Source organism: Oncorhynchus keta, chromosome 34 (genome assembly GCF_023373465.1).
Source record: "Oncorhynchus keta strain PuntledgeMale-10-30-2019 chromosome 34, Oket_V2, whole genome shotgun sequence".
NCBI classification, from domain to species: Eukaryota; Metazoa; Chordata; class Actinopteri; order Salmoniformes; family Salmonidae; genus Oncorhynchus; species Oncorhynchus keta.
Window position 1 is genome coordinate 41245986 of NC_068454.1, and position 71908 is coordinate 41317893.

At 42.7% G+C, this 71908-nt stretch overlaps 4 protein-coding genes and 1 long non-coding RNA gene across 7 annotated transcripts; 3 read left to right on the forward strand and 2 right to left on the reverse strand.

Moving 5' to 3' along the window:
- Positions 1 to 6310: 6310 nt before the first annotated feature.
- LOC118367139 (uridine 5'-monophosphate synthase-like) lies at positions 6311 to 10693 on the forward strand. The gene is made up of 6 exons (XM_035750219.2): positions 6311 to 7204; positions 7353 to 7506; positions 7681 to 8367; positions 8660 to 8835; positions 9162 to 9276; positions 9742 to 10693. Exons 1-6 carry the CDS (start codon positions 6989 to 6991, stop codon positions 9918 to 9920), a joined length of 1527 nt encoding a protein of 508 aa, XP_035606112.1. The 5' UTR covers positions 6311 to 6988; the 3' UTR covers positions 9921 to 10693.
- A 288-nt stretch (positions 10694 to 10981) lies between these two features.
- LOC118367141 (uncharacterized) lies at positions 10982 to 25466 on the reverse strand. Its single transcript, XR_004822083.2, has 3 exons — positions 25331 to 25466; positions 13263 to 13550; positions 10982 to 11129 (listed from the first exon to the last, which is right to left on the reverse strand). It is a non-coding gene; the product is annotated as an uncharacterized LOC118367141 (long non-coding RNA).
- On the forward strand, positions 23627 to 26754 carry LOC118367140 (beta-crystallin A2-like). The gene is made up of 5 exons (XM_035750221.2): positions 23627 to 23751; positions 24046 to 24232; positions 25389 to 25530; positions 25812 to 25954; positions 26522 to 26754. The coding sequence occupies exons 2-5, from the start codon at positions 24075 to 24077 to the stop codon at positions 26667 to 26669; spliced, it is 591 nt and encodes a 196-aa protein (XP_035606114.1). The 5' UTR covers positions 23627 to 23751; positions 24046 to 24074; the 3' UTR covers positions 26670 to 26754.
- Positions 26755 to 31752: 4998 nt separating this feature from the next.
- Positions 31753 to 37131, forward strand: LOC118367142 (protein FEV-like). 3 transcript variants are annotated; one of them, XM_035750222.2, is made up of 3 exons: positions 31753 to 31864; positions 34720 to 34791; positions 35260 to 37131. In XM_035750222.2, exons 1-3 carry the CDS (start codon positions 31768 to 31770, stop codon positions 35796 to 35798), a joined length of 708 nt encoding a protein of 235 aa, XP_035606115.1. In that variant the 5' UTR covers positions 31753 to 31767; the 3' UTR covers positions 35799 to 37131. The 3 variants fall into 3 exon arrangements, with proteins under 3 accessions (XP_035606115.1, XP_035606116.1, XP_035606118.1); XM_035750223.2 differs by having other exon boundaries at positions 31864 to 32013; XM_035750225.2 differs by lacking the exon at positions 31753 to 31864 and adding an exon at positions 32060 to 32693.
- An 8683-nt stretch (positions 37132 to 45814) lies between these two features.
- LOC118366508 (cyclin-dependent kinase 5 activator 1-like) lies at positions 45815 to 48249 on the reverse strand. Its single transcript, XM_035749128.2, has one exon. The coding sequence runs from the start codon at positions 47870 to 47872 to the stop codon at positions 46979 to 46981; it is 894 nt and encodes a 297-aa protein (XP_035605021.1). The 5' UTR covers positions 47873 to 48249; the 3' UTR covers positions 45815 to 46978.
- Between the last annotated feature and the right edge of the window lie 23659 nt (positions 48250 to 71908).

Genomic DNA, 71908 nt, shown 5'->3' on the forward strand with positions numbered 1-71908 from the left:
TCAATACATCAGTCAATACAATTCTTCAGCCCTGATTTCAACCAGACCTCTCCACCATGGTCCACATTGTAGGAAAAGCAGAACATCAGAGTGACAATCTGCGTGACATAATCGTTGTGCAAAATGTCAGGCACAAAATCCAAAGCAAAATGTGTTTTTCTAGTTGCTAAAAAGACATTAACAAAACTTACTTGTAAAAAAACAAACATTAAATGACATTATTACATATTTGAGTTTCTCCAGTTTCAAGCGTGGATCCTCCAGTCCAGTAGAGAGCAGTCTTACTCTCGAGACTCCAGGATAATTGTGGCTAATATCCAGCTCTCTCAGGTGTGAGGGGTTTGACCTCAGAGCTGAAGCTTTCCACGTTAATCAGACAGCCTAACAACCTGTAAAGAGAGTATCAAGATTTTAACGACACTGTGGTGGAACGAGAGACTGGCAGCTACATATTTATCTGTTTTTCAGAGAGCGATGTTGTTACACAAATACACCAACCTCCGTGTCTCCAGTTCACATGGTGCATTCCCCAGTCCAACAGAGAGCAGTTTCACACCTGAATCCTAAACATCATTGTCACTCCGGTCCAGCTCTCTCAGGTGTGAAGAGTTTGAGCTGAGGGCCAGCATTGCACAAGCATGGCTTTGTTCATCTGCATCGATTCAGTCTATGCATATAATAAAGATGACAAACAAACAATTGAAGATCCCGGACATTTCGGGGGGGAATGGCCCTAGCCTTCACCCTCCGATCCAACAGGTCCCAGATGTGCTCAATGAGATTGAGATCCGGGCTCTTCACAGGCCATGGCAGAACACTGACATTCCTATCTTGCAAGAAATCATGCACAGAACGAGCAGTATGGCTGGTGGCATTGTCATGCATGTCAGGGTGAGCCTGCAGGAAGGGTACCACATGAGGGAGGAGGATGTCTTCCCTGTAACGCACAGCATTGAGATTGCCTGCAATGACAACAAGCTCAGTCAGATGATGCTGTGGCACACTGCCCCAGACCATGACGGATCCTCCACCTCCAAATCGATCCAGCTCCAGAGTACAGGCCTCGGTGTAACGCTCATTCCTTTGACAATGAATGCGAATCCGACCATCACCCCTGGTGAGACAAACCGTGACTCATCAGTGAAGAGCACTTTTTGCTTTTTGCCAGTCCTGTTTGGTCCAGCGACGGTGGGTTTGTGCCGATAGGCGACGTTGTTGCCGGTGATGTCTGGTGAGGACCTGCCTTACAACAAGCCTACAAGCCCTCAATAGGTATACAAGCCCTCAGTCCAGCCTCTCTCAGCCTATTGCAGACAGTCTTAGCATTGATGGAGGGATTGTGCGTTCCTGGTGTAACTCGGCAGTTGTTGTTACCATCCTGTACCTGTCCCGCAGGTGATGTTCAGACGATCAGCTGTCCGTCCTGTCTCCCTGTAGTGCTGTCTTAGGCGTCTCACAGTACGGACATTGCAATTTATTGCCCTGGCCACATCTGCAGTCATGCCACCTTGCAGCATGCCTAAGACATGTTCACACAGACGAGCAGGGACCCTGGTCATCTATCTTTTAGTGTTTTCAGAGTCAGTAGAAAGGCCTCTTTAGTGTCCTTAATTTTCAGAACTGTGACCTTAATTGCCTACTGTCTGTAAGCTGTTAGTATCTTAACGACCATTCCACAGGTGCATGTTCATTAATTGTTTATGGTTCATTGAACAAACATGGGAAACAGTGTTTAAACCCTTTACCATGAAGATCTGTGAAGTTATTTGGATTTTTAAGAATCATCTTTGAAAGACAGGGTCCTGAAAAAGGGATGTTTCTTTTTTTTCTTAGTTTATATCTCAGAGATTTAAGAAAGCTTATGAGATTTTTGCTTTTTGGACACATATTTAGCTCCCTATTTATGTTGGCACAAAACTACTGTGTCCTTCTGTAGCACAGTTGGTAGAGCATGGCGCTTGTAACGCCAGGGTAGTGGGTTCGATTCCCGGGACCACCCATACGTAGAATGTATGCACACATGACTGTAAGTCGCTTTGGATAAAAGCGTCTGCTAAATGGCATATATTATTATTATTATTTATATTACTACCTCCATACGTCCATTCATTTTTATGGGTTACCTTCAGACTGAGTCCCATGACAGTTGGGGGAGTCGTAGAGCAAATCTGAGAAAAAAAATTGTAAGAGTCTCCCCTTTCCACAGTTAGTCACATGTCTGTGGAACTTGTTCAGTTTATGTCTCAGTTGTTGAATCTTGTTATGTTCAAACAAATATTTACACACGTTAAGTTTGCTGAAAGTAAACGCATTTGACAGTGAGAGGACGTTTCTTTTTTTTGCTGAGTTTATAGAGTCACACACACACGTACACAGACATACTCCATTTGACACACACCTCACTCCTTACTTGTGACTAATAGGCTACGTAAAGATACGCAACACTACACAGACTGGTACATAAACACCTCAATCAAAGGCACATCAAGTGATGACAGAAGTTGTCCCTTTACTTCAGGCATTCACTCGCTCTACTATTCAGCAAAGAGTGAACATATGTGTCCTTTAGATTATAGTTCTGTAGTTCTTACTGCATTATTTTCTTCTCTCTGATTTATTGTTGGCTGCTCTGTCATCTCAAAATGGACCCTGGACTGACTAGAACAGGGGCACCTCCCGAGTGGTGCACTGCATCACAGTGCTAGAGGCATCACAACAGACCCAGGTTCGATCCCAGGCCAAATCACAACTGGCCATGATCGGGAGTCCCATAGGGCAGCGCACAATTGTCCCAGCGTTGTCTGGGTTATGGGAGGGTTTGGCTGGGGGGCTTCACATGGCTTGTTGCGCTCTATTGACTCCTTGTGCTGTGCCGGGCGCCTGCAGGCTAGCCTCAGTCTTCAGTTGAATCTTGTTTCCTCCAATACATTGGTGCGGCTGGCTTCCGGGGTAAGTGGGCGGGTGTTAAGAAGCGTGGTTAGGTGGGTCATGTTTCGGAGGATGCAACTTTTGTCTCCCAAGCCCGTTGAAGTGATGAGACAAAATCGAAATTGGGGAGAGAAAGGGGTAAAATACAAATTTTATTAAAAAACTGTCATTTCAGGATCTTGAAATAGCATGTTTACCCTTTACGTGTTATTATTATAGGCATTATAATCCATTCAGAAATCCCTTAGACATATTAAATAATACAGTATATTATAATGCTTGCTTTATAGACAGCATTCAACAACTACCAGTGACATTATTGTGGTAATTTACTCTTATGTAAACTATCTAACATTATACCTAAGGCGTTATTCCATAAAACATGTGTGATATATTATTGTGTCAAAATGCCAATGTGTGACATTAGGTCAAAATGTCTAAATTATTTTGTGAAGGTTTTTTAATGTATAGTACAGCAATATAAGTGAATAAAGATAGGCCAAGCATAGTTTACTGTATTTATTCAAATAGCATTTAAACATGTAAAACTAATTTAAGTGTCTTTAAAATACCTTCCTTTCAAATAGTCAAATCTGTGGAATGTGCATTCTATTCAGTGTAATTGGGTTCATACTGCAGCAGGACTGTTTTGTCAACAATTTGACAAATAAACATTCTACAAACAGCAATGTTTAAAAACACCAAAGGAAATAAATAACAACAAGATTACTGCGAGCAGCAATGAATGGGGTTCACAGGATGACAGAAAGGACACAAGATCAGATGCATAGCAAAGCAAGTGGCAGATAAAGCAACACCTCACGGCACATGGCCTCTCTACTACTTGACCTAGATAGTTTGTGTTTATGTATTGATGTGCATCCTATGTGTGCCATTTTTCAATTGCTGTAGTTCTGTCCTTGAGCTGTTCTTGTCTATTAGTGTTCTGTATTATGTCATGTTTTGTGGGGACCCCAGGAACAGTAGCTGCTGCTTTTGCAACAGATCCTAATTAAAATACCAATACCAAGCACTCTATCATGTAGGTACTATCTTCCTTTATGTACAATCATGAGTCTAAAGCAGGGGTGTTAACCCAGGTGTTCTGGCTAAATTCTCAAGCTGTCCCTTATACCATCATGGTCACCTAATCATCCCCAGCTTACAATTGGCTCATTCATCCCCCTCCTCTCCACTGAAACTATTCCCCAGGTTGTTGCTGTAAATGAGAATGTGTTCTCAGTCAACATAATGGTAAAAATGTAAAAACTCCAGTCCAGTTGGTGGCAGTAATGTACCTTAAAGTTGGTTGCCAACTGCCATATAAAGTCCACAGAACTTGGTTCAGTTTTAGATGGTTAACGCGCTCTCCCTTCTGCTCAAATCAAATCTAATTTGATTGGTCGCATGTGGGTGTAGCAAAATGCTTGTGCTTCTAGTTCCGACAGTGCAGCAATATCTAACAAGTAATATCTCACAATTTCACAACAAATACCTAATACACACAAATCTGAGTAAAGTAATGGAATTAAGAATATATAAATGTATGGACAAGCAATGTCAGAGTGGCATAGACTAAGATACAGTAGATAGTATAGAATACTGATGCTGATACATATGAGATGAGTAATGCAAGCTATGTCAACATTATTAAAGTGACATTATTAAAGTGACTAGTGTTCCATTTATTAAAGTGGCCAATGATTTCAGTCGGTGTATGTAGCCTCTCTGTGCTAGTGATGGCTATTTAACAGTCTGGTGGCCTTGAGATAGAAGCTGCTTTTCAGTCTCTCAGGCCCAGCTTTGATACACCTGTACTGACCTCGCCTTCTGGGTTGAACAGGCAGTGGCTCGGGTGGTTGTTGTCCTTGATGATCCTTTTGGCCTTCCTGTGACATCGGGTGCTGTTGGTGCCCTGGAGGGCAGGTAGTTTGCCCTCAGTGATGCATTGTGCAGACCACCCTCTGGAGAGCCCTGCAGTTGCAGGCGGTCCAGGCGGTGGATACAACCCGACAGGATGCTCTCAATTGTGCATCTGTAAAAGTTTGTGAGGGTTTTAGGTGACAAGCCAAATTTCTTCAGCCTCCTGAGGTTGAAGAGGCGCTGTTGCGACTTCTTCACCACACTGTCTGTGTGGGTGGACCATTTCAGCTTGTCAGTGATGTGTATGCCGAGGAACTTTAAACTTTCCACCTTCTCCACTGCTGTCAAATCGATGTGGATAGGGGGGTGCTCCCTCTGCTGTTTCCTGAAGTCCACGATCCTGAAGTTTACTCATTGGTTATTAGGAGCCGTTTTGGTCAGCATGTTAGTGTAATGTGCAAATCATTTGTTGTTAATAGTTTCCTTGTTTTTGTGATATCTATACCAAATTCAATGTGGTACATCTTACAGATGACAAGTTTCAAAGTTGGTAAGTCACTGTGGAGTGGATTTACAGTGTTTTAAATGGGCATGTAAAATCAGATTTTCTCAAACTAAGTTAAGACATGTACCATGGGCCTACATTCCAAATTTGGTGTCATTTAGTCCTATGGTTGTTAAGATTTTTTAAGTATTTTTTGCATAGCCATCTTGAATGCATTAGCATAATTTCTGAAATTATTTAGGGACTATTGTGATGAGCCCAAAGACCAAATGTGAAGTGACTGACTTATAGTCCATTAGAAGAAGATTTTTTAAGATATCAATGCCAAACGAAACATGGTTCATCATGGTAATGTATTTGATTACCCTAAAAAGTTTCAAGTTGATAGGCCACTATGAAGTGGATTTACAAAGGATTTAAATAGACACGTAAAGTCTAATCTCCTGATTTATCAATAGCTCAGCCATCTCTTAACCAATCCCTTAGATTTTCTGAAACTGTGTTAAGAGATGTACCACGGGCATAAATAATTAACATGGTGGTGTTATTTGAACGTATGGTTCATGAGAATACGTTTTTTCAAAGGTTTTCCAAAATGTCCAAGATGGAGGAAAAAAAAAATTCAGCATGAGGAGAGACACCGACACAACGTTTCAAAGTTTCTAGGTCAAATAGGGTGGTGGATATTATGGTTTAAGTGAGACTTCTTATAACAGTGCCACTGATAGGCCCCTCGGTGCCATTCTTTTTCACCAAGTTATTAATGGGCTCTAGTTTCGGCGTGGCAATTTAAAAAAAAAAGCTCTCAATCTATGCTTGAGATTTTGACCATGTCAAAAAAATTATAGGAAAAAAAAACAATAATATAAGAATAATAATGTTTCACAGCTTCGCTGTGAACCCCTAACTTCTGCATCTGTCCATATGTGTCCACATACGACATTGTGCGCATGTTGATTTTGTCTATCACCACCAGAGGTGATCATAACACACAAGTTCAAATACTAAATCAACTGTCCCTCAATTATATACATTTTAGTGCAGGTCGAAACACACATGAAACATTCATGGACATTTAGATAGCAGGTTTGTTCTGGGAGATTAACATTGGGTTGTTATTTTACCTGATATGCATATGGTCCTCTTTTTAGCTGGTTCATTGTAGATTTTTTACCCCGAGTCATACAAAATCACGTTTCTCTTCTCTAACGATTAATTCACAGATAAAATGGGAAACCTAGTTCGTTTTTAGTTAGTCATCTTAAATTAATCTCTCCTTGTTTGTCTTTCAAGCATCCACGTGAGTTTGTATCTTCCTGATATCCAATAAGGATGGGACTTTCAGCATGTGGAGCATCTCAAATAGAACGAAGCCCTATTTTTAGCACGCCAGCGGTGTATGTGAAATTGATATGTAGGCAATGTGTGCCGTTTTTAAATGTATGTAGTTCTGTCCTTGAGCTGTTCTTGTTTATTCGTGTTCTGTATTGTGTATTGCTTTCGCAACAGCTAACAGGGATCCCAATCAAATACCAAATGTGTACAATTATCTTGCAACGCTCGCATACGCAACGTGGCCGGTGTGGTTTGCTTGTGACGATTAACGATTTATAATATGGCTGGAGCAACGCAATAATGTAAAAACGACATGTCCCATAGTTCCGCGCGGCATTTCGTCAGCGGAACATATCTATGTTTGCGAAGAGACGAGAGCATTGGACGAGACCGCTGTCTGTTGATATTAGTAAAAACTTGAAAATGGAAAACGATTGCCTTGAAAGTTTAATCTTAAAGTTACATGATGTTCAGGCCGTGAAATTCGGAACGTTCACGCTGAAGAGTGGAATAACATCGCCGATTTATTTTGATCTCAGAGTTATTGTTTCCTACCCATCGCTTATGAACCAGGTTGGTAAACACGTGTTTCCCATGAGTGGCACTGTATTGGAAACCACATCTACAGTATTTAGTCTGTCCGGAGGAAATCGAACCAAGGCCAACTAGTTGTAAAATATGTATGTTATGAAATTATGTTGGAGTTTGTTTTGTCTTTTAGGTATCAATGTATCTTTACCAACGCGCCAAAGATGAGGACTTGAAATACAACTCACTGTGTGGTGTACCATACACTGCTCTGCCCCTGGCTACAATCATCTGCTCCAAACACGAGCTGCCTATGCTGATCCGAAGAAAAGAAGCCAAAGACTATGGTGAGATTTCATGACCTGTCCAATTTGATTATTCTCATTATGACAGCGTTTTTGCTGCATCCCATCAGTTCAGTCAACAGTTAAAATGCTCTAGTCTAACACGTGCTAGCTAGCTACATTAGATTTCAAATCACTCATCACTCATATCAGACATCAATCACCTCTTGATTCTAGGAACTAAGAAGATTATAGAGGGGACCATTCACCCTGGAGACACTTGTCTGATCATCGAGGATGTCGTGACCAGCGGCAGCAGCGTCATGGAGACGGCCCTGGTGCTTCAGGCGGAGGGTTTAAAGGTCACCGATACCATCGTGCTGATGGACAGGGAGCAGGGAGGTAGGGCCATGCTGGCCAAGAAGGGCATCGTGCTCCACTCCGTCATCTCCGTCTCCAAACTCCTCGACGTTCTGCTCCAGGCGGACCGCATCGATTATCCCACCGCCCAGAGCGTGCGCAGGTTCATCCAGGAGAACAACACCTACAAGCCCTCAGGGGAGGAGGAGAAGAATGGCTCGCCTGCGGCTAAGAAGCCCGGCAAGCTGGCGGAGTTGACCTATGGCGACAGGGCCCAGCTCCGAACCACACACCCTCTGGCTGCCCAGCTCTTCCGGTTGATGGAGGAGAAGAAGACCAACCTGTGTGTGTCGGCGGACGTGACAGGCTGCGAGGATCTGCTGCAGTTGGCTGACTCTCTGGGGCCTCAGATGTGCGTGCTGAAGACTCACGTGGACATCCTGCGGGACTTCAGCCCAGCCTTCATCCAGAACCTCAAGGACCTGGCCCACAAACACAACTTCCTCATCTTTGAGGACCGCAAGTTTGCTGACATCGGGAACACGGTCAAGCACCAGTATGAAGGTGATTAGTGGGCGCGCTGATTTTGCATCGCCGTGTGCCCCAGGTGGGTGGAGATTTCACTTTAGGACCAATAGAATGGTCTAAAACGTGCAAACTCTGCCCGCCCGGGACGCAAAACTAATGCACCCATTGTTAAAATGGATGCATTGTCCAACTCTGTCAAATAAGGGCAATATTTGTCCCCTGAACCTTTTGAAGCGTGCTTTTGAATCCTAATCCATCCTAATGAATGCCTGGTTGCTATGATTTCTAAGTCTCCTGACTGTTGTGTGTTTTCCTCTGTATTTCTCAGGTGGGCTCTACCAGATCGCCTCGTGGTCTCATATGGTGAATGCCCATGCGGTGCCAGGCCCTGGGGTGGTAGAGGGGCTCAGTGTGGTGGGCCTCCCACTGGACCGCGGCTGTCTCCTCATAGCTCAGATGAGCTCCCAGGGTTCCCTAGCAACAGGGGACTACACGCAGGCTGTGGTAAGCAAAGTGATCCAGCCAGCTGTTCTTCAGTGAGAATGCCATGAGAACAGGATGTTCTGTCCCTCTCTCTTACCTCCCACCACCCTCTGCAATGTGTACAATTCAGGACATACTGTCACCTCGCAGGGCGACAGTGAAAGGCCTGATACATTTCAGTATGTTTTAGTGATGTTTGCATGTGAACCTTCATGTTACCATTCCAAAATGGATGACTTTTTTCCATCATCAGGCAGCTTAACTGAAGTACTAGTTGATTACCTTAATGTAATCCTTCATCTTTTATCCTTGAGGATTTAATATGCTTGTGTCTGTCGTTCCTATAGGTGAAAATGGCTGAGGAGCACTCTGACTTTGTTTTTGGGTTCATCTCTGGCTCCAAGATCAGCATCAAGCCTGAATTCCTACATATGACTCCAGGGGTGCAGATGCAGTCAGAAGGTACTACATTCTCTACCTGTTAACCATATCATTCATCCTGTCCAGTGTTCTTTATCACGTTTTACCAACAACATTCGCAGGCCAACACCCCCCGGGCGTAATCTTTCCTTGCCACTAGATGGTGCTATTGTCCAAGAAATGTAGGCTGGATCACTTGTCATCTTGGTTGTTGTATTTTTTAATTTTACCTTTTAACTCTAACTCTTATTAACTCTTATTTACAATGATGGCCTAGGAACAGTGGGTTAACTGCCTTGTTCGTTTGTGACCGTGTTGGCACCCTATTGCGTACACAGTGCACTTCTTTTGACTAGGGCCCTACGTAGGTAATCGGGTGCGATTTTGAATGCCAACCCTTGATTCCAGATGTTTGTTTTTTTTAACCTCTTCAGCAACAAACTGTAGGGTGGTGTTTTCTTCAGCACCACACTGTTCATTGATCATCTCCCTACTTTCTTATTCAAGGAGACGGTCTTGGCCAGCAGTACTCCAGTCCTGATGATGTGATCTATAAAAAAGAATCGGACGTCATCATTGTTGGCCGTGGTATCCTGGGGGCCTCTGATAGGGTGAAGGCTGCCACAGAGTACAGAGAGGCCGGCTGGAACGCCTACGTCAAGAGACTCACCGCGTCAAGACAATGAAAAGTCAAACAATGGGTGGGGGGTTTGCATCCCAAAGGGCACCCTATTCCCCGTATAGTGCACTACTTTTGACTAGGACCCTATGGGATTTGGTCAAAAGTAGTACACTATAGTGGTATGGATGCCATTTGGGCTACAGACAGACTAGAGCAGGCACCACATCGACAATGTGAAACCACGATTATTCCCTCCAAACAGCTGCTGGGGCCTGTTTCTTACTCTTATGGCTTCTCGTTATAACCCTGGCTTGCTAAATTAGCTGAACTGCGACAATGCTCATCTTTGGCAACAGGGACACATTTCAGGATCCCCCCCCCCACCATCAGTGTTATTTGTATATGATCATTTTGAAACATTTCAAATTGGATTATTTGTGTTAACCAATAACATGGACCCGTGAAATGAATTCAGTAGATGCATTGGGCTGTAATGATCGGTGTTCTTTGAAGTCACTTTAAACATCTCTAGCCTAGGATTCTGTCCCTTTGCCTCAAGGGCGGTTTCTATAGAAGAACACGGTGGACGCTGGGGCTGCTACCTTTTGTGATGGAGAACTGTGGCGAGATTCAGTTTACCAAACAATCCTTGGCATTGTGTATCGATTGGTTCATCGACCATTAAAACAATCACGTGTTCACAACAGTAGTTATTTGAAGCCAATGTGTGACGAACCACGTCCATAAACCTCCAGTGGTTCCCGGGTGATGTGCCGGGTGTACGCTGTGCCCGACTCATTAATAAACAGTGCGAATGTGCACGGCTTGTTTCAGTTATGCCGCTCTACTTTCTGTCTACTATCGCCGATATAACACACCAAAGTCTTTTTGGAAGGGAAGGTCTGACGTTGAGCGTTGAAGGAACTCATTTGCAAGTCACGTGATATGAAAATATGTGTAAATGACATGGGAGTAGGTAGGCATGGCAACGGAGGTGGCAGGTGGGTTTTCTCCTACCTTCGACACAGGTGAATGAAGTCCACCGTTCAATGGCCCATTCTCTGTAGGTTCAGCGCGAGCACAAAGGTCAGCGAATCCTTCCATTTCGTCAGTTTGGAGGGCACTGTCGGTTTGCATAGAGAGGGGAGGCTCGGCATAATAGAGAGGAGTTGGAACTAATCTGCACTCCCCAGACTATTGTGTCAATATTGGAACTGAGCAACGCCCCATGCGACAGGTGTCCGCTGGAGAATCCTGTCTCTTTAAAACCAATCTGGAAAAAAAGAGGGAGAGAGTGAAGATAAATGGAAGGATGGCCCACCATGTCCCGAGTATATATAGGATACCTGCAACGAGCCACACTCCATTCAGTGTTGCCTACAAGATGAGCACAATTTGCAGGTGTTACCGATTTATAGGTTTTTAAAATCCACTCGTGAACTTTTTTTTCGACAATAGATAGGCAATGGTAAGTTTTTACCTCGGACAAATTTGTATGTTGGAATACATGTAAATGACCATTTTTTAAAGACAATATAAACTTTTGCAACTTTCTTTCCAGGTGTGGGGATGGAGCAACGTATGGAGAATACAAAACCTGACGTAGTGTAGTCAAAGTACTTTTTTCCAAGACTGGACCATCATCATATTTGGACTGATTTTCTGTATTTGCCTCACGTTGAGCCATACGCACAATACCTGAAGATTAAGTTTTGTTCGTTCGGCTCGCGTTAAGCAGGTACAGATTTTCTACAAAGCAGCAAGAGCACGTTCATATTGTGACAGATGTCGTTGAAGGTGCTCTCTTGTCCTGTAACAAATACTGACACTTTTGTACACTACAATTAGAGCCATACAACATTTTGTGTTTTGCATTCGTTCGGCTATATTGAATATCTTATGTGGTTTCAACATTTGGGTTCATTTCCCCCTGAAGACAACGGATACAAATTATCGACCCCCATTTTTTTTAGCCAAGTGGATCCTTTTTATTGCTGCATTTGTGGATAAAGTTTTCGTACCTATTTTTGAAAAAGTATATATATATCACTTTTTTTGCTCACTCAATATAACTTAGTATGCGCGTATCTCCGTGGATTTTATGACTAGTTGTTCTACATTTATTAGGTTACCTAGTACTGCCTTCCTTTTTTTTTTTAAATGCCATTTGGTTGTTCCTATATCGACATGGTTTAATGATGATAAAGTACGAGTTATGTTAATCATTAACCAGCCAAAGAGCATCTGATATGGACCATCTGCTGTTTGGATCCTCATCTGCCTGGGATCTGCACCTCTGTACAGGCTAGGCTACATTACATTAACTATGACGTTCATGGAGGTGTGGACTTCATTCCAGTAAATGGAGAATGTAGCCCAATAAACTACAGCTCGTCATAGAAAACCACCGCCGTCGCTGGATAAACATTTAAGCAGTGTTCTCCATTGCTCGTGCACTGTAAAACATGTTGCATTTCAGTTTAGCACAGAGGCATCATACACTACAGGCCTATCATTGAAATCAGACACTTCCAGTTTCCTCCTCAGACAGTATCAACTGTATTGTCCAATCTCCCACCACCCAGATTATTGACACCAGTACCTCAGGTATCTGTATTAGTCCCATTCTATTTTGAGCATAAATTCAGGTGTCCATTTGCATATCCAGTTTTTGAAATAATAAACAGTATGGTAAAAGGCTTTCCCATGTCATTATTTTTGCTCTCCTGTATCTCTATTTGACTAAGCGCCGGCAAATATTTGTTTAAAGTCGGATTAAGGGGATCTCACGGCCTGTATCCTGGTCACCTGCCAGAGACAGGTCATGCTGCAGTTACACCCTAAACCTCCAAAATAACACCTGCTCAATTTACTCTTACAGAGCAGTTATTGGCTATGTAAAATATGTCAAACATTTAGTATTTCTTTGTCTCAAGCAAGTCTTCAATCTTTCAGACTTTCATAATGCAATAGTTTATAATGTAATATCTGTGCTGTTTTATGGATAAACGTGACTAATTATTACTTGCCCTGTCTCAGCAACATACAAAAGTTTGGGCTGGTTCTCTCACAGATGCAACATAGGCTATTGTTCTAAAAAGTGAGTTTCAAATCAACCTTCTCTTAACCTATTACATACTTTTGAGAGAATTATGTGTATGATACAATAAGACCCCCCAGTATTAGTCTTTCAACCTGTGGCTATTATAACACTTGGCCATTTGTGTGTGTCTGTAGAAAAGCCTGATTGCATTTGTGATGCCTGCTCAACCGCTACCTACGGCCTCTGTGGAAGACACGAGTTGCCCCGTGGGCTGTGTGCTGTTTCAAATGACAGTTAGAGGGGTTGCTAATGGAATATGTATATGCCTGGGAGTTGTGTCTCCTGTAAACTGCCAAGCTTTACCTGAGCAGTGAGCACAGAGATGGGGGTGGGGTATGGAGGGAGAGAACCCAGGACTGCAGCACCTCTCTGGACGTGTCTGAAATGGCCTCCTATTCCCTATATAGTGTACTACTTTTGACCAGAGCCCTATGGGTACCATATATGGGGAATAGGTTGCCATTACGGATGCGTTCGCTGTCCTGTCCTCGGGTAAAACCTGCCGGCCTGTTGTGGTCCACTCCTACGCAGAGCCCTTCACAGAGCAGATGTCACCTGCATGCGCTGTCAGGTCCTTAGGAGGATTAGTTCCTATAGCAACAGAGAGGGGGGACACACAGGAAGCAGAACATTTCATGGTGGTCTGTGTCTGCTTACTCACTGACTATTCAAATGGTACCAACTTACATTGACGCGGAAAACAAGACCTGTCCATTTACAACCTTTATATCCATTACTGGAACTGAGTTTAATTTAACCAGCAACAAAAAAGCAAAAAGAGAAATTGCCGATTCACGTTAGACAAAAGTGTGTTGTATGTGTCGCTTGTCAACTACTGGGTTGTGTCTTCTCAAGGCAAGATTCTGAAGAAAGATTCTAAAGAAATTTCTGGTGAAATCAGTGTCTGATCAGGCACACTGTATATACAAAAGTATGTGGACGCCGCTTCAAATGAGTTGATTCGGCTATTTCTGCCGTAAGATTGAGCACGCAGCCATGCAATCTCCATAGACAAACGTTTGCAGTTGCATTGCCTTCCTGAAGAGCTCAGTACCTTGCAATGTGGCACTGTCATAGGATGCCAATGTTGCAGTGGCGACCTGTCATTCAGGGCAGGTGGCCCACATTTTTTGCAACAAAGAAATAATAATAAATATATATTTTTTGGCTTGCATGTTATTTTGGCATTAATATGTTTCACATATCAGTTTGCAAACAATGTAAAAAAATATATATAGAATTGAGTTAATAAAGCCTCATACAAGCATGGTCTCTTTTTTTGTTTTCTTGAGTAAGGCAGCTCCAAAATGCAGATGTTTCAGCCTAGCTCAGTGCTTTCTGTGGTGGTGGGGCAAGCCAGCAGAAAATATAGAGCGTTGTGCCTTGATTGGCTCAGTGTTCTGTCATTCATGGGGACACTACCGCCAAGGGTAGACCTAAATAGATTCTAGCCTCTTGGGTGCTGCCAAAGAGTTACATTAGAAGTGCCCATCCAAGGAGGCTCAAGGTCATTGGCCACAGATAAAATGACTTCATATCACGTTATATCTACAGTTGCTTTGATTGGACTGATAATGTCATCATACTTTCAAAATCTTAGCAAGCAGTCATCATCATGAATCAAGTCGACAATCGACTGGCAAATCCTTTTTAATCCTTGTCATATGAAGAGAAATAATGAAGAGAAATTATAGATTAAACGTATCGGTACTCATTGGCTATTGGACATAAACATTACACAACAAGTTGGAAATCGCAAATTCAACAATGAGTGGTTTGGAAGGAATCAGTGGCTAACTGCAAGCATTGCAAAGCAATCATTAGCCTGCTATTCAGTAGAGTGGCAGTGGCTGTGTGATCCAAAGTCTAAGATTAAGGGTCTCTTTTCCTAGTTTAAAATGATAAACATACAACATTGGCAATGCTGTCAATGACGCATGATTTGTGCCTCCCTCAAAACAGCCGTTAACTCTGAACTGCAAAATCGGACTTTAGTGAGTTCAAGACAACTGGGAGCTCGGGAAAAACAAGCTACAACTGGGAAAATCAATTTTGAACTTTCATCCAAATCGGGAACTCTGGCCTCTTTCTAGAGCTATGACCTGAAGAACACTGATGTCATCAATGATTCAACATATTTTTTTTTAGTTCCCAGTTGTTTTGAAAGCACCATAAATACAAAGAATGACAGACTTTGATGACGAAGTTTGATGACAAAATTTTCCCATGAAGGACACCACCTTCCTGTTCAAGTGAGCACAGAATCCAAAAATGTCTTGTATGCTGCTGCATAAATTCTTTAATATGCCAGGGAGATATGTATACTGTAGCTAAGAAGGTAATACTAAGTGTAAGTTGTGTAGTAAACTGTTAGTAGCCCATGTGCCTCACCTTAATAATCGGGTCTATTTTCACCTCTTAAGTTCGCTTACTGTTCTGACTTGGTGGTGCACATGTAGCCTATAACCTGTTTTTCAGAAATGTAATCATCGAATATTGTAAGAGCTTTCATTGTCTGCTTATATGCCCCCTTTATTTATCTTACGGTTCTGACTTGGTGTACAGGGAGAACACTGTAAGAATGGCCCATGTTCTGAATTCTGTCTCTGTACATTTCAAAAGTGCTGAACAAATAGTTATATGACTACGTCCGTCCTACTAATGTCTTAATCGAAATTACGGATTGCCTCATACGCTTGTCGTCCTCTTATGCCGTAATTTGTACATCTCAATTGTCAGTAGAAACTACATTTGTTTAAGCAAGTCAGCCATATCAGCAATGTTTTTTTAAGACAGTAAATGAGGCTGAATTAACTGTTTCGCTGCCAGACAAGGCTCCGCTAATAGCCAGGTGTAGCAGTGGTAATGTGTTGGAACTGTTTTTGGGACTCTGCTGTTGGGACAGCTTTATGTATGTCCTAACAGTTTGTGGGCACAATTTGTTAATATTATAGTGCAGTTAATGTATTATTTAGTGTTGTGTTGTGTAGTGGTTTTGCTGTAAAAAAACATCCCACCAAGATTTACATGCTAAAATCGCCACTGCACCTTTCCAACAAGTTAGTTCTTCAAATTTCTGCCCTGCTAGAGCTTATTGTGAAGTGGCAACGTCTAGGAGCAACAACGGCTCAGGCACAAAGTGGTAGGCCACACAAGCTCACAGAACGGGACCGCCGAATGCTGGAGCTCGTAAAAACCATCTGTCCTCGGTTGCAACACTCACTACCGACTTCCAAACTGCCTCTGGAAACAATGTCAGCACAATAACTGTTCGTCGGGAGGTTCATGAAATGGGTTTCCATGGCCGAGCAGCCACACACAAGCCTAAGATTCAATGAGGGTTGGCTGGAAGTTTGCTGCCATTGGACTCTTCCATTCTCTAGAGCATATGTCAGAGTCAAGGCCACACACGAGAAAGCCCCTGGGATGATCTAAGATTTCACCATGCACAGTAGGCTGCTTCATTTCAATATTTATTGGCACAGCAGTTGTCAGCATCACAGTAAAATTAACTTTCAGATACCCATCAAAAATGGCAAAACGGAAGGTGGACACTGAGAACCGGGGTTTCAAACAAGGTGTCGGAGTATTTGTTCACGGAGGTAGCTGGAAAACCTGTGTGTCTTCTGTGTGAGAAAGTGTGGCGGTACTGAAAGAGTATAATCTGAGAGTGAAACGAAACGCGGACAAAAACAAGAATATGGACATGGAACAAAGGCTAGGCAGAGGTAAAACGAGGCCTCAAATCTCGAAGGCTCTGTTCAAAAAAGCCAAATCACAAGGCCAGGCTGCTGTCAACTGTATCGGAGTATTTGTTCTTCATTAAGGCCAGTTTTATTTTGGCAGAAGAGGTAAATGGCAGTGCCATTTGGATTTCATCAAAAACTGCATGATTGGGTTTGCCCAGAAAAAAGGCAACTCTGAGTCTGAGCAGAAACACCATTGAGGAGTAGACCAGTTGTCCATCAATCTAAAAGAGCAGCTTGTGAAAAAGGGAAAAATTTCATTGCATATTCCTTGGCTGTGGATGAGAGCACCGACATTTCTGACATTGCCCAGTTGTCAATTTTCATCCGCGGAGTGGACTCCAGCCTAAGCGTGACAGAGGAGTTTTTGGCTTTACGTCCTATGCATGGCACAACTACGGGGCATGATTTGTATGAAGAGGTGTCAAGATGTGTAAATGAGATGGAGCTGCCTTGGGAAAAACTCGTGGGTTTGACAACCGACGGAGCACCTGCGATGTGTGGACACAGGAGCGGACTGGTGGCGAGATACGGGAAAAGATGCAAGAGGAAAACGCGACAGGTGAGCTGACAGCTTATCATTGTATCATACACCAGGAATTGCGGTAAAGCCTTGAAAATGGAGCATGTAATGAGCATCATCACGCGCACAGTTAACTTTATCAGAGCCAAAGGTTTGAATCACCGCCAGTTCAAGGCATTTCTGACGGAGTTAGAAACGGAGCATGGTGATTTGCCTTATCACACAGAGATGGCTAAGCCAGGAAAGGTGCTTCAAAGATGTTTCTGCCGTGAGGAGATTTGTCTGTTCTGGACAGCAAAGGGAAAGACACAACACAACTCCGAGCGAAATGTTTCTGTGTGAAATGGCTTTTCTGTGTGACATTACGAGTCATCTGAATGCAATGAACTTGCAGCTGCAGGGTCGGGATCGTGTCATCTCTGATATGTACAGTACAGTGAAGGCATTTAAAACCAAACTGACTCTGTGGGAGACGCAGATGCGGAAAGAAATTTGAGCCACTTTCCCAGCTGCCAGACCATGAAAGAGAAGACCAGTGCGTTCCCGAGCGCACAGTTGGCTGATAAAATAGGTATGCTTGCCGCTGACTTTCGACGCCGATTTGCTGACTTTGAAGCACAAAAAGCAGGTTGGAACTGCTCGGTAACCCTGAAAGCTCACCACCAAACCTCCAAATGGAGTTGATTGCAATGCAATGATGCACTGAGGGCAAAATATGCGGCAGTGGGTGCTGCGGGTTCGCCCAACAATGCCCCAGCTGCGCATCCAGGCTGCTCAAACGTTGTCTATGTTTGGCAGCACATACCTGTGTGAACAACTGTTTTCTTTGATGAACTTGAACAAAACATCACACAGAAGTCGACTTACTGCTGAACACCACTCAATTCTGAGGATTTCCTCAGCTCAGAGCCTTACCCCGAACATTGATGAACTTGTGGAAAAGATGGGACACCACCAAGTATCACCCTCAACCTCAAACAAGTGAACATTACTGTGCAATCACATATTTAGAGTTTTTACTCAGTTCAAGTTTAAAAGTTAAAGTTTAATATTTGACTGCATGTTACTTCTCCTTAAACAAAGTGTTGTTTTTGATTAATAGATTTTTGCACTTTATTTTATTGTATTTCAATCCAATTATATTTTAAAAATATTTCAGTTGAGTGGATGATAGAAAATTGCTATTATTGTTTTTTTCTTTGAAGTAAATTTAGCCCACTTTTGCTAAAATAGAAAATATAGGCTACTGATGGTGCCTTGAATACCGGTTTCTTTCATTTAATGTTCATGTTATGGGGATTTTTATATAAAGGAAATTTGTCTTTTGTGTCTGTTGAAAATTAAAGATTACTGACAGAGCCATAAGAAAATATTGCTTTATTTATCTGATCGTATTGGAATATATTTGTTAGGTTTTCAGTAGGTTCAATTAGGTTCACTAGACTATATGCGTCATTTAAAAATGTTTCAATGAACATTCGAACAGTCCGGCCCTCGGCTTGTAGCTAAATTTTTTATTTGGCCCTCCGTCCATTTGACTTTGACACCCCTGCTCTAGAGTGATGAATCACTCTTCACCTTCTGGCAGTCCGATGGACGAATCTGGGTTTGGCGGATGCCAGGAGAAAGCTACCTGCCCCAATGCAAAGTGCCAACTATAAAGTTTGGTGGAGGAGGAATAATGGTCTTGGGCTGTTTTTCATGTTTCAGGCTAGGCCCCTTAGTTCCAGTGAAGAGAAATTGTAACTGTACACCATACAATGACATTCTAGACAATTCTGTACTTGCAACTTTGTGGCAACAGTTTGGGGAAGGCCCTTTCCTGTTTCAGCATGACAATGCCCCCGTGCACAAAATGAGGTCCATACAGAAATGGTTTGTTGAGATCGGTGTGGAAGAACATGACTGGCCTGCACAGAGCCCTGACCTCCACCCCATCAAACACCTTTGGGATGAATTGGAACACCGACTGCAAGCCAGGCCTAATTGCCCAACCTCAGTGCCCGACCTCACTAATGCTCTTGTGGCTGAATTGAAGCAAGTCCCCGCAGCAATGTTACAACATCTAGTGGAAAGCCTTCCCACAAAAGTGGATGCTGTTATAGCAGCAAAGTGGGGACCAACTGCATATTAATGCCAATGATTTTGGAATGAGATGTTCGACGAGCATCATGTAGTGTATGTAAAGCAGACATCTCCATGTTAAATAAGCCTGACTTACCATGTGATCTCAGGATATGTATGAATGTGTAACTTGGTTCAAATATGTAACTAGCAGACTTCTCTTAAATACTACATGCATTGCATTTGTGTATGTTGTTTGACTAGTTCACTTGAAGAGATCTGTGTCAATGTTGCCTCCCTATATAAATACACTGTTCAAAAAAATAAAGGGAACACTTAAACAACACAATGTAACTCCAAGTCAATCACACTTCTGTGAAATCAAACTGTCCACTTAGGAAGCAACACTGATTGACAATAAATTTCACATGCTGTTGTGCAAATGGAATAGACAACAGGTGGAAATTATAGGCAATTAACAAGACACCCCCAATAAAGGAGTGGTTCTGCAGGTGATAACCACAGACCACTTCTCAGTTCCTATGCTTCCTGGCTGATGTTTTGGTCACTTTTGAATGCTGGCGGTGCTTTCACTCTAGTGGTAGCATGAGACGGAGTCTACAACCCACACAAGTGGCTCAGGTAGTGCAGCTCACCCAGGATGGCACATCAATGCAAGCTGTGGCAAGAAGGTTTGCTGTGTCTGTCAGCGTAGTGTCCAGAGCATGGAGGCGCTACCAGGAGACAGGCCAGTACATCAGGAGACATGGAGGAGGCCGTAGGAGGGCGACAACGCAGCAGCAGGACCGCTACCTCCGCCTTTGTGCAAGGAGAAGCACTGCCAGGGCCCTGCAAAATGACCTCCAGCAGGCCACAAATGTGCATGTGTCTGTCTGCTCAAACGGTCAGAAACAGACTCCATGAGGGTGGTATGAGGGCCCGACGTCCACAGGTGGGGGTTGTGCTTACAGCCCAACACCGTGCAGGACGTTTGGCATTTGCCAGAGAACACCAAGATTGGCAAATTCGCCAAGGCTCTTCACAGATGAAAGCAGGTTCACACTGAGCACATGTGACAGACGTGACAGTCTGGAGATGCCATGCAGAACGTTCTGCTGCCTGCAACATCCTCCAGCATGACAGGTTTGGCGGTGGGTCAGTCATAGTGTGGGGTGGAATTTCTTTGGGGGGCCGCACAGCCCTCCATGTGCTTGCCAGAGGTAGCCTGACTGCCATTAGGTACCGAGATGAGATCCTCAGACTCCTTGTGAGACCATATGCTGGTGCGGTTGGCCCTCGGTTCCTCCTAATGCAAGACAATGCTAGACCTCATGTGGCTGGATTGTGTTAGCAGTTCCTGCAAGAGGAAGGCATTGATGCTATGGACTGGCCCGCCCGTTCCCCAGACATGAATCCAATTGAGCACATCTGGGACATCATGTCTCGCTCCATCCACCAACGTGTTGCACCACAGACTGTCCAGGAGTTGGCAGATGCTTTAGTCCAGGTCTGGAAGGAGATCCCTCAGGAGACCATCTGCCACCTCATCAGGAGCATGCCCAGGCGTTGTAGGGAGGTCATACAGGCACGTGGAAGCCACACACAATACTGAGCCTCATTTTGACTTGTTTTAAGGACATTACATCAAAGTTGGATCAGCCTGTAGTGTGGTTTTCCACTTTAATTTTGAGTGTGACTCCAAATCCAGACCTCCATGGGTTGATACATTTGATTTCCATTGATAATTTTTGTGTGATTTTGTTGTCGGCACATTCAACTATGTAAAGAAAAAAGTATTTAATAAGAATATTTCATTCATTCAGATCTAGGGTGTGTTATTTTAGTGTTCCCTTTATTTTTTTGGGCAGTTTACAATTCAATACAAAATGCATTTTGAAGTTCTACTTGAAACTCTGAATTTGTGAATCAAAACAGAGTGCGATGATAAAACGACATGTCTGTTTTCCAGAGCAATAACAGCATCGCTTCCTGACGATACAGCAATGCTTATGCAACCTCTCTGACTGGGCTGGCTGGCTGGCTCTGTTACCGTGGAGAAACTGGATCCTGAGAAACAGTCTGCCTCACTTACTTACTCCACACAGTTATCACACATACGCATGTTGTCCCATGGAGGGGTATTGATGTAAACAGAAATTGCGAGGGTAAATTGTAAATAATAATAATAATAATAATAAAGTTCTCTCTATTCCGGTTCATCTCTTATCACTCTATGGTTTACTCCCAAACAGTGTACGGTACAATGAACGGATACGAGAAAATGCGGGGAGGGAGGGAAAAAAAACAACGGATATTCAAACAATGTTGTTTGCTCTGGTTGCTGCCTGGCTGCCTGGTTCTTCCAGCCTGCAACCTCAGCCAGCTGCTTGCAGGTTAGGCTACTCAGAAGTGCAAACATTGTGGAAACGTTGCTCAATAAAATATTCAACCTGTTGAGGCGTGCTCTCTGGGCTTATAATGCATTACGGCAACGTATTATAAGGATGCTGGAACTACTTATGAGCAATTATAATATCTTATAGTGAGTCACTATAAGTGTACGTAAGTGTATTAGAAGGCATTACTAATGCACGTGTAGGCATTATCTGTGTATGTACCTAGCTATCTTAAAACGAATCCACCAACTGTCATTCACTCTGGATAAGAGCATCTGCTAAATGACTAAAATGTCAAATGCATCTGATCAGTTCATATTCCACAACATACCTACCATGTATACATGTGCAAATGCTACAAAAGATATTTCCATACTTAGTGAGCCATATCCCTCTTTCAGAGACCCACGTGACCCGTTCAGAAGAATAGACTAGCCTATTGTACTACCACTGCAGAGAAGATAAAGATTCAAAGTAGAGTGTTGAGTTAGGAAGCTGTAGGCTACTATAGGCCCTATGTTGTCAGATGCAAATATAGGGAGAGCTACATTTCCCAGTGAAATGAGGCGTCAGCTGACGAGGTGACAAATCTAATCTATCCAATGGGGGATCAAAGACCAGCAGCCGGGTGACTGGAGCTCTGTCACCGTGTCTCATTGTCCACCTGCCCCAAGCCAAACAAGGCCACACAGGTGAGACAGAACAATGGAACCGGCCCGCTCAAAGGGACCGCTGAACACACAAGCAATTAAGCATATAGGCACACATATGGCCACACACAGAGACAGCAGAAAAGGGGTGTAAATACAATAATAACACATTGCAGAGGAACCATCCAAGTCTGAAGTCTGATTATTTGTACATTTGACATAGGGATGCATCCCAAATGTCACCCTGTTCCCTACATTGTGCACGACCTTTGTCCAGGGCGCTGGTCAAAAGTAGTGCACTATATGGGCTCGGGTCAAACATAAGGAATGGGTGTCTTTTGGGACACAAACCAAGACTAAAGCAGGCACCACATCGCTGAGGTAAAAGCATATCTAGTGTAACCTAACCAGACCAGACCATATGTTTCTGTGATATGGACGTATCTTCATTCCAACAAAAGCGGCTATTAATCACCAGTCACTGTAATGAACTGTTACGCCACAAGATGTCACTACAGACAAAAGTACTATTCCAATTGACTTACATCACTAGGTACCGTTTGCGTTTCTTATACTGACAATCCCGAACATAAAGTAAAGTTGCAACGTCAAAAGTGCCTTTTTAAAATATGATACACATTCCTACACATTCCACTTTGCACTCATACGCCTCACAAAGGCACCGGAAACAATTCGGACCCATTGACAAATCCAGCAACTGACATTCAAAACAACACCGTGAACGGCTGAGAAACTAGTGCTGCTAGAAACACGGCAGGAATGTTTTCTCAGGATCCCTTTCAGTTCACACCAGAATAGATTTAGCTTGGGGGGGGGGAGAACAACAGGTATTTAAAAAAGGTTCTACATTTCAAACGCTTTCTTTTCAACCTCGTGAAGTACAAACATGATCCAACGTGAAAGAATATGAATAAAGGATCAGCAGCTCTGTCTGTCTTCATAATGTTGAATCCTATAAAAGAAGACAGTGATGCCATGATGGGTGGGGTGCTGTGCAGAGAGGCAGGGGTAGAGGTAGAGTCAGCCATACTTGTGGCCTGAGGGAAGCATTGGTGCCCTTGTACCTACCTCTGGGGTAATCTCCCAGAATGCTGCCATAGTCCCCAATTTCCAATCAAACTGCCGTGTCAGTGTGTTGCTATTGTGGCCGGCCGTCAGGCCGACAGTCGCTGGGTGCCATTTTGATGAGTCAGTGGATCTAAGCCTCTCACAATGGGCCTCGGGAGCCTCCACAATGGTGTGGACTAATGCGTGCATTCAGTTTGCCGCTGCTGAGTATGCAAGGCTTGTGTGAAAGCGGCATTAAACGAGGGGCTTGGTAGTATAAAAACAGAAGTGGGGGCCTAGGACTCGATATTGTTACTCTGGATCTGTCCCACCTCAGTACTCTCTGTAAGTATTCACACTACCTAGGTAGAACGTGAACATCTGATTGCTGTGCATTGGTGTACCAAGAAAGGGGATTGATGACATCCAATATGGGAGATATATATCTCATATTTGTATCGGATATTTCCCCAGTGCAAACTGAGAGCTCAACTCCTTTGAAAAAAAAAATGGTAGTACGCTCTTGCTCTTTGCTCCAGAATCAATGTTCACTTTCATGTAGAGATACCAGAGCAAACAGAGTGAAGCACTCCATTTTAGCCTAGTTTCCTCACCTCTGGTCTTGTCCCCTTTTGGTAGAGAGCAACCCCACGGTGGAAATAGCAACCATGAACACTCAGCAGATGGAGCAGATGGGCCAGTTCAAGATCACTGTCTGGGAGGAGGAGAACTTCCAGGGCAAGCGTTGTGAGTTCCTGCTGGAGTGTCAGAACATCATGGATAGGGGATTCCACAAGATCCGCTCCATCAAGGTCGAGAACGGACCGTAAGTGTCTCTTTGGATTTCTACTCTACTAGGCTACAACCGAGGGTCTGTACCACATTATTAGCAGAGTAGTACTACATTACTACGACAGAGTAGTAGTACTACATTACTACGACAGAGTAGTAGTAGTACTACATTACTACGACAGAGTAGTAGTAGTACTACATTACTAGGACAGAGTAGTGGTACTACATTACTACGACAGAATAGTAGTACTACATTACTACGACAGAGTAGTAGTAGTACTACATTACTAGGACAGAGTAGTAGTAGTACTACATTACTACGACAGAATAGTAGTACTACATTACTAGGACAGAGTAGTAGTAGTACTACATTACTACGACAGAGTAGTAGTAGTACTACATTACTACGACAGAGTAGTAGTAGTACTACATTACTACGACAGAGTAGTAGTAGTACTACATTAGACCCATGGAGCTTGTTCGGTCAACAAATGTTTTTTTAGGTTTTTCCAGGTAATCGGTTCTCGTTGTGGAGTGAGAAGTGAGAAATGTATTCAATATAACATTCATTTCTCGACCTAGTTCCTCTCAGAAGCTAATGTATACTTGAATATTACATTATACATCGCATTTGTACTATACTGTTGTGAACCGGCCCTCAAATCAAAGCTGTGTCATTTCATTTGTTGTGATATTACAATGTATGACAATGCAACATTTAGTTATCATGTCCCTTAACAGTCTGACTGTAAAATATGGAATCTTATAATGGCTGTTATTTTCGATTCAATGATTTTGGCAAATTTCTTTGCAATTTAATTTCCGCATGCTTTTTTTTTTTACATTGTTATGGACAAAATGTTAATAGCTGAACACTCGGAGAGATCACCGATTGGTGGGAGTTATTTGCCTGAAATGTAGCTTGTTGTTTTGTTTCTGACAGTCAGTCAAAGTCAGGCTACAGATGTAATCTCCCTTGAGGCCCAGCTGCCTGCCTAGTGTTCTGTTGCAGCAGCTGACTGGTGATCAGATAATGGTCCATATGCGCAGCATGTGGTGTTTGCTTTGGCCCTTTGTCCTCTAATCAACAAAGATCTCGCTGCCACGGGGCGTTGCACTTTTGTTAACTAACCTGACGCTCTGTTTTCTCTCTTTCGTTCTCGTTCCCTCTCTCCCCGCCTGTGTTTTAGCTGGTTGGGTTATGAGTACCCTGAGTTCCAGGGCCAGCAGTTTATCCTTGAGAAGGGAGACTATCCACGTTACGAGGCTTGGAGCGGAAACAGCAGTTACAGAACCGAGCACATGCTTTCCTTTAGACCTATCAAGTGCGCTGTAAGTTCCTCCCACAGAAATGTGTAATTTCAAGGGGGGGGGGGGGGCTACATCTGAAGCACATTTAGGAATGAAGCACAGGAATACTAATGTTGTATTGAAGGTTAATTAATACATCCACACATGATTCTAGTATGTATATCGTATCATCACACCATCATACCACAACTCTCAAATCCGTCTGTTTTTGATCCCCCCCCACACAACACACACACAACAAATGAAAAAATAAATTAACGACACCATATATGAAACGATTCAAGGCTCATCTCTGTCAACAGAACCACAGTGACAGTAAAGTGACTCTGTACGAGTGTGAAGACTTCCAGGGACGCAAGTTCGAGATGTGTGACGACTACCCCTCTCTACAGGCTATGGGCTGGTGTAGCAAGGAGGTGCCCTCAATCAAAGTCAACTCCGGAGCGTGAGTCTCAAGTCAAATCAAGTTGTGTTTGTCACATGCGTCGTAAAACAACAGGGGTAGACTAACAGTGAAATGCTTACTTTTACAGGTCCTTTTCCAACAATGCAGAGTTTATTAAGATAAAATGTGAATTAAAAATAGAAATAGTGACACAAGGAATAAATACACAGTGAATAACAAATACAAATAAAGAGTCAAAAGAACATGGTTATATACAGGGATTACCAGTATCCCATTATCTCAGCATCCGATATGCCTTCATAAACACTCTAGGGCAGAGTTTCCCAAACTCGTTACAAGCTTTCATTATTTGAATCAGCTGTGTAGTGCTAGGGCAAAAACCAAAATGTGGGGCCCCAGTCTATTGATTCGTAAACACATTTGTCCACATAATAACATGAAATTCCTCAGTCACCCATTTACTTTCCAAGACGATTCGTTTTGTAGATTTTCTAACAGCATACGACTGCAATCGGGGCACATATTATCTACAAAGCAGCCGCATCAGTATTTTGGTCATAGAGAGAACAGTTATCAACGGAATAACACAGGCCCTTCTCTTTACAGCTGGGTGGCCTATCAGTTCCCCGGTTACCGTGGTTACCAGTACATCCTGGAGAGAGACAGACACCAGGGAGAGTACAGACACTACAACGAGTACAGCACTCAGGCTCACACCAACCAGGTCCAGTCTATCCGCAGAATCCAGCACTAGGTCCACTTGACACTATCCTCCAGTGGCTACCATGTACCGACCATGCCATGTATTAAAATAGGCAATAAAGGCTTTATTCAAACTACGGAAACAGTGCTTGTGGCAATTCCTTGCTTTTTTTGTTGTTGTACTGCTTTTTCTCGATCAGGACATAGAGCTAGCTATCTGTTCAACGGCCTGTGGTAGATTCTTAACAACCCATCACCAACGTGGCTATTTATATACTCCAACAGAAGTAAACCACAAAGGCATTTAATGATTTGACCATTGCATCAATACATAACCCAGGGTAAATACCACCTGTCTGTTAGGATAGGATGTATATTGTTCCTGTCAGGGTGTTATCGTATTTCCAATAAACATGAGCACGAGATCACTATTGTTTCCACCATTGTTGTGTTGTGTAGTTGCCGAGCATGAATGTATCTAACGTTGGTCGTGTTCCCCTGCTCAGATGTTGCATCCATCAACCAATGGTTGCGTGCCACGTCATCGACCATGAAGTCGGGAACCAGATTGCTATAACACGTGGTGTGCTCAGCTGATAGGTAAAATACCTATCCCGACCTTGTAAGATCTGGCATACGGCAGCAACGTCTGAGCAGAGTGACACGACCACTGGCTGTGTTCGAGCAGTAAGGCTAACAGCCAATTAATGCTTGACTTTTCACTTTTTTTTTTAATGCTCTTAAATTGCGTAACAATGCGGAGGGCTCCTGTTGCTCCGCATTGACATGATTGGTTGACGGTGGGTACGGGCGGGAGGTCAAGTGTAAACACAAACTCAAGGCCTTGTCAACTTCCTTCACGACAGCTCTGCGCTGCTCGGCGAAGCTCGTATCAACGCAAATGCTGTACTACCAAATGCAGACGGACGATTGAACATGTGGCGCCTTTAAAGAAGCTGACTGTAAGAGAGAGTCCTTGAGTGAAGTCGGGGGAGGTGCATCTGCGACAGCCAAAAGTCAGACTGGTGATTTTTCAAGAGCAAGACTCAGATTAACATGTCAGTGCTAACATGGCTGCTATTGTTTATTTTAAAAAATATATATATATTTAAAAATAAACGTTTCTATACCCCTATATCACACACATACAAACTGAAAACATAACATGTGACAGTGGAGGCTGCTGAGGGGAGGACGGATCATAATAATGAACTGAGCAAATGGAATGGCATCAAACACTTGGAAAACGTGTTTAATGTTGTTGATCATTTACCACTTATTCAGCTCCACGTGCCTGGCCTCCCCAAGTAAGGTGTCACCAACCTCCTATAGTGTACAATTAATTGATTAGATAGGTCTCAAATAGGCTCCCTTTCATTTGTATCCCCTGTAAGCACAGTTGGTTCCTGTTTAAGTCAGGTCAGAGAAGAAGAGACGAAGCGAGAGGGTCAACTCTGCTCAAAAGCTGTTTCAACAGCAAGGCTCAGTGCAACATGGTAGTGTTGCCATTGTTAATGAACATTTTATTTTATTTTATAATGTTGATAAACATCTCTCCAAGCCCAAATCTCTCACCCACTAACCTACACACAATACCCCATAATGTCAAAGTGGAATTATGTTTTTAGAAATGTTTACAAATAATTTTCAAAGGAAAACTTTAAACGTCTTCAGTCAATAAGTATTCAACCCCGTTGTTATGGAAATCTTAAATAAGTTCAGGAGTGGAAATTTGCATAACAACATAATAAGTTGCATGGACTCACTCTGTGTGCAGTAGTAGTGTGTAACATTATTTTTTATGACTACCTCATCTCTTCACCCCACACATACAATTATTTGTAAGGTCCCTCAGATTCCCTGAATTTCAAACACAGATTCAACCAAAAACCACCAGGGAGATTTTCCAATGCCTCGAAAAATAAAGCAGACATTATTAATTACACTTTGGATGGTGTATCAATACACCCAGTCACTACAAAGATCAATGGCATCCTTCCTAACTCAGTTGCCAGAGAGGAAGGAAACCACTCAGGGATTTCACAATGAGGCTAATAGTGACTTTAAAACAGTTACAGAGTTTAATTGCTGTGATGGGAGGAAATTGAGGATGGATCAGCAACATTGTAGTTACTCCACAATGCTAATCTAATTGACAGAGTGAAAATAAGCCTGAACAAAACACAAATATTCCTAACCATGCATCCTGTTTGCAACAAGAAATTGTAATACTGCAAAATAATGTGGCAAAGCAGTGAACTTTTTGTCCTGAATACAAAGTCTTATGTTTGGGGCAAATCCAGTACAACACATTACTGAGTACTACTCTCTATATTTTCAAGCATAGTGGTGGCTGCATCATGTTATGGGTATGCTTGTAATCGTTAAAGACTACGGATTCTTTCAGAATAAAAATCCAGGAGGAAAACCTGGCTCAGTCTGCTTTACACCAGAGACTGGGAGATGAATTCAGCTTTCAGCAGGACAATAATCTAAAACACAAGGCCAAATCTACACTGGCGTTGCTTACCAAGAAGACAGTGTATGTTCCTGAGTGGCGGCCGAGTTACAGTTCTGACTTAAATCTATTTGAAAATCTATGGCAAGATCTGAAAACGGTTGTCTAGCAATGATCAACAACAATTTTTTAATAATAGGCTAATTTTGCACAATCCAGTTGTGGAAAGCTCTTAGAGACTTACCCAGAAAGACTTACAGCTGTAATCGCTGCCAAATGTGCTTTTATAAAGTATTGACGCAGGGGTGTGAATACTTATGTAAATGTAATATTACTGCATTTAATTTTCAATACATTTGCAAACATTTCTAAAAACATGTTTTCACTTTGTTTTCTGAGGAATTGTGTGTAGATGGGTGAGATTCTTTTAATTTTTTAAACCTCTACGGGATCGGTGTCCCTAAATCGGCACGGTTGTTGCTAACGTGCGCTAATGTGACTAGAATGACATTGTAAGTAACAACCAACTTTCCAGGACATAGACATGTCTTATATGGGCAGAAAGCATAAATTCGTGTTCATCTAACTGCAGTGTCCAATTTACAGTACCTATTACAGTGAAAAAATATAATTATATTGTTTGAGAAGAGTACACAACAACAAAATACTTTTATAATGTACTTACATTCATTAATCTTGCTCTGATTTGTCATCCTGAGGGTCCCAGATTTCAAATGTACCATAGTTTTGTTTGATAAAATCTATTTTTATATTCCAATGTAGGAACTGGGTTCTACAGTTTGAACTCCATGCCGTTGTCATGTAGGTGCATGTGTGACAATTTTTATCCCCATAATGCAACACTTTGGAAGGCGGTGACCAACAATGGGCACGACTTGACGAAAGTGATCCGCTCGAACATGCAACTCTTGCAACACTGGCAACACTGTCATGTAGAGCCGAGCCTTGCTGTTGGAAAACCACATTAGTGTCCGACTTGCATCTCCCCAACTTCTCTCCTCGACTTTCGCCTACATTCGGTTGCTCAGTCTCACCACTCAAATATCTGGGCCAGCTATTTCTCTTCTTCAAATCTGATTTGCAACCTAATTTAACCCTAAACTTAACCACACTAACCTTATTCCGAACCCTAATCTTGAATTAAGACCAAAAAAGATACATGTTTTTTTCATACATTCTTATGATACAGCCAATTTTGTCTTCGCTGGTGGCCCATCTAGTGTGAACCCTCGATCAGTGCTGGTGGAATCGTTGCGCTATCTGATGTAAGACAATGCGTAACTATCATAAAGCTGTCAATAAAACATTCAAAATACCGTAAAATATGTTAATAAATGTACATTGTTTCTGTATTTAATGCCTTGAGATATCAACACGTGTAGCATTCAACCACAAACATATCAATGAACGAAGGCAGCAGGGTCGTTGCCATGTTTTGAGTTTTAGTGAGGTCCGGAAAAGAACAAAAACAAGAAAATGTTACTACAGCCATTATCATATTGGTTGCTATAGGTTCATACACCTCAGTTGATCTACAAACACATAGCCTATCGGCTATACAATTAGCCACTAGACATTAACCCACATTAGCTCAGCACCGGGATTAAAAACTGTAATTGAATATGCACAGAGGGATCTTTTAGCAGAAAAAGGTATTTTATTAACGAAAGGTTAACAAATACAGATGCTTTAATAATATAATAATAATAATAACGTTTTTCTTGTTGCAGTTTCGCAACTTATTTCCTGCAATTCTACACATTTTGCCATGGTTTGGAGACATTTTTGCAGTTTTAAAGCCAATTTCCAGATATTCTACACACATGTTGCCATGGGATGGAGACGTTTTTGCAGTTTTAAAGCCAATTTCCTGATATTCTACACACATTTTGCCATGGGATGGAGACATTTTTGCAGTTTTAAAGCCAATTTCCTGATATTCTACACACATTTCACCATGCCATGTTAATAGGAAATCTGAGTGAGAGTGACTAACAAAATAAGTAGGGGGCCCCCTGGAGGTAAGGGCCCCTGGGCACGTGCCCTGCATGCCTGGTCAGTTATTTAGCATGCAAGTTTAGATAGGTGGCTAGACTAACTAGACTAATTCACCAATCCACAATGTTTTAACTGGCATACACTAATTGAGTGACTGTCAGCGAGGCATAACAAGAGAGAAACTGCTAATGAAAAACCAAGTTTCGAAATTGCACTTTGTGTATTCTACTACTCTAACTCTCAACTGTAAATGAATGGCCCTGGAAGGCCGAGTTTATGTCTCTAGTCTAAAGCCTACTCTGAAATGACTTGCTACTCTCTGAACCTGGCCCAAGGCGAGGCAACGTGCTGCCAGACCATGTGAGCTGTCCAAGGTGCTGACCTGTCAGTGTTACTAGTTACTATGGCCATGACAAACTAATTTACCAACAAATAAACTATGGAAATAAGGGGGAAGCACGTATAGGCCTATTACGTATCGTTGAGACTGCCATTGCATGATGCTGCTAATAAGTCTGCCACGTTGTGGTTGGATAATATCTACATGTTTTCTTGAACCGGATCACTTTTCAAGCAACACTTGCTACATCCTGCTTTGAATCCGTTGCTTTGAATCCCCTGTTTGCCAGGTCATCTCACGGAGTCCCACACCCAGTCCAGGATCTTTTAATAAATGTTCAACTATACACACCTTTCTCAAATACACATTTCTGTTCAGACTGATTTAAACAGCTGTACAGTGAAAAGGAGCTGGCCAGGCGTATCGGGTGGTGAGTAGAATAGGGTAGGCCTCTGTTGGTTGGTGTTTCCTTCCTGAATAAAAGGCCAGTCCAACAATAAGAGAAGGGAAATTTGTTTTTAGGAAGTCTAGCACTCTCTGTGCCTGTGAACCAGTTGGGGATTATTTGAAACGCAGGAGGTAAGACACTTGGATACTCCCCATTGGTCTAATATTTGCAAAAATAGGATGTGCTCATTTTGTGATCCGCTATATACACTTCTAATTGTATTTCTATGGGATTATGTTACAGTCAGTACGCCTAATATTTAGAGTTATTGAAGGTGGAAATCCTAATTTGAGATTTGCGCGCGTAACTCCCGTAACAACCATTGACGTTATACCGATTTACCCACGCAGGTGTCAAATTATGATTCGATTTGAAGTGTTTTATATCCTTTGTTTTAATAATGGTCAAATATTAAGGTGAAACTGCAAAAACGATAGTGGACACCAACATTTAAACCAGAACTTCTAGTAGCCTATAGAAGCCAGAATGAGACAATAATATTTAATTCAAATCTTTCAGAAATGACCTAGCATTCGAGGCTTGTTTTAAGTTGCCTGCGACCTGTTTAAAAACTCAGGCAGCTAAAGCAAGTCTGGGACGCCAGAGACCACTCTTCAGAACACAGCGGCAGCGGCATAACTGGCGGAGAGGGTGTGGCGTGGTGGGGGTATGGAGTGATAGCCGACTCCATGAGTCATATAGGCCTAGCCTTGCATAGCAGTCACATATACAGGCCTGCTCTCAGGTCTCATATCGTTTGCTCCTGTTATCGCCCCACCGGGAAACGAATCATAACCTGAAATCCGCGCGGGTAACTGTAAAGGAATTTTTCCTAAAAATATTTCATTTTTATTAATGCATAAGGATTTACGCAAAATGCAATTACGCACGCGTAAACTAGGCATTATCAAGTTGGGACTCGACCCATAATGTGTATTGTGATCGAAAATGTCATGTTTATTATGTCTGTTTAATTATTGCCATGTGTTGTGATTAGAAATCCCAAAAGGCCTACTATTTAGTTAGTGTAAGCAGTGGAAATCCTTTTGGAATGCAGGCATATGCAAAATATACCATTTGCTGTACATTTCGCATGTCCATGGTATGTGCCAACTAATAACGTTTTTTTTTTGCCTTAAATACTGTTTGACTGTCATTGACTTTTTAATGCACTTACTCACTGAATATTTTCACAGCTAATCTCAATAATGTCATGTACCCCCGCACATGTACCGCCGCACATTGACTCTGTACCCGTTACCCCTGTATGTTGCCTCGTTATTGTTATGTGATTTCCTTATGTTACTTTTGATCATTTTTGTTTCAAAAAAAAAGTTTACTTTAGTTTATTCTGTAAATGTTTTCTTAACTATATTTCTTGAACTGCAATGGTAGTTAATGGCTTGTAAAGTAAGCATTTCAAGGTAAGGTCTACTACACCTGTTGTATTCGCCGCATGTGACAAATACAATACAATTTGATTTGATCTACCCACAACGTATCTTCTTCATATTATCACATTATCACATTTTTCCCATTATCACATGTTTTATACTGAGTCATTGTATTATTATTATTGTTTATCATTTTTATTGTTTGTTGTTATTATTATTATTAGGGCTATTGTTGTTATTATTATGCTATTATACATGGAATTTGTGGATGGGGATTTGTGAGGTATAGCTTGGACAATGTCTTGGAAGGATTGTTTTTAATTAATAGTGAAATGTTCTGTCATGGCTTTACGTCAACAAACATCTTAGCCTACAAGACATGGTTTTAAATTCACAACCTCATTACAAGACGATTGTATACAGCCGTATACCTATAAACAGAAGGTCGTGGGTAAGATGTTCTTGTTTTCCCAGGTGCATTGAGGCATGTTTTTAAGGTAAATATTTTTTTCCAACATGAAATAGGCTTTTGTGTTTGCAAAGGGGTAAAGAGGCGGAAAAGAGAGAGGCTCTGAACTGGCTTCCATGTCATACACTTAAATTCTCCATAGAAACTCTGATCTTAACGCGGAAACTTTATTAAACCCTGATGGTGGATTGATAAGACCGAATTTCTCTCGGCTTGATTTTATTGTGGAGACCGGGGAGGGATGACAGAGGTAAATTGCTATTTTAATTAAAGCAATGCACCAGAGGAAATTGCTGTCTGAATATTGTCTCAGAGATGGGGTTTGTGACAGTTGCCTGGAAACTTCAATCTGTCCCACATTTATTCCAGATCACAGTTATAAGATAAAGTTTAATACAAATCTTTGCCCGAATGAAATCCAACCCTTTCTTGAACAAACAGCTACAATGAAACAGAACTGCGGAGGAAACGTTATGTTTAACATGTATCTCTCAGGTTCGTGCTTTTGTACGTGAAATTATCAATATTATTGCTTTATATTCAGATGAGGGAAAATAGTATTTAGTCCTCGGGTAGTGATGCTGCTTCCAGCTAGCGTTTGCTCTGCCTTTTCAATCTGAAACCCGTCTCCTCTTTTTTGTCGGAAATCGGATATCCTCTTTCCTGAACGCGTTTCCTGGCTTCAGTTGTGAAGCTTGGACGGAAGAAACCACAAATATGAGAAAACAGAGCATTAGTTAGAGACTCGATTATAAGACAGAATCATAGCTTTTGAATGATATTTATAATATTTTCAATCTGAACGGAAGTATTTCCACAAGGAATAAAGTTATAGCCTATATAATTATCCAAATGTGAATTGTGTTTTAAACGTATACCGTTGCAATGCATATGTATTTTAGATGAGATTTTATACTAATATTTTTTTACTAGCACATTTATTTGTGTTAATGGCCGCTCTATTTATTTTGCAGATCCAACAGAACATCTGTTGAAAGAAAGCAAAAGTGGGTCCTGGATTCCCTCAAATACAGGGGCTCAAAAAGGTAAGAGCATTTTGAAATGTTGATTTATTATATACATTCCAACCCTGCATGCGTTTAGAACTTTTGTATTACATTTATATATTATTATATATTACTTTTAATATGTTAGAGTCCATAGGAGCACTATTATTGATTTGATTCGAGATCATTACTCATCTGAAAGAAGGCCAATGAACCCTCTTCCCCCTTCTTCTTCATGATTGTGCATGCATGGTTGTGTTGTTTGTCCAAAAGGCATGCGTTTTAGACAAATCGTTTTCTTTCGTGATTTTGTTTTTGCCAAGACACAGACATTGACGACATTGTTGTCCAACTGATAGCGTATCAACATGTTTATTCTATGCGTAATTGGCCATTACTTTTGGAAACCAAGTGACATTTGTTTTCCAGATTGCCTATCAAATAAATGCTTCTTTCCTCCCTTTTGTCCCCCTTCACAAATCTGTATTAATGTGTTATTTTGAATAGGTAGTGGACAGATTCAGCTATGGCAGTTTCTCCTCGAACTCCTGTCAGACAGCGCCAACATGTCCTGCATTACCTGGGAAGGGACGAACGGAGAATTCAAGCTAATTGACCCCGATGAGGTGGCCCGGCGATGGGGCGAGCGCAAAAGCAAGCCCAACATGAACTACGACAAACTCAGCCGCGCATTGCGGTACTACTACGACAAAAACATCATGACAAAGGTCCATGGGAAGCGATATGCTTACAAGTTCGACTTTCACGGCTTGGCCCAGGTGTGTCAACCCTCAACAACAGAGCAAGCGCTTTATAAATTCCAGAGTAATTTTGCCCCTATTCCCTTTTCAGGGATTTCCAAGCTAAGCCTCGTTGGTCCAGGCGTTGGTCCGTCCGGATTCTCCTATTGGCCGGGTTCGCCACCCACTCTCTACCACAGTCACAACCTCCAACCCCCGGGACCATTTGGTGCTGTGTCCGCTTCGCACATCAACTGTGTCAACAACATCAACAACCTGAATAATATCAATAACCACTACAATTGACTACTATTAATCCACCAATGAGGCCTAATCATAATAATCGATGATTGATGTAGTTTAAAGCGTGCCTTTTCGGATTAGGCCTAATGATGATTTTTCCTTTCGAAATGTTATCTTGTGAACCCAAGACATTGTCTGATCCTAACTGAATATGCCAAGGTGCAATTCATTAAACATTTTGTGCAATATTTCAAATGTAATAACATGCGTTTTCAGATAGGCTATGTATTTTAGACTAAACCCAGATTAAGAACCCCTTTCTTTACAATTTATTTGGTCTTTGATTCGACAGGACACTGGTGCCTCCACCTCTGAAATTGCCTGGGCTTTTAGCGCCATCACGTGGCTATTAATTAAACATATAAATACGTAATTGTTCTCAGATAGGCTTGCAGTGCACTAATTTCAAAGTAGGATTATTAGTGCCCGTCTAAAAACATTATGGAGATAAAGATTTGTCGTCGCCAATATATTACCCGATGACTCCCACTTTAAATAGCCTTGGTTATTTTAAGGTTACAATGCAGACGTGTTTATCTCAATATCAAATCATTTCTGGGTAACTATTAAGTACCTTACTGTCTTTGTTTTCAATTCAAATTGTCAAAAAGAAGAAAATAGCAATGAGCAATTTCTCAAGCAAGAATTGTGTTAGTACTATCTGGGAGTGGTCTGAGTGGGGAGGGGAAAACGGTAAATTAGCTGTTATTGGCAGAGAGGTTTTGAACTCTCTTTCATTGCAGACCCTGGTTTGATTCCAGGCTGTATCACAACCGGCTGTGATTGGGAGTCCCATAGGGCGGCGCACAATTGGCCCAGCGTCGTCCGAGTTTGGCCGGGGTAGGCCTAGTTAAATAAAGGTTAAATAAAAATAAATACATTCTTGTTGGTCTATTAACTCATTTAGCGCCTGGTGATGTCACCAGGTAGGCCAATACTCCATCCCACCAAACAGGCTGACATTTCAGTTGGTCTTTTCAAACTGCACTGGGCCTTTAAGCCTACTTTAAACATACACAGGCAGTCTACGATACAGTGCAGGTATCTCCTTTAGTTTTGACAACAACCACGTTTGTTTTTTTTTTTTCATTTTATACGTTTTATTTTGACATTTTATGCATGAAAAAAACAATAGATTATTTAATTATAATTTTAAACCTTTTAGAAATTATTTATTTGAAATTGTAGGCTACAAATGCCAGTTGATATCATGAATGAAATTGTGTGATGCTATTTTACATAGGCCTACATTTAATTTTGCCGAATTATCACATAATGTATGACAATGTTTATAAGTCCGTCAACCATGTTGTATAAAAAAGCATCATCCTCAGAATTTGCAGATCATTTTGTTCAAGTGCGCAATACATGTTTCTCTTTCTGTGTGTGTTGATGATCTGATAACATATTGTAGATTAAGCCTACATTCTTTCCAGCCACACGGGGGCGCTACGTCTCTGCATATAACAGGTGTACTGTTAGCGTGATTACTTTTACATTTTTTATTTAACCTTTATTTAACTAGGCAAGTCAGTTAAAAACAAATTATTATTAACAATGACGGCGTACCAAAAGGCAAAAGGCCTCCAGCGGGGATGGGGCTGGAATAATTATATATGTATATAGGACAAAACGCACATCACAACAAGAGAGACAACACAACATCATTTTTTACATTTTATTTTATCTACCCTTTATTTAACTAGGTCAGTTAAGAACAAATTCTTATTTACAATGATGGCCAACGGGTTAACTGCCTTGTTCAGGGGCAGAACAACAGATTTGATCCAGTAACCTTCCGCTCTAACCACTAGGCTACCTAAGACAGACCAAAGACAACAACACAGCAAGGCAGCAACACATGGCAACACAACATGACAACAACATGGTAGCAACACAACATGGTAGCAGCACAAAACATGGGACAAACATTGGGCACAGACAACACCACAAAGCGCAAGAAGGTAGAGACAACAATACATCACACAAAGCAGCCACAACTGTCAGTAAGAGTGTCCATGATTGAGTCCCTGAATGAAGAGATTGAGATAAAACTGTCCAGTTCGAGTGTTTGTTGCAGCTCGTTTCAGTCGCTAGCTGCAGTGAATTGAAAAGACGAGTGACCCAGGGATGTGTGTGCTTTGGAGAACTTTAACAGAATGTGACTGGCAGAACAGGTGTTGTGTGTGGAGGATGAGGGCTGCAGTATATATCTCAGATAAAGGGGAGTGAGGCCTAAGAGGGTTTTATAAATAAGCATCAACCAGTGGGTCTTGCAACGGGTATACGAAGATGAGAAGTTTACAGCGGAGTATAGAGTGCAGTGATGTGTCCTATAAGGATATCATGGGCAATTGGATTCATCTACATTTCAAAAACATGAGCCACTGTTCCATGTGCTATTCTGTTTTGATGGAGAAATGTTTTGTCCTAGTTTAAATTTGTTTTCAACTTCATTGCTGTGGATGACATCACACACTTAGGTTAGGTCCCAAATGGCACCCTAATACCTGTATACAGCACTATTATTGACCAGAACTCTATGGGTCCTGATCAAAAGTATTGCACTACATAGGAATATGGTGTCATTTGGGACATAGGTTTACTATACAGACCCCCAGCCCACTCCAGTCTAAAAAACAACAGCCTCATTAACCAGGGGGATTGCCTCCTTTCCAAATGGTACCCTATTTCCTACATAGTCCACTACTTTTGACCTGGCCCAAGTAGTGCACTATATGGGGAATTGGATGCCATTTGGAACACACAGGTCAAAAGTAGTGCACTATGTAGGGAATAGCATGCAATTTAGAACACACATAAAGTCTACTCAGTAGGCAGAAATAAAATACAATTATTTATGTAAAAAAAAAATCCTACAAAAGAAAAAACAATATTCAAACAACAGAAAATGCTGTGTTCCTAATCCCCGTTATCCTAGATTAATATTCTACAAACACAGCAGTGAACTGATGGTATACATGCACCCATCCATGTCAGATTGCCTGTATCTGGTAAAGGATTACTTGTCGTAAGCTCTTATGTAACATAAACCTTAACCTATATTCAGACATGCAGTGCTGTCAGGCAAATGGTTTGAGAGCCATAGAAACAACCATTCACCACTCCCTGTCTGTGGAGCTAATTTGATATCATAGGTAGAGAATGCCTCCTCCATGGTTGCATATTGTGAGAAGGCTGATAAGAACACAGCAGTGTGCGTGTGACCTGCATATCAATAGAGCCACCAGGAACCCCGTCATCTATTGATGGCAGACAGGCAGGCAGGCAGCGTCCGAGACACCAGACGCATTTCAAATCCCCTGCCTCCCTTCCCTCTGTCCGCACATTGCCAGGCCAACAGAGGCAAAGACAAGATCTCAGTTTCTCTCTCTTCCTGTTCTCACACTATAGGCAGCCCACTTTAAAATAAGTCTCCCTATCAAGGCGTATTATGAAATGCACTTTCAAAGGATGAAAAGAAGAATGGACCCCAAGTATGACGGTTACTGATCTAAACTGTTTAAAACAACTAAAATATGAACGCTCAGGGCTCTAAATGAAAATGTTTCATTGGTTAAAATGGTGGCCCCAATTTAACAAAGTTAGAGGAGTAACACATGAAATTTAGGAGCACCAAAAATATGATTTTTTAAATAGATTGAGATACTGCTTATGGGCCTACATGAAGTTGAGCTACTTTTGAAGCCCATGTTGCGCCCAAGAAACTAATAGGTAACACTGAATACATTTGTTTATTATAAATGCTAAAATGTTGATAGGAATAGTCATTTGCGGAATATTAGGTTTCTTCATTGTGTAAAAGCACGATTTTCCCATTGAGATGCGTTACATTGGAAATTGTACACTGTCTCTTTAAAAACGTCCGGTTAGTCATTATAACATGCAGGAGATGTGATCTCCTGAAGAAGGTATTACTTTCCTTTCTTTCTGTGACCTCAAATGTTTGGATATAGCCTACTGGTAAAGGTACCTGGTTGCTAGCTAGCTAGCCAATTGGGTAACATGACGGAACAAAATTTAAACAAATGGTTAACGGCCCACGACATGGTTTATGAATGTGAAATGAAAATCCTTTAACCTAGTTGGTAAACAAGCAAGCTGTTTTTTATGTAGTAATGGTGCAACCATGACGTTAATACATTTGCACTCTAGGGCACTCGGAAACAACGGTATGGAGAAGCCTTTTCATTCCAATTATTATTATCTGCAACAAAAAATCATAGTTGCTTAGTGCTTTCAAATTATATTTAAAAAAAAGATTTAATTGCAAATGCGACCAAATTGGTTGCACTTTAGAGCCCTGCTTACACTACCGCATACAAAAAAGTGGGGGTTTATTCGATTGCCTACGAATTCTCAGAAGGCAGCCCGCCCTCTGGCCCCTTTTTCTCCGCCTCCTCTTCATGCAAATCACAGGGATCTGGGCCTGTTCCCGATAAATTAGTATATCGTTCGCGTCGGGCTCGTCAGACAAGTTAAAGGAAAAAAATGATTCTGCCAGTCCGTGGTGAGTAATCGCAGTCCTGATGTCCAGAAGTTATTTTCGGTCTTAACAGACGGTAGCGGCAACATTATGTACAAAATAAGTTTAAAAAATAAGTTACAAACGACGCAAATAAACGAACAAAAAAACACAATCGTCTGCTTTCTTTTCCGGCGCCATTTGAATAATTTTGTATTGGTACCAGTGGAGGCTGCTGATGGCTCATAATGGCTGGAACGGGTCAAATGGAATGGCATCAAACGTGTTTGATGTATTTGATACCATTCCACTTTTCCTGCTTCAGCCATTACCACGAGCCCGTCCTCCCAAAATTAGGTTCCACCAACCTCCTGTGACTGGTACTGTACATTCAGTACATTGACCTGGCTAGACCTTTGGGGCTTAGACGTTTGTATTGGAAATCCACCTCGGTGAGTTGCAACAGTATTGTGTTCTTAAAATAGACCATCTACTTTGGAGTTAATCTCCACAAGATCTGTGTTAGAAATCCAGCATCCCTCTGCTTACATAACACACAGGTGGGTGCAGGATTTTTTTCCCTGATCAGGGTTTACATGGTGTGAATGAGAAAGTACAGCAAACAAGAACAGGTACAGAACAGGATCAACACGCTAACTGAGAATATTAGGAATAATCTTCATAAGCCTGCATTTCCTTTATCCCTCCCTGCACAATATATTTATGGGACATGGTCTCTGTCTAGTTGCTGTTGGCCAGAAATGTCATTTTAACATGAATTCTTAAGTTTTGTCCCTTGCGATTTCACTAATGGTTCCACCCGGCTCAACTTAAAAGTCTCCCAAAAACTTTTTGAAATGGAAAAGTTTAGAAATGGGCAGAAAGTCTATCCATTGCCTGCTCATTTCGTGCCATTGTTTTCACGGTAAAACCCGTTCAAATGATTCAGATGCTCTTCAACATTTGATTACTCTAAGTACCTCAGTACTCTGTCTGTGAGCAGGTGTTATCCCGACGCTTGAGTCATTGTGCTGTGCCTGTTGTGTTGAAGTGATCCAGTCAGTGACTAACTCTATCTCCCAGCCAGGGTGAGGTATTATTGAGCTCAGCCACACAGCACACCTACCAGCTATCTATATATAACTGCCTCAGAGGAGAAGAGACAAGATGATTATTTGACTGTTAACCCAGTTCTTCATTCCTTTGAGATTTTGCAAATCAAAGTGTAGATGAAATAAAACTGCTGGCATACTGTACTGTGATGCTTAAATGTAATATACGGTAAATGGTTATGTCATTTAAATCTCTTTTGGATGACATAAGCATTTTGAAAAGATGGGCTGCCAAAAGGCCTATGTGTGATTTTATTCTCATCAAGAAAGATGCCTCTTCCCCGTGTGTCATCTGCTCTGCCAGTCAACTATTACGTAAACGACTAGATACTCTCTGCGATGTGCCACCATTCATTCTGGGAAGTCTCTTGGTTACACTGTTTAAAACGTCACCAGGAGCATCGCCACAGCATTCCTTGGATTCAACAACAGCAAATAATAGAGCTTTGACCAATCAGACACCCGCGGTGGGACGCAAGGACCCGGTCAAAGTTAAACGTGTACAATTTTATTTCATGATCACTATTCTTGGCTATGCTGTTGTTTCATTTCTGAAAGTGTTTTGTAATCATGCATTTTCAGGAGAGGGAGTTTCAGAAACCGCCCCCTCCCCCCCAAAAATAACGTCTTCGATCTTTCTCATAAGGAAACACCATGAACCTGTGTCGTATAAACTATCATACACAATTACATGTTCTGCCACCCACAGTGTGATCTCCCACCTCAACCCATTCCCTGTAAACTGGGCTAAAAATGGATTAAGATCCCTGCATATAGCTGCAGCTGAGTGGTGTCCTAGCTTGTCGACCGCAGCTACATGCGGGTATAATCCTGTTTGACAGATTAGGAGTGTAGTTAAAGTAAGTGAGAAAAAAAATAGCACATAATCCTTCATGTTCGCCGTTCCACTTTAGTTTCCACAAGGTTGAACTTTGCATTTAGGTCAACTCTAACCACAATCACCTCTATCAAATCAACTTCCGTTTTAAGATAAACACAACATGTAACATATAAGGTATATATATATATAAGGTACAACATCAATAAACACAACATATATTCCCATTGTATGAACAGTCATAAACCCTTCTGAACATGACATAAATTATTCGACTACTCATAGACATCATGCTCAAGTACAGATTATTTTACCCTTGAACACAATGAAAATGTTTCAAGGTGTAAATGGCTAGTCTGAAATAATCCCACACTAGAAGGAATATTAAAAGGTGTGTAATTGAACCAAGTCAGGTCAGCACAACATTGTTATTCACCACTGTCTGATGCCGTGTCCGTGTATGTAATAGAGATCAGCTTACTTTGTCTAATTACAGTGTTGATCAAACGACAGTATTGTAGCAAATGGCGGACAGGAAGGTGAGGTTGCTGGCATGAAAGGCAAACACCATAACGCATCACACCAATAGAGTTAACCCACCTGGCGGGAATTGCAACATGGATCATATAACGAGGACCGCTATTGTATTAACAGCTAGTCGCCGATGGGAATAACGTTGGTAATCAGGAGTTAAAATGCACTTACATAATATAGACATAACTAGTGGGACCGAAGAACACTATCAGCATATAGTAATGTCACTCCTTGATGAGAGTCACTGGCTCAAAGCCACGAGAGCATATTTCAAACGTTGCTTGATAGGTAGTTGCAGAGACGTTGGAAAGGTTCCGTTGACTTCCTTAATAGTTGGTCCAGATGATCCACTGCCTGGGATGTAGTCATCTGATTATGAATTCAAAGTAAACACATAGCACGGGATCAAACGCTTTAATTGTCAGGTCAAAGGGAATTTATGGAAGTGTAGATCGTGTGGACTTGAAATTCTCTCTCAGGCCACTTCTCTCAGAAATCAATGTTGATATGAACACAGGGAGGAGTTGGTTGATGGCGAAAACCGACGGAACCACCAAGAAATCCTTCCGCACCACTGCAATGACATTCTGCATCATGTGTTGGGTATCCTTTACAGATAACATACAGTGCATTCGGAAAATATTCAGACCCATTTGACTTTTTTCACATTTTGTGACGTTACAGCCTTATTCTAAAATTTATGAAAGTATTTTTCCCTCATCAATCTACACACAATAACCCATAACAGGTTTTTAGACATTTTTGCAAATGTATTAAAAATAAAAACTGCAGTATCACATTTACATAAGTATTCAGACCCTTTACTCAATTCTTTCCTGAAGCACTTTTGGCAGCGATTACAGCCTTGAGTCTTCTTGGGTATGACACTACAAGTTTTGGCACAGCTGTATTTGGGGAGTTTATCCCATTCTTTTCTGCAGATCCTCTCAAGCTCTGTCAGGTTCGATGGGGAGTGTTTCTGCACAGCTATTTCCAGGTCTCTCCAGAGATGTTTGATCTGGTTCAAGTCCGGGCTCTGGCTAGGCCACTCAAGGACATTCAGAGACTTGTCCCGAAGCCACTCCTGTGTTGTCTTGAATGTGTGCTAATGGTCGTTGTTCTGTTGGAAGGTGAACCTTCGCCCCAGTCTGAGGTCCTGAGCGCTCTAAAGCAGGTTTTCATCAAGGATCGCTTTGTACTTTGCTCCATTCATCTTTCCCTCGACCCTGACTAGTCTTCCAGTCCCTGTCGCTGAAAAGTGGCTTCCGTCTGGTCACTCTACCATAAAGGCCTGATTGGTGGAGTGCTGCAAAGATGGTTGTCCTTCTGGAAGATTCTCCCATCTGGAACTGTGTCAGTCAGAGTGACCATCACCTCCCTAGCCAAGGCACTTCTCCCCCGATTGCTCAGTTTGGCAGGGCAGCCAGCTTTAGGAAGAGTCTTGTGCAGAAAGTTTTTGGTACCCTTTCCCAGATCTGTGCCTCAACACAATTCCTTTGACCTCATCGCTTGTTTTTTTCTCTGACATGCACTGTCAGTTGTGGGACCTTATATAGACAGGGGTGTGCCTTTCCAAATCATGTCCAATCAATTGGATTTACCACAGGTGGAATCAAATCAAGTTGTAGAAACATCTCAAGGATGATCAATGGAAACAGGATGTACATGAGCTCAATTTCGAGTCTCATTGCAACTGGTCTGATGTCAGTAAGGTATTTCTGTTTTTTATATGTAGTACATTTGCAAACATTTAAAAATATATATATTTAATGCATTTTAGAATAAGGCTGTAACTTAACAAAATGTGGAAAAAGTAAATGCACTGTATCTCAGTATGATAGATAAAGAAGCTTTGAGAAACTTAATGTGCTTCATGTGGCCTATATCCGCCCACAGCAAAGCTGTCATGTAAGACAACACACTGGGCACACACTTGTTGAACCAACGTTGTTTCCACGTCATTTCAATAAAATGATGCTGAACCAAAGTAGAATATATGTTGAATTGATGTCTGTGCAAAGTGGGTACAGTATATGAGTCATCTCATACTCAGACACTGTGAATGAGTGTCCTTATTGATTCTACAGTATGGCTCTGTCTGCATTGTTGCTCTTCAGCCCACGCTTGCTTGACGTAATGTGGCCAATAGTCATTCAGTAATCCACTGGTTACCATAGAGACAAGGATCGCACCAGCCAGCCATCAGACCTGGGTTGCGTCTCAAATGGCACCCTATTCCCTATATATAGTGCACTACTTTTGATCAGGGCCTTGGTCGAAAGTATAGGTTCACATAAATTCAATGAAAACCCACACTAACACACAGTTATATTAGTGTTGCACTTCTCATGAAGCCTACTTTTGGCCAGATAGTTGCCTAACCACGATCAAGCAACATTAGACTAAACGTTCATATTCTGTTGCTGCAGGATCATTTTTCTGTAACAGTGTAGGTCAAATTAAGGTCCAACATCTGTAGCACAACTATATAGGGAAAAGTTTGCCATTTGGGATGCAGCCCTGGGTTATAAACTCCAAGTAGAACGCTACTGCTTCCTGTTTCATGTGAGCCACACAGTCTCATGAAGATTCACTCCGACATTTCAAAGAAAGTGGGTCAGGAAATATTGTTCTAAAAGCAAAATTGAAATAAAATATTAAGTGAAAATGGATCTTTTCCTGACCCAAATTGATTTCCAAAATTAAATAGGAATTGTTAACTGGGTGTCGAATAGCCCAAAATGTCCGTATCAGTGTTTCACCCTCTTGAAATGCGTAAAATCATTTGATTAGTTTAAGACCATTTCACCAAACCCTGATGTTATGATACCGTAGTAGCCTGTGTGTTGCGTTTGTGTTAAGCATGTGTTACACGTTGCCTAATACAGTACAAAGTGGATAACAAGGATGCAAATAGCCAGCTGCTAAAGGCTTAGGGCGTGAATGTGGATGAGAGGCCTTTCAGGTCATCACTGCCTCAGCAAGAGTTCTCCTTTCAGCACTAGGGCCAGCACTCTCTCTCACGCTCAGATAAACACAGACAGCAAAATGTACTTCTCAAGTTCTTTAATTCCACAGCAATAACATACACTAGTGAACTGTCAATACTTGTCCATCGTCGCATTGTTTACATTACATTATGTTTGTTTGAGAACAGCTCTCCAGAAATGAGTGCTATACCAGAGTTGTTCCTGATTGCTCTGAGCACATAAAATCACATTGTGCAAGTGAAAGCCATGTATGATTTAAAAAAAACATATGCAAATTAGCCACATTAACAGATCAGCTAACTGTGAACACAGTGGCTCATCAGATGAAGAAAAGTCCATCTTCTGAACCAATCAGTAGGGGTAACAGTCCAGTTCCTTCAAGCACTAGCATCTGACCTTGACACTAAATAACGTAAATGCTTTACTGTTAGTGAATGCTGCACTAGTTGAAATAAAAGACAATTACATGATATTGCCAGGGCCTTCTCTCAGGCTCCAATGTAGAGCACTGAGCCACAGAGAAACAGTAGATTGAAGAGATGCACCTACAAATGCTGAAAACAACCACCAGCTTTGACCAGTATCTATTGCACCATTACAAGTTCACAAATAGGGTAAATTACATTAAACCATTATAACTTATTTTTTTGTGTCACTTCAACAAGTACATCAACAAAATGGCAACAATTATTTTTTAAATGAAAATATACTTTTTTTCAAATGGAAACAATCTACTATAATAGTTAAAAATAAATATGTAAACCACAGTGTTTAATATTGTGATAATTGGCACAAATTATGCTAAAGAATCCCTTTCCTTGTGCATTCCCGTTTATGTCCTAAGTGCTTGCATAGGTTTACGATGCGTAAACGCTACGCCAGTACCTTGGATAGCTCCACCTCTCGACGTATAACAAACATACTGCCATTATTTTGCCCACAACAAAACTCCATAAGTGAACATCAAGGCAATTATAAAACTCGTCCATATTACCGACACATTTATGTATTTGCAGATTTTCCATTGATCCACGGAGTCCCTGTGACTATCCTACAGTATTCGCAGAAGTGTACAAAAAGGAGATTGGCCTAAATTTAGAATACAACATGCATATATACTGAGCCGTGGTTACGCAATAGAATTAGTTTTAAACTGTTGAATATTACATTCGAACCACTATTTCAGGGGTTTTGTGAAACATACATCGGAGCCCTCATTTGATTTAACGGTCCAAGTCTTTGTCCCTCGACTCGCCTTCATCTTTTAGCTCTTGAAACACCTCCGTGAAAAAGTGCGGGTCTGCATTTAACTGCAACATTTTTGCACTTGTGTTATTGATGATGCTCATAGAACAATCCCAGAAATTATCCTCATTTTCCATAATCATGAATGGTTTCAGAGGGTATGATATCTCGCAACCCATGTACGAGTAGGATAGATAGAGACAGAGCAGGAAGATACCGTGGAGTTCAGATGCGTTGTCGATATCATCGGGTATCGATTCCTTACAGAGCAGGTAGACGAAGACTAAGTTAGCAGGTGTAATGAATCCCTGGTCCTGCCAGCCTTGGAGGAGAAGGGTTCGGTCGACGTTTCGGAACCATAGGATGACCTCATTGTAGGTGAGTTTGACTTTACAGCATCTCCTGCACACAAATTCGCCAAGACAGCGCAACAGCTCCCCGGTCGATGCCTGGATAATCACACGCCTCGGCGAGAGGTCTACTTTACTAGGTTGCTTTTGGACAGGCGAAAGCGTCACATTCTCAGAGGGAACCTGGGGCTGGTTAGGTTCAAGGCTCTGGGTAGGAACCGCCGGCACTGGTACAGCGAGTGGTGCTTTCTTATCATCCGTACTCGATTGCTGGGATTTTTTGTTATTTTCATTATTTTGCTGGTCTACGTGGCTGTTGTTCACCTGTGCGGCGTTCGGGTTGACTTTCTTACAACTATTTTTCTTGGTCGATGTGGTAAACAGTTTCTTCAATGTGAGAACTGGGACAAGCATGGAATTGTTCTTTACGCTCCCCGTTTTGATTGCGTGGTCACCCTCTTTTCTGTCATCCAGAATAGCCTCCTTCTTCGATGTTGGAGATATGGAGAGCACCGTTCCCATTCTTGCAGCGTAGGCTACGGCTTGGAGAGACGGCGTTTCTCGTTTGCGGACGGCGTTCCTTGCTTGCGGAGAAGTAGTTCTAGACGACGGCGGTCAAATCAGAGCAGCAAATTTAAATCCATTGACTATGCGGGTCCATTGCGTTGACAGATGGAAATAGTTTCTCATAGGAATTGAGTGGATATTGATGAGTGAAATTCCAGGAGGCAATGGTCGACTCTCACACGACACTCCCTCTGCAGCGCACTACCCCACGAGCAGTCAGCTGTATACAGACAGACCTTCACACCCGGGGAATGTTCGGAGAGAGTCAAAAGCAGCAGGGATAATTCCTTAAACGAGGATTAGTTGTTCAAGTCTGAAGAATTTGCCAACCCCCAATCAGGGCTCTAAATTAACGTTTTTAATTGGCTGCACCGGTGCTCCCAATTAAAAAAATTGGAACGCCACATGAAATTTAGAAGCGACAGAAAATACATATTTTATTTTGTTATTGATTGAGATACTATATTGAGTCTATATGAATTCTAGCTACTTTTGAAGCATATGTTATGCTCTAGAAACTGACATGTAGCCTAACACAGTAAATACATCCATGTATTATAAAAGCTACAATGCTAATACGAATACCTGTCATTTTGTGTAATATTAAGTTTCTACGTTATTCTCTAAACATCGGGCCTGTGTTGACGACGTGCAAGAGATCTGTCATTCATTTATTGCGGTGATCATTGATCTCCCGAAGAAGCTATGCCCTTTCCTTTCTTTTTGTGACCCCAAATGTTTAGCTGTATTGGTAAAGTAACCAGGTCGTTAGCAAGCTAGAAAATGAGGTAACATTATTGAACGAAGTTGTCAACTACGCGGGAGTAGTTTTACAACTGCCCCATTACATGGTTTATGAATGAAAAATGTTGTCCAGGCGATCCACTACAGGTATATACAATTGTTGTGTTGGTAATGTGTGTCAGATTTTTGACCTGGTTGGAGTAGAAGCAAATAGGTCGCACTTTTTAGAGCCCTGCCCCCAAATACACAGGAAGACTGTCAGTTGGTTAGACCAATGAGACAATCAGTGACCACATTACATTGCATTTCATTGGATATCATTTTTTAGAACAAGCTTCCAATGATAGATTACCTTATCTATTTTTTTGAAGGGGTTCCATTATGAAAATGAGAGAGAAGCTAATCATTAGATGAGTTAATCGTGTTAAACACCATAAAATCAATAATCTGTCTTTGAGTCATAAGGATTTGAATAAAAAAAATAAGACTTGACACCTCGAGGCCAACATTGCACGAGGCGATATGAATCATTTGAGAATAAGAAAGGCAATTGAGGGCCCACATGGGAAGGTATATCTTGAGGGGAAATTAGGGCTTTTGAAAGAAAATACTTAATGATAACTTAATTAAAAAAAACTCTAACAATAAAGTTGTAATCTAAAAGGGTTGAACAATAATGCACAATAATTGCGGGAAATTATTATTGCCTTATTAATAGAAACCTTGACAAGCAGTCATGTTGCAATATAACTGATCAAAACCATACAACTAAAACCAAATCCATGGCCTTTATGATATGTTTTTATTAACCATTTATTTCTTCAGGGAGTCATACTGAGACCAAGGTCTCTTTTACAGATGAGCCCTGACTGACAGAAATGACAGAAATACACACATCAAAATACAAATACAAAATGTAAGCAGAAAGAAAAACATGTCATTCAAAACCAACACATTCATCCGTAATAAGCTGTGTTACCTTACTGAGTAGAGACGGAAGGAATTTCAAAAGTTAGCCATCTATTAGACGGAAGGAATTTCAAAAGTTAGCCATCTATGTGACCGAGATTGGTAACTCATATGTCTAAAGGTTAGTAAGGATCTTTGGCACAGTGGGAGTTTTTGTAAAAGGGATTTATAAATGAAAACATAGTAGTGTATCAACCTATGTGAAATCAAAGAAGGCCATCCAACTTTCTGGTAGAGAATGCACTGATGTGTACTAAACCTGTCTCCCGTGATAATATAATATATGCCATTTAGCAGACGCTTTTATCCAAAGCGACTTACAGTCATGTGTGCATACATTCTACGTATGGGTGGTCCCGGGAGTCGAACCCACTACCCTGGCGTTACAAGCGCCATGCTCTACCAACTGAGCTACAGAAGGACCACGATGAAGTTCAGTCCGCTATGATAAACTGAATCTAACGGCTTTAATGAAGTGGCAGCTGCGTTCATGTTGTCACCATAGTCTAGGACTGATAGAACCGTGGACCTAACAATCCGATTTCTACTATTTAGCAAGAGGCATGACCTGCTTCTATAGAAGAAGCCCATTTGTTTCTCGGCTTCTTAACTAACTAATCAATATGTCTATCCAGATGCCCAGATAATTGTAAGCAGGGACACAATCAATATGGGAACCATCCAAAGTACATATGCATAAATCATTAGAGTTATTTGTATGCACTGTAGATAACAACATATACTTAGTTATACCTGCATTCAATACTACTTTCAGGTCAATAAAGTTTTTCTGTAAAACAATGAAGACATACTGTAGTTCAGATAGAGCCTTGTCAACCGTGTGAGCAATAGTATATTCAACAGTATCATCGGCAAATTACTTTTAAAAAAATAAATAAAATAAAAAGTACAGAACCCAGAATCGACCCCTGTGGAACACATTTTGTTATGTCCAAAAAACCCTGATTTAACACCACCAGTAGATACACATTGAGTTCTATCTGTCAAGTAATTTTTCAACCTGTTAAATGAACAAGGCAGTTAACCCACTGTTCCTAGGCCATCAATGAAAATAAGAATTTGTTCTTAACTGACTTGCCTAGTTTAAATAAAGGTCAAATTAAAAAAATAAACATGCAGCTTGGTCTAGGCCAATTGAGGAAAGCCTCTGAATTGGCAGTGAGTGATCAACAGTATCGAAGGCAGTTGAAAGGTCAACGAAGAGGGCAGCACAATGTTACCTTTATTCATACAATTAACCACATCATTTATTACTAGGGATGCAACAGAGCTAGTGCTATGACCTGGTCTAACACCTGACCAATGTACATTTACAATACATTAGATGAATAAAAAAGATCTTAGTTGAGAATGAATCAAGAATTCTAATATTTTAGTTGGCAAGAGAGTTCAGAAATAGGGCGATAGTTATCTAGGTCACAAGGGTCACCACCTTTGTGAAGGGGGGAGTACATGGGCCGCCTTCCAAACCTTGGGGATAGTAGCAGATATAATCGTCAGGTAAACCAATGGGTTAATGATTCAGCAATCAGGGCGGCAGACAATTGCAGCAGAAATGGATCAAGCATATCAGCCCCAGTGGATTATTTTTTAACATCAATCTTAAGCAAGGCATCTAGCACATCACAGGTAGTAAATTGTTGTTTATCTGAGATGTAAGTTGGTGAACCAGGCGAGGCAGTCATTTGAGAAACCAAGGCTGTTGAGTCTGCCGATAAGAATGCGGTGACTGGCAGAGTCGAAAGCCTTGGCCAGGTCGATGAAGACGGCTGCACAGTATTGTCTTTTATCGATGGAGGTTATGATATCGTTTAAGACCTTGAGCGTGGCTGAGGTGCACCCATGACCAGCTCGGAAACCAGAGTGCATAGCGGAGAAGTTACGGTGGCATTCTAAATGGTCGGTGATCTGTTTGTTAACTTGGCTTTTGAAGACTTGAGAAAGGCAGGGTAGGATAGATATAGGTCTGTAACAGTTTGGGTCTAGAGTGTCTCCCCCTTTGAAGAGGGGGATGACCGCGCGCGGCACCTTTCCAATCTTTAGGGATCTCAGATGATACGAAAGAGAAGTTGAACAGGCTAGTGATAGGGGTTGCAACAATTGCGGCAGATCATTTTATAAAGAGAGGGTCCAGATTGTCTAGCCCAGCTGATTTGTAGGGGTCCAGATTTTGCAGCTCTTTCAGAACATCAGCTATCTGGATTTGGGTGAAGGAAAAATGGGGGAGGCTTGGGGATAGCCAGTCTAGATTCAAATCCCCCCCAGAGGACAGAAAAGGTGTTAAACACTCAGATATAGCACCAATAGCATACGACATGGCAGCTTGGGGGTGGTAAATCCCAGCAACAAATACATGTGTATTGTGGTTTATGGACATATCTACAACCAGGATGTCACATCCTGACCTTAGTTCCTTTTTTATGTCTCTGTTGTAGTTTGTTCAGGGCGTGAGTTGGGGTGGGCATTCTATGTTGTGTATTCTATGTTTTGTATTTCTGTGTTTGGCCTGGTATGGTTCCCAATCAGAGGCAGCTGACGATCGCTGTCTCTGATTGAGAACCATACTTAGGCAGCCTGTTTTCCCACTATGGGTTGTGGGTAGTTGTTTTCTGTGTCTGTGTTTTACCAAACAGAACTGTTTTGGTTTTCATTTATTTCTCTTGTTCTTTTGTATTCAGTGTTCGGTTATATTTCATTAAAATATGGACACTTACCACGCTGCACATTGGTCCAATCTTTCCTACTCCTCAGAAGAGGAGGAAAACTGTTACAGAACTACCCACCACCAAAGGAGCAAGCAGCGTGGTAACCAGGAGCAGAGGGTTCTGGACTCCCGGACTTGGGAGGAGATACTGGAAGGCAAGGGACCCTGGGCACAGGCTGGGGAATATCGCCGTCCCAAGGAAGAACTGGAGGCAGCGAGAGCTGAGCGGCGGCGATATGAGGTAAGGCAGCGCAACAGGCATGAGAGGCAGCCCCAAAAACTTTTTGGGGAGGGGGGCACACATGGAGATTGGCGGAGTCAGGCGATAGACCTGAGCCAACTCCCTGTGCTTACCGGAAGAAGCGCAGTACAGGGTCAGGCACCGTGTTATGCGGTCAAGCGCACGGTATCGCCAGTACGCGCTCATAGCCCGGTGCGCTATAGGTCAGCCCCCCGCAAGTGCCATGCGAGAGTGGGCATCCAGCCAGGGCATGTTGTGCCAGCTCCGCGTGTTTGGTGTCCGGTACGCCGTTTCGGCCCAGGGTATCCTGCGCTGCGTGCTGTGTCTCCGGTGCGCTGGGAGGGTAAACTTCGCCCTATGCCTGCGCTCTGCCCGTGCCGGGCGAATGTGGGCATTGAGCCTAAGGAAGAAGTGCGAGTGGTATGCACCAGATCTCCAGTGCTCACCCACAGCCCGGTTCAACCTGCGCCTGCACTCTGGAGGGTCCGGGCTAAAGGGGTCATTCCAGCCTGGAGGAGTGGTGCCAAGGCTGCGCACCAGAGCTCCAGTGCTCCCTCACAGCCCGGTCCATCTGGTGCCTCCTCCACGCACCAGACCTCCTGTAGGTCTCCCTAGCCTGCTGGGTCCTGTGGCAGCCCCACGCACCAGGCTGTCTCTCCGTCTTCTCCCTCCAGGTTCTCCCGTCTGTCTGGAGCTGTCAGAGCCCCCCGTCTGTCAGGAGCTGCCGGAGCCGCCCGTCTGTCAGGAGCTGCCGAAGCCGCTCGTCATGTCAGGAGCTGCCGAAGCCGCTCGTCATGTCAGGAGCTGCCGAAGCCACTCGTCATGTCAGGAGCTGCCGGAGCCGCCCGTCAGTCTGGCGCTGCCGGAGTTGCCCTTCACTCTGGCGCTGCCGGAGTCTCCCGCCTGTCTGGCGCTGCCGGAGTCTCCCATCTATTCGGGGCCCGCTGCAAGGGTCCCCAGTCCGAGGTCGGCGGCGAGGGTTGCCGCTCCAAAGGCGCCATTTAAGTGGGCCAAGACTATACTGGAGTGGGGTCCACGTCCCGCGCCAGAGCCGCCACCACGGACAGATGCCCATCCAGACCCTCCCCTATGGGTTTAGGTTTTGCGGCCGGAGTCCACACCTTTGGGGGGGGGGGTAGTGTCACGCTCTGACCTTAGTTCCTTTTTTATGTCTCTGTTTTAGTTTGGTCAGGGCGTGAGTTGGGGTGGGCATTCTATGTTGTGTATTCTAGGTTTTGTATTTCTGGCCTGGTATGGTTTGGCCTGGTATGGTTCCCAATCAGAGGCAGCTGTCGATCGTTGAGAACCATCAGAGGCAGCCTGTTTTCCCACTATGGGTTGTGGGTAGTTGTTTTCTGTGTTTTACCATACAGAACTGTTTTGGTTTTCATTTATTTCTCGTTAATTTGTATTCAGTGTTCGGTTATATTTGATAAAAATATGGACACTTACCACCCTGCGCATTGGTCCGATCTTTCCTACTCCTCCTTAGAAGAGGAGGAAAACCGTTACACAGGAGATCAAATGTCTTGGGGACAGAAATATTTAAAGATTGGGACGCCATGAAATTAGATTATATGTTATTTGTGTCCTGCAAAAGCTGTTATAGGATTACAAACCATGGAACAAACTACTTTTTAAATAATGTAGTACCACAAGTTGGAACTAGTTTTTCAATGAAGAAGACACGCACCAAACCTTTGTGAATGAGTTGTGCTGTGTGCTTTAGAAGCTGGTGAATTGACTTACAGTATTTTCATTTAATTTACAGATGACAGAACTGTGACTTGAATGTTGAAGGTAAACTGAACTCCTTCATTTTGTATTCAAAATGTTATACACAATACAGGAGTTATACATTATAGCACCAAATTGCACTGACCTTGGCTATTGTGTTTCCTTGCCCTATAGTCTAATTTACTAATCTCTTTGTCCAATCATACTGGACATCCTCTAGGAACCCATATAGTAGATCCTATTAGCTAGAACACTCTCCACTGTACAAGACTGACCAGACTTGGCAAAAATACACTGGGTTACTTAACCAGAGCTTAATGTTATTTTCCGAGAGCTTTACAATGGAAACTGGCTGCAAAAATACACCCCAATGTCTGATGACATTCATAGCATCATCTACCTTCATCCTGGTCTCACAACTTGTAAGTCTACTTCATAGGCAAGGTAGTCGAGAGGACAATTTCATTATTTTACTAGCTCGCAGGAATTGACACTGGTTTGTAAACTGTGAACTGGTTCTAAGTATGTTAACATAACCTCCTACAAGAAGGATCTGTCTGAGAAATATGGTTGTTCATGGCATGGGGAAATCTGAGACAATGGCTTCGTTCCAAACGGTTCCCTATTCCCTATTTAGTGCACTACTGTTGACCATGATTTATTTCATGGGCCTTTGTCAAAAGTAGTGCAGTATAAAGGGAATCGCTGCCATTTGGGACAGAACCTGTTCGTTCCAACAGCCTGGCCATTCTTCTTCTTTGTTCAGTGACTTGGCTCATGGACCTCTTTGAGGGGAACTGAGAGAAGCTCTGATCAATGTGATCATACATGCTAGCCAGTAGCCATAGCGTGTCAATAGGGAAGTGATGAAGAAACACAGAACGGAAGTGGGAAGTGTTCTTACCTAACAAGACTTCAATGAACCTTGGTGATGACGAATGATCCAATCGAATCTATCATTGATCAGCTCTTTTGTTATGCTAACTAGAAATGGTTGAATACATTTATTCCACATCCACCACACTGATCCTCAACACAGGGGCCCCTTAGCGGTGCGTGCTCAGTCCCCTCCTTTACTCCCTGCTCACTCATGACTGCACAGCCAGGTACGACTCCAACACCATCAGTAAGTTGTAGGCTTGATCACCGACAACGACGAGACAGCCTATAGGTAGGAGGTCAGAGACCTGGTCGTGTGGTGCCAGGATAATAACCTCTCCCTCAACATGATCAAGTCAAAGGAGATGATTGTGGACTACAGGAAAAGGAGTACCGAGCACGTCCCCATTCTCATCGACGGGGCTGCAGTGGAGCAGGTTGAGAGCTTCAAGTTCCTTGGTGTCCACATCACCAACAAACTCACATGGTCCAAGCACACCAAGACAGTCATGAAGACCTATTCCCCCTCAGGAGACTGAAAATATTTGGCATGGTTCCTCAGATCCTCAAAAGGTTCTACAGCTGCACCATTGAGAGCATCCTGACTGGTTGCATCACTTTCAGGTATGACAACTGCTTGGCCTGCAAGGCACTACAGAGGGTAGTGCGTACGGCCCAGTACATCACTGGGGCCAAGCTTCCTGCCATCCAGGACCTCTATACTAGGCGGTGTCAGAGGAAGGTCCTAAAAATTGTCAAAGACTCCAGGCACCCTAGCCATAGACTGTTTTCTCTGCTACCGCACGGCAAGCAGTACCAGAGTGCCAAGTCCAGTTCCAAGAGGCTTATAATAAACAGCTTCAACCCCCAAGCCATAAGACTGCTGAACTGTCACGCCTTGGTCTTAGTATTTTGTGTTTTCGTTATATATTTGGTCAGGCCAGGGTTTGACATGGGTTTATTTTGTTGTGTTTCTTATTGGGGTTTTGTAAGCATTGGGATTGCAGCTGAATAGGGGTGTCCAGCATAGCCTTGGCTGCCTGAGGCGGTTCTCAATCAGAGTCAGGTGATTCTCGTTGTCTCTGATTGGGAACCATATTTAGTTAGCCTAGGTTTCACTGTGTGTTTTGTGGGTGATTGTTCCTGTCTCTGTGTTTGTGTTTGCACCAGATAGGGCTGTTTCGATTTTCATTATTTCATTTCATTATTTTCGTAGTTTCTGCATGTATAGTTTTCCTTCATTAAAATCTATCATGAATCATCATCACGCTGCATTTTGGTCCGATCCTTGTTCTACCTCTTCATCAGAGGAGGAGATAGAACTGAGCCGTTATATGAACATTTAATCAAATGCTACCCAGACTATTTGCATTGCCCCCCCCACCCCCTCTTTTACACCGCTGCTACTCTCTATTATTTTGTATGCGTAGTCACTTTAATAACTCTACCTACATGTACATATTACCTCAATTACCTCGGCTAACCAGTGCCCCCGTTACCTGTACCCCATGCATCTGTTCTTGCATTTACATTTACATTTAAGTCATTTAATTACTTTTCGCTTTTATTTCTTATTGTTATTTTTTAAACTGCGTTGCATGGTTATGGTCCAGTGGAACAGCCATTTACAATAAGGTCATCTAAATCTTTTATTTGGGCATGTGACTAATATAAATGTGATTTAGGTATTTTGAAACAGTGGGCTTTCAGGTGTCTTGCTATTGTTATTTTTACTTCTCAAAGATTGCACTGCAGTGGATAGCATCTGTTTTACGGGCTCCTGACCCATTCTGCTATGTGTTTGGGGGGTGGTATTGAGCATTTATCCCCGCTAATTCAGAACTTGTAAAGTCCCCAGTCCACTACGTTTGTGAGAAATGTATATTTGTTCATTAAAAATAATATATATATATATATACAGTTGAAGTCGGAAGTACATACACCTTAGCCAAATACATTTAAACTCAGTTTTTCTCAATTCCTGACGTTTAATCCTAGTAAAAATTCCTTGTATTAGGTCAGTTTGGATCACTTTATTTTAAGAATGTGAAATGTCAGAATAATAGTAGAGAGAATGATTTATTTCAGATTTGATTTCTTTCATCACATTCCCAGTGGTTCAGAAGTTTACATACTCTCAATTAGTATGTGGTAGCATTGACTTTAAATTGTTTAACTTTGGTCAGACGTTTCAGGTAGCCTTCCACAATAAGTTGGGTCCATTTTGGCCGATTCCTCCTGACAGAGCTGGTGTAACTGAGTCAGGTTTGTTGGCCTCCTTGCTCACACACACCTTTTCAGTTCTGCCCACACATGTTCTATAGGATTGAGGTCAGGGCTTTGTGATGGCCACTCCAATACCTTGACATTGTTGTCCTGAAGCCATTCTGCCACTTTGGAAGTATGCTTGGGGTTATTATCCATTTGCGACCAAGCTTTAACTTCCTGACTGATGTCTTGAGATGTTGCTTCAATATGTCCACATATTTGTGAAATGCACCAGTCCCTCCTGCGGCAAAGCACCCCCACAACATGATTCTGCCACCCCCGTGCTTTACAGTTGGGATTGTGTTCTTCGGCTTGAAAGCCTCCCCCTTTTTCCTCCAAATGAGATGGTTCATTATGGCCTTTTTTTATGGCGGTTTTGGAGCAGTGGCTTCTTCCTTGCTGAGCGGCCTTTCAAGTTATGTCGGCATAGGACTTGTTTTACTGTGGATATAGATACTTTTGTACCTGTTTCCTCCAAGATCTTCACAAGGTCCTTTACTGTTGTTCTGGGATTGATTTGTACTTTTCACACCAAAGTACGTTCATCTCTAGGAGACAGAACGCGTCTCCTTCCTGATCGGTATGATGGCTTCGTGGTCCCATGGTGTTTATACTTGCGTACTATTGTTTGTACAGATGAACATGGTATCTTCACAGGCATTTGGAAATTGCTCCCAAGGATTAACCAGAATTGTGGAGGTCTACAATTTTTTTTCTGAGGTCTTGGCTGATTTCTTTTGATTTTCCCATGATGTCAAGCCAAGAGGCACTGAGTTTGAAGCTAGGCCTTGAAATACATCCACAGGTACACCTCCAATTGACTCAAATGATGTCAATTAGCCTATCAGAAGCTTCTAAAGCCATGACATCATTTTCTGGAATTGTCCAAGCTGTTTAAAGGCACAGTCAACTTAGTGTATGTAAACTTCTGACCCACTTGAATTGTGATACAGTGAATTATAAGTGAAATCATTTGTCTGTAAACAATTGTTGGAAGAATTACTTGTGTCAAGCATAAAGTAGATGTCCTAACCGACTTGCCAAAACTATAGTTTGTTAACAAAAAATTTGTGGAGTGGTTGAAAAACGAGTTTTAATGACTCCAACCTAAGTGTATGTAAACTTCGGACTTCAACTGTATATATATATATATTTTTTTTTCAGGGGTGCTGCAGCACGGCTATGTCCTGATTTTATGCATCACTTCCTACAACCGAAAACATCTTCTGGAGAAGAGCGATCACTAACTTTGATTTGGATGACAATTTCTACTTCAACGAGTCAGCAGCTCTGGACGTCCTGTTTACTCTGGACCAGGCCCTAATCCCCGGGACTTGAAAGAGGAAGTGATGGCGCAAAAGAGGCAGACGAGCCGGCATTCTAACTGCACTACTTTGACACGCAAATCAACCTCCTCTGCCCTCCGTTCTGTTTGCAAACATAAGGTCAGAGAATAAACAGGATGAGCTCCATTTGAGACTATCCTGTCAACAGGACCTGAAGAACTGTAATATTAGATGTTTCGCAGAGTCGTGGCTGAACATGGATAATATACTTCTTGCTGGCTTTTCCATGCGTCGTCAAGACCGGTCGGCAGGCTCGGGTAAGATGAAGGGGGGTGTGTCTCTTTGTTAACAACAGCTGGTGCCAATCTCTAATGTTAAGGAAGTCTTGATCTGTTGCTCGCCTGCGTTAGAATACTGTACATCATGACAAGCTGCAGACCACACTATTTCCGAAGAGTTTTCATCTAGGTTTTTTTGTGGTCTATTTACCAACACAAACTGATGCTGGCACAAAGGCCACACTCAACCCACTGTTTAGGGCCATAAGCAAACAAGAAAATCCAGATCCAGATCCACAGCTGTTCATTGACTACATCTCAGCGTTCAACAACATAGTGCCCTCGAAGCTTATCACTAAGCTCAGGACCCTGGGACTGAACACCTCCCTATGCAACTGGATCCTGGACTTCCTGACTTCCTTAGATGGTGAGGGTAGGCAACAACACATCCAACACACCGCCACACTGACCCTCAACCTGGGGGTGCATGCTTAGTCCCCTCCTGTATTCCCTGTTCACCCACCACTGCATGGCCGAGCACAACTCTAACACCATCATTTAGTTAGCTGACGACACAACGATGATGAGAAAGCCTATAGCAGGTGTGGGTAACTCCAGTCCTCGGAGGCCTGATTGATGTCACACTTTTTCTCCATCCCTAGCAAACACAGCTGATTAATCAAATTGCATTCTAGATCATGATTAGGTGATTCTCGGAGTCAGGTGTGCTAGCTGGGGCTAGGGGAAAACTGTGACACCTATCAGGCCCTCGAGGACTGGAATTGCCCACCCCTGGCCTATAGGGAGGTCTGTGACCTGGTGGTGTGGTGCCAGGACATTCAATCTCTCCGTCAACATCAGCAAGACAAAGGAGCTGATCATGCACTATAGGGAACGCCCCCTTTCACATCGACAGGGCTGTAGTGGAGCGGGTCGAGAGTTCCTCGTTGTCCACATCACTAAGGAATTAACATGGTCCACACACTCCAACAAAGTTGTGAAGAAGCCATGACAATGCCTCATCCCCCTCAGGAGGCTAAAAAGATTTGGCGTGGGTCCTCATATCCTCAAAAAGTTCTACAGCTGCATCATTGAGAACATCTTTACTGGCTGCATCACCCCTTGATATCGATGTGAAGGGGTACCATGACCACAAGGCATTACAGAGGATAATGCGTACAGCCCAGTACATCACTGGGGCTGAGCTCCCTGCCATCCAGGACCTGTATACCAGGTGGTGTCAGAGGAAGGCCCTAAAATTGTCAAAGACTCCAGCCACCAAAGTCATAGACTGTTGTCTCTGCTACCGCATGGCACGCAGTAAAGTAAATAGTTGCTGCTACTGTTTATTATCTATCCTGTTGCCTACTCACTTTACCCCCACCTATATGTACATATCTACTTCAATAACCTCGTAGCGCTGCACATCGACACGGTACTGGTACATAGCCAAGTTATCATTACTAATTGTGTATTTATTCCTCATGTTGTTATTCTGGGGCCTAGTTGAAAGAGTGTTGGACTAGCAACCGGAAAAGTTGCAAGGTCAAATCCATCAGCTGACAAGGTACAAATCTGTCGTTCTCCCCCTCAACAAGGCAGTTAACCCACTGTTCCTAGGCTGTCGTTTGAAAATAAGAATGTGTTCTTAACTGACTTGTCTAGTTGAAAAAATGAAATATTTTCCTCTCTGCATTATTGTGAAGGGCCCATGAGGAAGCAGTTGGCTGTTAGTCTACAAAAGCAAGTGACAAATAAAACATGCATTTGATTTGATGTGAGCAGAGGGAGGAAAGTCACAGTGTTGTCGCAGACGTGGCAGATTTGACACTGTTGTGATGCATATGCAAAGCGACTGCTGTGAAAGTTTGATCCAGGCTCAGTGGGGTTCAGGCAGGCACTGCCTCACACTGTCAGTCATCTGGAGAGAGATGACTGACAGTGTGAAATAGAGAGAGTGGTAGAGAGGGAGGGGGGAATGATTGAGTGGGGTGCGAGTGGAGAGAGAGGCGAGAGGCTTCATATCACATCTGTTCACGAAGGACAATTGGAGATGGGCGGAGGAAGGTAATTTTATTCGGTTGGAAGAATTCACTTCCTCTCAAATAAAAAGCAACTTGGACCACAATGCAATTCATGATCACCAATAGGACGTATTACAAAAACACTGAAATTGCATAGACGAAATAGAATGAACATTGATTTTGTAATTCTATTGTAACTACAAAGTAATTCATTTTTAGAAGTATGATTAGTTCTAACTCAAGTGTACTGGAATAGCTGTTTATATTATGTAAGCGTCTAGATAAGCTTAATGGTTGAGTGCTTGTTGTGCTGAAGCAATGACAGACTTGTGTTCCACTCTCACACTGGTTGAATTCTTCCACCTTGTGGTTATTAAATGCTACTGCAGTGTACCACCTGTGTCCATGTAATAATAAAAGTGTCTATTCATATTTGCGGTTTTTATGAGGATATAACAAAAATTAGCTTAAGTCTTGTATGCATTGAATCATTTAGAAAGAGAGGGTCATGTAATTCTGAGAGAGAAAAAAATACGGGCAAACCTTTGCTTGTAGGGGAGACAGATCCAATGTAATATATATATATATTCTTTTTTCCTTCTTGTGGTAGGTCATTCAAAGATATGGAAAGTAGAGGAACTGATATGTCTCAATGTGACCATCCTGGTTGGTTCTGAAAAATGAAAATAAACACCAGAGGGCAGCCATGTCCTTCAGTCAGAGGTAGAGCACCTTGCTGATCTATTCTGTCAGCAACAGTCTTCACCACTTCAAGCTGGCATTTAATTAGTCCACAAGGTAATACGGTAGACCCCAAGGCCTCTATCAGGGTAATATTGCCCATCATGACAGAAATACTCCTTTCAACCCATCTGCCACTGCCAAGAGTCTAGTCACAGGACCAGTGAAAGCCACCTGCCTATCCCTACTACTACTACTACTACTACTACTACTACTACTACTATGACTACTACTGCTACTGCTACTACTACAGGAAAAGCTCTTTCTATGCTAAATACATTAACTTAATTGTTCTTTAGTTATAGTTTAGACGCAATCATTTATATGGCAAGAGCAGTGCTCATAAAGCACGAGTGTGGAAATATTCACAGATAATTAAATATGTCTGTGAATCCATTATTAGATCAATGAAATAACTGAATCCAAGACAGTTACAATGCTATTGTATCAGACAAGTAGTAAGCAGTAATAAAACAACTTTAATTGGACTACAACATTGAAATCATTTGCCACTTATTCCCAGAAAGATGAAGCCTCTCACTTTCCCACTAGCCTCTTACCCCCAGCCCATTCTCTCTACAAGAAGAATCTGTCTGGCTGTTGTCGTGGAGCACATCAAACGCAAACAGAGGGATCAGGTATCCTGCCTTATCTAGGCCTTGTCCATCAGGCCCTTCAGCAGGGGCTTAGCACAGCACTGTGGCCAGAGGCAGGTGGGAGGGAGGCAGCAGGCAGACAAGCAGACAGGCAGGCAGGCAGGCAGGCCAGATCACAGGTCCTTCCTCGGGGGAGCTGTCTGCTGCCGCAGCTGGCCACTGCCTGATAAGACACACAGCAACACAACAGCGAAATACAGCACACACACTTATAAACACGCACGCACACACACACAGGCGCACAAACTCGCGCACACTCCCACCACATCAGACATCAGAGGCATTCGCAATTTTTTTTCTATTTTTCCCATCCTTGAAAAGGAGGGATTGTTAGGGCCATCATAGAGGAGTTTCAAGCCACACCAAGAACTGAAAGACGGCAGCGGTGTTGGGAGCGTCTTCGGGATCTCACTGAGAAAAACACCAACCAGTCTACAAAGCTGTCAAGGTCAAGGGCCAGACTTCTACAGCAGGGCTACGTGTCAATATCAAATGACTCCCTATTCCCTGCATAGCGCACTGCTTTTAGTATTTAGTATTTTTTGTATTTTATTTTGTATTCCCTGGATCTGTTTCTGAGGCAGCGGCGACTCTTCTTGGGCTTCACTCAAAACATGACACACATAGAACATCAATAGACGAGAACAGCTCAAAGACTGAACTACACAAACCTGGGCCCTGGTCAAATGTAGTAGGGAATGGGGAACATGGTGGCGTTTTGGACTTAATGGTACAGTAATAGAGGCCTTGTTTGTTGCCCGGGGATGAAACAGAGATCATACAAACATCCGGTGTGAACCTGTGTTGGGTTGCAACACGAGTTCACAAATCAATGGCATCGTGCATCCTTTTACCAGGGCTGCAGGTGTTCCAAGGCTGTCGTTTGAAGGCCACACACAAGGCGCAGACACACACACACACACACACACACACACACACACACACACACACACACACACACACACACACACACACACACACACACACACACACACACACACACACACACACACACACACACACACACACACACACACACACACACACACACACACACACGGCGCAGCACAGACACTCCAGTCACGCAAACAAACCTGCTGCTATATTTAGGGACGCACAGTTATCAGTTAAAAGGCTCTGATGTGCTTATCAGGACCGGTCTGTCAGGGAACATCAGCTGCTGCTCCATTGTCATAACACATCTTAACAGATGAGAGGAAGGGAATGCACGCACTCACGCACGCACGCACTCACGCACGCACGCACGCACGCACTCACGCACGCACGCACGCACGCACGCACGCACGCACGCACGCACACACACACACACACACACACACACACACACACACACACACACACACACACACACACACACACACCTCTCATAGTGGACAGGTGATGGAACCACACCTGTGTGGAATCACCTGCTTTCAATATACTTTGTATCCCTCGTTTGCTCTAGTGTTTCCATTATTTTGGCAGTTACCTTCTTTACTTGGTTAGATTGCTTGAAAGGGCTAAGTGAAATAAATACTAGCCCTTTTGAGTGAACCTGAACAACGAGCATTCAGCTATATCATTCAAGGTATATGGCAGGTAGCCTAGTGGTTGGAGCGTTGGACTAGTAACCGCAAGGTTGCAAGATCAAATCCCTGAGCTGACAAAGTAAAAATCTGTTGTTCTGCCCCTGAACAAGGCAGTTAACCTACTGTTCCTAGGCTCTCATTGAAAATAAGAATTAGTTCTTAACTTACTTTCCTAGTGAAATCTAAATAAATATACACATGGGAGGGTCAAATTAATTTAATCTGGATGTAAATCTATCTCATTGATCAACTTTTGACTCTCTTTGGTCATATTATATGAATTAATTTGTCATTCTCCTATATCCTTTACCCTTTATCATATAGCTTAGAAAAATAAAGGGACTCAGCTCTATAACTTCTTCATTAACAAGAAACAAATTGGCTATGTCCCAAATCGCACCCCATTCCATATATAGTGCACTACTTTTGACCAGAACCCTAGTCAAGAGTAGTGGACGACAGAAGCAGAAAGGGTGGCATTTTGGATGCTACTGTTGAAACAGAGAAGAGATGGGACAGCAATGTGAAGAATGGCAGTGGATATTGTGAGCACAGAGCGAGGTGGTTCTCCTGCTGGCCTTGACAGATGTGTTCTCTCTGATATCTAACTAAATAGAGTCTTTGATTGAGCCAGCAGGCAGACATCCCAGCTCTGTCAGGCTCTCCTCATAAAACTATCCATTCACAACCCACTGATCCTCCAGCTAATATTTCACCTGGGTTTTTTTTTCTTCCATTCTGAAGGAAATATTTCTCTACATTCTCATATCTGTAAATGTTACATTTGTTATAAGTATTTGATGATTCTTAATGGGAGTTAGTGTGATTAGTATGACAGCACGAATAGCGGCCATTTTGGTGATTTTGGAACCTTTTCATATTTTGTATCCGAAGAGTAGTGAGTCATAATTATCTAAAGTCACAATAACCTGAAGCCAAAATGTCTGGGTTGTCTGACATGTCATGATAAAACCATACCAGTGCCTATACCACCCAGTGCAGTATCCTTAATACCTAGGTTGTCTGACATGTCATGATAAAATCATACTAATGCCTACCAGTAAATGCAGTATCCTTAATTCCTGCCAGGTGGCACTCTTGCCTGTTCTCTGTCCGTCAGAAAGGCTCTGTGACCTGTGAGTGTTGACTGGTGTCTATCAGTAGATGGTGCTAGCCCCGTGCGGGGAGATTGTCCTTAATGTCTGGGCCCTGCCAGGAGAAACACGCAGAGCCGTGATTACGTTTAACAAGAAACGGATCATGAAAGACAGAAACCGACAGATAAATACATTACACACAACTCCTGTTGTCATCGTCCTGCTCTTTGATGGTCTGACCCTCTCCCTCTCCCTCCCAAAATAAACCCTCTTCCTCCCCGGGCCTGGGAATCGCACTTGGACGTTCAATTGGCTGGAAAGATTCTCGACGCTTCATTTCAGAGCAGATATAGATAAATAAATGAGTATGATCATCACTTGGTCTCCTGCTGTTTTTTTTATGACAGGAGTGAATGACAGAGTGGGGCCTGTCTTGACCCTGTGTTCACAGAGGGGAGATTCCTTCACCGCAGGAACACATTCTTTCACCTTTGATGTTCGGGGATGTTTCACCATCTATAGAGCTGCCTCGCACTTCTTTTGATAGAAGAAATTCCTGTGATACACTAGTAGCTCCGTATTGCCACTAGTGTATCTACAGATGTTTTCCTCTTGGCTACATAACAGCAGTTTGGTGATGTATGTTTCGATTTGAATCAAAACAACTAATAAGCCTCAAATTGCATCACATGTATAACTCGACGAAATCCATGCAACTTTCCTTGAGTACGTATTGCAGAGTAGTTACGACACAGATGTAGGTGCCTTGTGACACAATAAGAGAGGTCATTGATAGGACTGTGTGGGGTACTGTAGATATTGGGTCGAGGTTCCAAATGGCACCCTATTCCCTATGTAGCACACTACATTTGGACTATGGTCCCTGGTCAAAAGTAGTGCACTGTATAGGGAATAGGGTGCCATTTGTGATGCAAACATTGGGTTTATTTCCCAGTCCCAGCAGCCAGGAGTGAGGGACAGCTTCAAGGCCCGCTGGTAGGTGCATTCCTATCGATAGGTGGTTTGTAGAGGTCTGCTATCACTGTATCCCTCCCTACCGCTTGGCCCACTCCCTCTCCCTGCCCAGCCACCCTCTTCTCCTCCCAGCCTGAGAGGGACCTCTTGTTCCCCGGACCTTGCGCTGCTCCAGACACCTGGGCCAAGATCAACAGCACATGTTGAAAAGGCCTAGCAGCGCCTAGCAGCAGCGCTCTGCTCCGTTCCATGCAGGGGATGATGTAATCCCATCCCACTATAGCAAAACACGGTGACTTGTCAAATTAAAAAGAAAAAGAGAAAAAGCCACAGAGGAAGAAGGAAGGTTTTTTTTTTTCCGGGGAAAGGTATCGTTCAGAGGTGGCGGTCTCTCCGGAGGGAGAAGTTCCACCTGTTGCCAAACTTAATGTTGAGATCAACATAGGAAAATAATTATGGGATATCAGAACAGACCCTGCATCTCCTCCTTGACCTGGGTTTGGGGGTTAAAGACAAGCCTGACCAATCTATTTGATTAAAGACAACACTCATGCTCTTATAGAAGTTTGTAATCTAGCTGAGAGATATCAGATACAGGGTAAAAAAAATATACTTCTAAATATATTTCTAAATACACTTTTAAACATACTTATAAACATAACTGCTTCCGAGTTGATCTTGAATACCGATTTTTGCCCGGTTCCGTTGTATATACTGGTTCTGTCTGAGTGTACCTCTCCTTATCTGACCTCCAACAGAGGACAACAAAGGATACCAAACACCAAATCTCTTTCTCTCTATTTCTTTCTCTCTCTCCCTCTCTAACCCCCCTCTCTCGAACTCTCTCTCATCATGATATCAACTCCCAAGTCTCCTTAGTGAATTACCAAAGTCTTCACCCCAGTAGAAAGAAGTCATCCAAAGAAAATAAACAGAATCATCCTATTACGGGAATAGTGGTTGTGACATCCACATGAATCATCTTGGATTCTTCTAACAGGTGTTGAAAATTAATTATAGCAAATATTGTGTTAATTAGTTGTTGATGTACATTGTTAAAACACTTAGTGGCCTTTTTAACATCCAAAAACGAAATCCCAAAAGCGGTTGGTGTAAGTGTCTGTATTGAGCGTGGTTAAATACTTGATTTGTTATTGTTTTAATGTCCTATGTCCTATGGGTCACACTGCTACTGCTAATATTGCCGTTGTTATTTCAGAGGGACCCAGAGGACCATTTAGGCTAACTCCTGGGCCTCTGTCTCTGAAGGCGCTATCATCCCACATCAGCCTCCCCTTGAAGTGGTTTTATAAGACATGACGAGGGAGCTCAGGCCCAAAGTGATCAGCCAGGGAGCAACATCTGAAACCCATTTCCCGCAATTAAAGGGAGAAACTATCAGCTCTAAATATCGCTTGTTTCCACGGTATCGGCTCAAATATTTGCCTCATGCGCACAGACAGACAGACAGACAGACAGACAGACAGACAGACAGACAGACAGACAGACAGACAGACAGACAGACAGACAGACAGACAGGCAGGCAGGCAGGCAGGCAGGCAGGCAGGCAGGCAGACAGACAGACAGACAGACAGACAGACAGACAGACAGACAGACAGACAGACAGACAGACAGACAGACAGACAGACAGACAGACAGACAGACAGAGAGTCTGTCCCATAAACAGTAACAGAACATTTTTAAAATATATTTGTTTATAGAGAAAGCAAAGTCAGAGCGAGAGAAGCAAGAGAAGGGTGTCCACGGATCAGAAAATAAACCAGCCGATGACGGGGTAATGTGTGAATGCTCACACCTGCGCTGATGAGGTACTCCAGGCGGGAGTGTGTGTGTGGGGGGGAGGGAGGGAGGGGGGGATAAAGAGGTTCTTGTCTGATATTTGTGTGTGTGTGTGCACATTTGGATGCTCATCAGACTTCAAACACAATAAAATGAAAAGCAGGCATTTCGTCGGTAGGGTAGCAGACCTGATTGCTATCTACAATTGCAATCAAACCAATTTAACTCACTAAAACGCATTGTTTTAATTCCAAACCCAAAGTTCTGGGTCCATTACTTTCACTCTTGGGTGGTTTGGTTGGGTTCAGTGGATTGGTCATGGAATAGAATACATACTTTTGGCATTTGGTCAGTGTTGGTTTTGGAGGACTGTGTGGCACCTGTGGCTTACCATTCACCAACATCTCATCTGAACACTGACAGTACACTTCCAATTCCCATCGAGTATATCAGTCTTCTATCAGTACACATTTGAACACGTTTGTTCCAATGAATATAATCACAAGATCAGTCTGACTAAAGACCAAACATGTCCTGTAACTGTAATCAGTGCTCAGATTTTTATTTATTTTATTTTACCTTTATTTAACTAGGCAAGTCAGTTAAGAACAGATTCTTATTTTCAATGAGGGCCTAGGAACAGTGGGTTAACTGCCTGTTCAGGGGCAGAACGACAGATTTGTACCTTGTCAGCTCGGGGATATGAACTTGCAACCTTTCGGTTACTAGTCCAACGCTCTAACCACTAGGCTACCCTGCCGCCCCGATGAGCACCTTGATGGACACTTGTGAATGAAGGCTGAGGTCTACCAGCTTATTGATATTTTTGCGTATTGCTCTTTTCCTTATGAGTAACATGTTCAAGAGAAAATGAGGATAGGGATAAGGAACAGGCGAACATGGCGTGTGCCTTGGAGCAGTTGTTGAGGCCCAAATAGCAACACAAAGATAGCACATTGCAACAGAGGATGTGTATTGTTTCTTCAGGGGAGCAACCGAGAGGCCAGGAGCGAGAGCTACTTTCACTTGTATGCAAGGAAAACACTATCAGAGGGAGAGGAATTCCATCACCTTTAGCCTTTTGTAACTTGGCAATCTCCAACTATCGGCTTCCATTCCCCCCTCTGGTGAATAAAATAGAATAGACAAGCATGATATCAATTTGAGGGAGGGGAAAATCAAGCTCCTTTACAAACATTCATTGCAAGCTCGCAAAGCGGAGACTATCAAACGAAAGTTAAACCACTCCGTGTGCACGGTCCTGACATTTCTGATTCAAGGCTTTCTGATTGTCGGGCCATACATTAAGTAAGATCACACAGTAACTCATAGTGGGGCTAAGCATCTTATCGACTGTCATCCTCAAACTAGTAGATACCAGAATGATAATACCTCGGGAGATTATGTGAAGAAACAAACCGCCCAAAAAAGAAGAAAGAAAAAATACCCACCCAGGAGTCAGAGAGCAGAACAGAGGTTCAGGATAAACTCTGTTAGACCTCTGGTCGCGAAGTCATATGAAACAGATTTAACTCAGATGCTTAGAGAAGACCTGCAGAGGCCGGCTGATGAGTCTGGGAGTGCAACACTTGACGGTGAATGGTAGAAATGTCAAAAGCCAATGAGTAAAATGGAGCTGATCCTAGTTCATCTTAAGGACAAGCGGCCTAAAGCGCATTACCTGCTTTAGCCTGGAGGGCCTTTTCCAGGTATGCAGACCTCCTCCTCCCTTCTTCAGAGGGGTCTACAGTAACTGTCAAAGGGCATAATTGAATAGGATAAAGCCCCAGATGATTTGTTCTAATACAAAGTTAAAGAAAAAGTATAGAACATTTTATAAATAAAAAACGACTGTCTTGACTGAGTATTGTCTTCCCACCTCAGAGTGAATACTTTATAACTAAATAAACTCTGCAGAAAAAGAAACGTCCTCTCACTGTCAACTGCGTTTATTTTCATCAAACTTAACATGTGTAAATATTTGTATGAACATAACAAGATTCAACAACTGGGACATAAACTGAACAAGTACCATGGAGACGGAGAGCCCACAGTCCTTGGTAGAGGCTGCGTCGGTGGCACTGTGTGATCCTCGAGGCGGGCGAAGAAAGTGTTTAGCTTATCCGGAAGCAAGACATCGGTGTCCACGATGTGGCTGGTTTTCCCTTTGTAGCCCATGATTGTCTGTAGATCCTGCCACATACGTTTCGTGTCTGAGCCGTTGATTTGCGACTCTGCTTCGTCTCGATACTGACGTTTTGCCTTTTTTTTGCCTTACGGAGGGAATAACTACACTGTTTGTATTCGGCCATATTCCCAGTTGCTTTGCCATGGTTAAATACGGTGGTTCGAGCTTTTTAGTTTTTCACGAATGCTGCCATCTATCCACGGTTTTTGGTTAGGGTAGGTTTTAATAAACTCAGCAAAAAAAGAAGCATCCTCTCACTATCAACTGCGTTTATTTTCAGAAAATGTGTTAGTATTTGTATGAACATAACAAGATTTAGCAACTGAGACATAAACTGATCAAGTTCCACAGACATGTGACTAACAGAAATGGAATAATGTGTCCTTGAACAAAGGGGGGTCAAAATCAAAAGTAACAGTTATCTGGTGTGGCCACCAGCTGTATTAATTACTACAGTGCATCTCCTCCTCATGGACTGCACCAGATTTGCAAGTTCTTGCTGTGAGATGTTACCCCACTCTTCCACCAAGGCACCTGCAAGTTCCCAGACATTTCTGGGGGGAATGGCCCTCGCCCTCACCCTCTGATCCAACAGGTCCCAGACGTGCTCAATGGAATTGACATCCGGGCTCTTCGCTGGCCATGGCAGAACACTGACATTCCAGACTTGCAGCAAATCATGCACAGAACGAGCAGTATGGCTGGTGGCATTGTCATGCTGGAGGGTCACGTCAGAATGAGCCTGCAGGAAGGGGACCACATGAGGGAGGAGGATGTCTTCCCTGTAATGCACAGCGTTGAGATTGCCTGCAATGACAACAAGCTCAGTCCGATGATGCTGTGACACACTGCCCCAGACCATGACGGACCATCCACCTCCACATCGATACTGCTCCAGAGTATAGGCCTCGGTGTAACGCTCATTCCTTCAACGATAAACGCAAATCCGACCATCACCCGTGGTGAGACAAAACCGGGACTCATCAGTGAAGAGCACTTTTTGCCAGTCCTGTCTGGTTCAGCGACGGTGGGTTTGTGCCCATAGGTGATGTTGTTGCCGGTGATGTCTGGTGAGGACCTGCCTTTACAACAGTCCTACGGGCCCTCAGTCCAGCCCCTCTCAGCCTGTTGCGGACAGTCTGAGCACTGATGGAGGGATTGTGCGTTGCTGGTGTAACTCGAGCAGTGCTGTATCTGTGCTGTTACCTGTACCTGTGCCGCTGATGTGATGTTCGGATGTACCGATCCTGTGCAGGTGTTGTTACACATGGTCTGTCACTGCGAGGACGATCCGCTGTCCATCCTGTCTCCCTGTAGCGCTGTCTTAGGCGTCTCACAGTACGGACATTGCAATTGATTTCCCTGCCACATTTGCAGTCCTCATGCCTCCATGCATCATTCCTAAGGCATGTTCACGCAGATGAGCAGGGACCCTGGGCTTCTTTGTTTTTGTGTTTTCAGAGTCAGTAGAAAGGCCTCTTTTAGTGTCCTAAGTTTTCATAACTCTGACCTTAATTACCTACTGTCTGTAAGCTGTTAGTGTCTTAACAACCGTTCCACAGGTGCATGAACAAGCATGTGTTTAAACCCTCTACAATGAAGTTCTGTGAAGTCATTTGGATTTTTCCGAATTATCTTTGAAAGACGGGGTCCTGAAAGAGGGACGTTTCTTTTTTTTTTGCTGAGTTTATAACTAACCTACGATAGTTCATCTGTGTCGTTTTCAACAGGAGCAAATGAAGCATGGAGGACAGAACAAGCAAGGAGGTGGGCAGAGCAATGCATGAGCTAGCG

What these genes read in the sequence shown, in the direction of transcription:
- LOC118367139 (XM_035750219.2), top strand. Translation starts at nt 6,989, where the DNA reads ATGTTTGCGAAGAGACGAGAGCATTGGACGAGACCGCTGTCTGTTGAT. An exon ending in ACCCATCGCTTATGAACCAG is followed by an intron (nt 7,205 to 7,352) that starts GTTGGTAAACAC and finishes TTTGTCTTTTAG; the next exon opens with GTATCAATGTATCTTTACCA. An exon ending in GGTGCAGATGCAGTCAGAAG is followed by an intron (nt 9,277 to 9,741) that starts GTACTACATTCT and finishes TTCTTATTCAAG; the next exon opens with GAGACGGTCTTGGCCAGCAG.
- LOC118367142 (XM_035750222.2), top strand. Translation starts at nt 31,768, where the DNA reads ATGTTCAACTATACACACCTTTCTCAAATACACATTTCTGTTCAGACT. An exon ending in CTGGCCAGGCGTATCGGGTG is followed by an intron (nt 31,865 to 34,719) that starts GTGAGTAGAATA and finishes TTTATTTTGCAG; the next exon opens with ATCCAACAGAACATCTGTTG. An exon ending in AAATACAGGGGCTCAAAAAG is followed by an intron (nt 34,792 to 35,259) that starts GTAAGAGCATTT and finishes TATTTTGAATAG; the next exon opens with GTAGTGGACAGATTCAGCTA.
- LOC118367140 (XM_035750221.2), top strand. Translation starts at nt 24,075, where the DNA reads ATGAACACTCAGCAGATGGAGCAGATGGGCCAGTTCAAGATCACTGTC. An exon ending in TTAGACCTATCAAGTGCGCT is followed by an intron (nt 25,531 to 25,811) that starts GTAAGTTCCTCC and finishes CTCTGTCAACAG; the next exon opens with AACCACAGTGACAGTAAAGT. An exon ending in ATCAAAGTCAACTCCGGAGC is followed by an intron (nt 25,955 to 26,521) that starts GTGAGTCTCAAG and finishes TTCTCTTTACAG; the next exon opens with CTGGGTGGCCTATCAGTTCC.
- LOC118366508 (XM_035749128.2), bottom strand. Translation starts at nt 47,872, where the DNA reads ATGGGAACGGTGCTCTCCATATCTCCAACATCGAAGAAGGAGGCTATT.